At 46.9% G+C, this 72,089-nt stretch overlaps 1 non-coding gene and 1 pseudogene across 1 annotated transcript; both read left to right on the top strand.

Moving 5' to 3' along the window:
* The first annotated feature begins 18,762 nt into the window (after window positions 1-18,762).
* LOC135394781 (cytochrome P450 3A8-like) lies at window positions 18,763-57,886 on the top strand (annotated as a pseudogene).
* Window positions 57,887-58,133: 247 nt separating this feature from the next.
* Window positions 58,134-58,205, top strand: Trnag-ucc (transfer RNA glycine (anticodon UCC)). The gene has a single exon. It is a non-coding gene; the product is annotated as a tRNA-Gly (tRNA).
* The last annotated feature ends 13,884 nt before the right edge of the window (window positions 58,206-72,089 follow it).

The following is a 72,089-nucleotide window of genomic DNA, read 5'->3' as shown; positions in this document are numbered from 1 at the left end:
AGTTACAAAGAGGATAAAAATAAAGTAAAATTAGCAAAAATGTCCACACTATTGTTCTCAATGTCATTAAAGCAACACTGCATGCGCGCCAAAGGAGAAGACGGGTGACAAAAACGTGGATAAAAAGTACGATGAACTCTACAATGTCTAGATGGCGCATGAAAATCGACACTGGCTAACAATAAAGGAGCATCTATTTTACCATGCACAAGATTGAACAAGAAAGTCATATCCCGAATATAACGACGTTGCTTCAGTGACGTCATCTTAAGCTTCGCAAGGAGGTGATTGTATTCATAAAACCATTTTCTTTGTGAATACCTATCGTAAATAATTCGCGCAAACTTCTTTTGCACATTTTCGATGCGATCTGAGAGTGTGTTAGAGAGACAGTTCCAAACGACGGATGCGAACTCCAACTTGCTTCGTACTAGACAATAGAACAAGCAGACAACAGTATGAAAGTCTCTAAAATTCTTGGATATGCGACAAATGAAGCCCATCATTCTCATTGCGGAGCAATACAGGAATGATACATGGTTGTTGAAATTCAGTGCCGAATCGAAAATGACCCCAAGGTCACGAATGGTTTCCACTCTCTCTATTTGGACGCCTTTAATGTCATAATCAAACAGTAATGTCGATTTTTTCCTTGTATAAAATACAACTTTGTTTTTTTTTCACATTTAGAGACATGCCGTTTAAGTAACTCCAGTCGCTGATTGCATTTATGTCTTCCTGAATGGACAGGTGATCGCCGTAGCAAGATACGGAACGAAAAATCTTAACGTCATCAGCAAACATTAACAACTGGCAATGTTTCACGACACCGGCAAGATCATTTACAAAGACCAAAAATACGAGAGGACCTAGGTTACTTCCTTGCGGTACTCCAGATACAGACTCGAACGGAACGGAAAAAGTTTCGGCAACTCGTACCACGTTCCTCCTTCCGAACAAGTAATTTTTCAACCATTGACAATATCTATTACACAATCCAAACTGACAAACCTTTGATGACAAACCTTTGTATTTACCGCGTCCTACCCAATGCCAATTGTGCCGAACGTCTGGGAGCAGGCGCCTCGGTTTACGACGTCGCCGTACAGAAATTCCTGGCTTCCGAAGCACTCCTATCTACAGTGAACGCCGCTGCCTATAATGAGAGGAGTATCATCCCCCATCGCTGCCTCGGGCTGGCCGTTCCCTGCTGGCAGTTTGTCTTTAACCTCTCCAGCGTCAACATATCATGTCGTGGAAAAGCTGGCACTAGCAAGTGAATGAGGAAGAGCCGGTCCATCGGACGAGTGTTCGAGGTTGCCCTCGGTCGTATTTATCACGTCCTACCCAATGCCAATTGCGCCGAACGTCTGGGAGCCGGCGCCTCGGTTTACGACGTAGCCCTACTGAAATTCCTAGCTTCCGAAGCGCTCCTATCTACAGTGAACGCTGCTGCCTATAATGAGAGGAGGATCATCCCCCATCGCTGCCTCGGGCTGGCCCTTCCCTGCTGGCAGTTTGTCTTTAACCTCTCCAGCGTCAACATATCATGTCATGGAAAAGCTGGCACTAGCAAGTGAATGAGGAAGACCCGGTCCATCGGGCGAGTGTTCGAGGTTGCCCTCGGTCGTATTTATCACGTCCTACCCAATGCCAATTTTGCCGAACGTCTGGGAGCAGGCGCCTCGGTTTACGACGTCGCCGTACTGAAATTCCTGGCTTCCGAAGCGCTCCTGTCGACGGTTAACGCCGCTGCCTATAATGAGACGAGGATCATCCCCCATCGCTGCCTCGGGCTGGCCGTTCCCTGCTGGCAGTTTGTCTTTAACCTCTCCAGCGTCAACATATCATGTCATGGAAAAGCTGGCACTAGCAAGTGAATGAGGAAGACCCGGTCCATCGGACGAGTGTTCGAGGTTGCCCTCGGTCGTATTTATCACGTCCTACCCAATGCCAATTTTGCCGAACGTCTGGGAGCAGGCGCCTCGGTTTACGATGTCGCCGTACTGAAATTCCTGGCTTCCGAGGCTCTCCTATCTACAGTGAACGCCGCTGCCTATAATGAGACGAGGATCATCCCCCATCGCTGCCTCGGGCTGGCCGTTCCCTGCTGGCAGTTTGTCTTTAACCTCTCCAGCGCCAACATATCATGTCGTGGAAAAGCTGGCACTAGCAAGTGAATAAGGAAGACCCGGTCCATCGGACGAGTGTTCGAGGTTGCCCTCGATCGTATTTATCACGTCCTACCCAATGCCAATTTTGCCGAACGTCTGGGAGTAGGCGTTACGTCGTAGCCATACTGAAATTCCTGGTTTCTGAAGCGCTCCTGTCGACGGTTAACGCCGCTGCCTATAATGAGACGAGGATCATCCCCCATCGCTGCCTCGGGCTGGCCGTTCCTTGTGGCAGTTTGTCTTTAACCTCTCCAGCGTCAACATATCATGTCGTGGAAAAGCTGGCACTAGCAAGTGAATGAGGAAGACCCGGTCCATCGGACGAGTGTTCGAGGTTGCCCTCGATCGTATTTATCACGTCCTACCCAATGCCAATTTTGCCGAACGTCTGGGAGCAGGCGCCTCGGATTGCGATGTCGCCGTACTGAAATTCCTGGCTTCCGAAGCGCTCCTGTCGACGGTTAACGCCGCTGCCTATAATGAGACGAGGATCATCCCCCATCGCTCCCTCGGCCTGGCCGTTCCCTGCTGGCAGTTTGTCTTTAACCTCTCCAGCGTCAACATATCATGTCGTGGAAAAGCTGGCACTAGCAAGTGAATAAGGAAGACCCGGTCCATCGGACGAGTGTTCGAGGTTGCCCTCGATCGTATTTATCACGTCCTACCCAATGCCAATTTTGCCGAACGTCTGGGAGTAGGCGTTACGTCGTAGCCATACTGAAATTACTGGTTTCTGAAGCGCTCCTGTCGACGGTTAACGCCGCTGCCTATAATGAGACGAGGATCATCCCCCATCGCTGCCTCGGGCTGGCCGTTCCCTGCTGGCAGTTTGTCTTTAACCTCTCCAGCGTCAACATATCATGTCGTGGAAAAGCTGGCACTAGCAAGTGAATGAGGAAGACCCGGTCCATCGGACGAGTGTTCGAGGTTGCCCTCGATCGTATTTATCACGTCCTACCCAATGCCAATTTTGCCGAACGTCTGGGACCAGGCGCCTCGGATTACGACGTCGCCGTACTGAAATTCCTGGCTTCCGAAGCGCTCCTGTCGACGGTTAACGGCGCTGCCTATAATGAGACGAGGATCATCCCCCATCGCTGCCCCGGGCTGGCCCTTCCCTGCTGGCAGTTTGTCTTTAACCTCTCCAGCGTCAACATATCATGTCGTGGAAAAGCTGGCACTAGCAAGTGAATGAGGAAGACCCGGTCTATCGGACGAGTGTTCGAGGTTGCCCTCGGTCGTATTTATCGCGTCTTACCCAATGCCAACTGTGCCGAACGTCTGGGAGCAGGCGCCTCGGATTACGATGTCGCCGTACTGAAATTCCTGGCTTCCGAAGCGCTCCTATCTACAGTGAACGCTGCTGACTATAATGAGAGGAGGATCATCCCCAATCGCTGCCTCGGGCTGGCCGTTCCCTGCTGGCAGTTTGTCTTTAACCTCTCCAGCGTCAACATATCATGTCGTGGAAAAGCTGGCACTAGCAAGTGAATAAGGAAGACCCGGCCCATCGGACGAGTGTTCGAGGTTGCCCTCGATCGTATTTATCACGTCCTACCCAATGCCAATTTTGCCGAACGTGTGGGAGCAGGCGTTACGTCGTAGCCATACTGAAATTCCTGGTTTCTCAAGCGCTCCTGTCGACGGTTAACGCCGCTGCCTATAATGAGACGAGGATCATCCCCCATCGCTGCCTCGGGCTGGCCGTTTCCTGCTGGCAGTTTGTCTTTAACCTCTCCAGCGTCAACATATCATGTCGTGGAAAAGCTGGCACTAGCAAGTTAATGAGGAAGACCCGGTCCATCGGACGAGTGTTCGAGGTTGCCCTCGATCGTATTTATCACGTCCTACCCAATGCCAATTTTGCCGAACGTCTGGGACCAGGCGCCTCGGATTACGACGTCGCCGTACTGAAATTCCTGGCTTCCGAAGCGCTCCTGTCGACGGTTAACGCCGCTGCCTATAATGAGACGAGGATCATCCCCCATCGCTGCCTCGGGCTGGCCGTTCCCTGCTGGCAGTTTGTCTTTAACCTCTCCAGCGTCAACATATCATGTCGTGGAAAAGCTGGCACTAGCAAGTGAATGAGGAAGACCCGGTCCATCGGACGAGTGTTCGAGGTTGCCCTCGGTCGTATTTATCGCGTCTTACCCAATGCCAACTGTGCCGAACGTCTGGGAGCAGGCGCCTCGGTTTACGACGTCGCCGTACTGAAATTCCTGGCTTCCGAAGCGCTCCTATCTACAGTCACCGCCGCTGCCTATAATGAGAGGAGGATCATCCCCCATCGCTGCCTCGGGCTGGCCATTCTCTGCTGGCAGTTTGTCTTTAAACTCTCCAGCGTCAACATACCATGTCGTGGAAAAGCTGGCACTAGCAAGTGAATAAGGAAGACCCGGTCCATCGGACGAGTGTTCGAGGTTGCCCTCGGTCGTATTTATCGCGTCTTACCCAATGCCAACTGTGCCGAACGTCTAGGAGTAGGCGTTACGTCGTAGCCATACTGAAATTCCTGGTTTCTGAAGCGCTCCTGTCGACGGTTAACGCCGCTGCCTATAATGAGACGAGGATCATCCCCCATCGCTGCCTCGGGCTGGCCGTTCCTTGTGGCAGTTTGTCTTTAACCTCTCCAGCGTCAACATATCATGTCGTGGAAAAGCTGGCACTAGCAAGTGAATGAGGAAGACCCGGTCCATCGGACGAGTGTTCGAGGTTGCCCTCGATCGTATTTATCACGTCCTACCCAATGCCAATTTTGCCGAACGTCTGGGACCAGGCGCCTCGGATTACGACGTCGCCGTACTGAAATTCCTCGCTTCCGAAGCGCTCCTGTCGACGGTTAACGGCGCTGCCTTTAATGAGACGAGGATCATCCCCCATCGCTGCCCCGGGCTGGTCCTTCCCTGCTGGCAGTTTGTCTTTAACCTCTCCAGCGTCAACATATCATGTCGTGGAAAAGCTGGCACTAGCAAGTGAATGAGGAAGACCCGGTCTATCGGACGAGTGTTCGAGGTTGCCCTCGGTCGTATTTATCGCGTCTTACCCAATGCCAACTGTGCCGAACGTCTGGGAGCAGGCGCCTCGGATTACGACGTCGCCGTACTGAAATTCCTGGCTTCCGAAGCGCTCCTGTCGACGGTTAACGGCGCTGCCTATAATGAGACGAGGATCATCCCCCATCGCTGCCTCGGGCTGGCCGTTCCCTGCTGGCAGTTTGTCTTTAACCTCTCCAGCGTCAACATATCATGTCGTGGAAAAGCTGGCACTAGCAAGTGAATGAGGAAGACCCGGTCCATCGGACGAGTGTTCGAGGTTGCCCTCGATCGTATTTATCACGTCCTACCCAATGTCAATTTTGCCGAACGTCTGGGAGCAGGCGCCTCGGATTACGACGTCGCCGTACTGAAATTCCTGGCTTCCGAAGCGCTCCAGTCGACGGTTAACGGCGCTGCCTATAATGAGACGAGGATCATCCCCCATCGCTGCCCCGGGCTGGCCCTTCCCTGCTGGCAGTTTGTCTTTAACCTCTCCAACGTCAACATATCATGTCGTGAAAAAGCTGGCACTAGCAAGTGAATGAGGAAGACCCGGTCCATCGGACGAGTGTTCGAGGTTGCCCTCGATCGTATTTATCACGTCCTACCCAATGCCAATTTTGCCGAACGTGTGGGAGCAGGCGTTACGTTGTAGCCATACTGAAATTCCTGGTTTCTGAAGCGCTCCTGTCGACGGTTAACGCCGCTGCCTATAATGAGACGAGGATCATCCCCCATCGCTGCCTCGGGCTGGCCGTTTCCTGCTGGCAGTTTGTCTTTAACCTCTCCAGCGTCAACATATCATGTCGTGGAAAAGCTGGCACTAGCAAGTTAATGAGGAAGACCCGGTCCATCGGACGAGTGTTCGAGGTTGCCCTCGATCGTATTTATCACGTCCTACCCAATGCCAATTTTGCCGAACGTCTGGGACCAGGCGCCTCGGATTACGACGTCGCCGTACTGAAATTCCTGGCTTCCGAAGCGCTCCTGTCGACGGTTAACGCCGCTGCCTATAATGAGACGAGGATCATCCCCCATCGCTGCCTCGGGCTGGCCGTTTCCTGCTGGCAGTTTGTCTTTAACCTCTCCAGCGTCAACATATCATGTCGTGGAAAAGCTGGCACTAGCAAGTGAATGAGGAAGACCCGGTCCATCGGACGAGTGTTCGAGGTTGCCCTCGGTCGTATTTATCGCGTCTTACCCAATGCCAACTGTGCCGAACGTCTGGGAGCAGGCGCCTCGGTTTACGACGTCGCCGTACTGAAATTCCTGGCTTCCGAAGCGCTCCTATCTACAGTGACCGCCGCTGCCTATAATGAGACGAGGATCATCCCCCATCGCTGCCTCGGGCTGGCCGTTCCCTGCTGGCAGTTTGTCTTTAACCTCTCCAGCGTCAACATATCATGTCATGGAAAAGCTGGCACTAGCAAGTGAATGAGGAATACCCGGTCCATCGGACGAGTGTTCGAGCTTGCCCTCGATCGCATTTATCACGTCCTACCCAATGCCAATTTTGCCGAACGTCTGCGAGCAGGCGCCTCGGATTACGACGTCGCCGTACTGAAACTGGCTTCCGAAGCGCTCCTGTCGACGGTTAACGCCGCTGCCTATAATGAGACGAGGATCATCCCCCATCGCTGCCTCGGGCTGGCCGTTCCCTGCTGGCAGTTTGTCTTTAACCTCTCCAGCGTCAACATATCATGTCATGGAAAAGCTGGCACTAGCAAGTGAATGAGGAAGAGCCGGTCCATCGGACGAGTGTTCGAGGTTGCCCTCGGTCGTATTTATCACGTCCTACCCAATGCCAATTTTGCCTAACGTCTGGGAGCAGGCGCCTCGGATTACGACGTCGCCGTACTGAAATTCCTGGCTTCCGAAGCGCTCCTGTCGACGGTTAACGCCGCTGCCTATAATGAGACGAGGATCATCCCCTATCGCTGCCTCGGGCTGGCCGTTCCCTGCTGGCAGTTTGTCTTTAACCTCTCCAGCGTCAACGTATCATGTCATGGAAAAGCTGGCACTAGCAAGTGAATGAGGAAGACCCGGTCCATCGGACGAGTGTTCGAGGTTGCCCTCGATCGTATTTATCACGTCCTACCCAATGCCAATTTTGCCGAACGTCTGGGAGCAGGCGGCTCGGATTACGACGTCGCCGTACTGAAACTGGCTTCCGAAGCGCTCCTGTCGACGGTTAACGCCGCTGCCTATAATGAGACGAGGATCGTCCCCCATCGCTGCCTCGGGCTGGCCGTTCCCTGCTGGCAGTTTGTCTTTAACCTCTCCAGCGTCAACATATCATGTCATGGAAAAGCTGGCACTAGCAATTGAATGAGGAAGAGCCGGTCCATCGGACGAGTGTTCGAGGTTGCCCTCGGTCGTATTTATCACGTCCTACCCAATGCCAATTTTGCCGAACGTCTGGGAGCAGGCGCCTCGGATTACGACGTCGCCGTACTGAAATTCCTGGCTTCCGAAGCGCTCCTGTCGACGGTTAACGCCGCTGCCTATAATGAGACGAGGATCATCCCCCATCGCTGCCTCGGGCTGGCCGTTCCCTGCTGGCAGTTTGTCTTTAACCTCTCCAGCGTCAACATATCATGTCATGGAAAAGCTGGCACTAGCAAGTGAATGAGGAATACCCGGTCCATCGGACGAGTGTTCGAGCTTGCCCTCGATCGCATTTATCACGTCCTACCCAATGCCAATTTTGCCGAACGTCTGCGAGCAGGCGCCTCGGATTACGACGTCGCCGTACTGAAACTGGCTTCCGAAGCGCTCCTGTCGACGGTTAACGCCGCTGCCTATAATGAGACGAGGATCATCCCCCATCGCTGCCTCGGGCTGGCCGTTCCCTGCTGGCAGTTTGTCTTTAACCTCTCCAGCGTCAACATATCATGTCGTGGAAAAGCTGGCACTAGCAAGTGAATGAGGAAGACCCGGTCCATCGGACGAGTGTTCGAGGTTGCCCTCGATCGTATTTATCACGTCCTACCCAATGCCAATTTTGCCGAACGTCTGGGACCAGGCGCCTCGGATTACGACGTCGCCGTACTGAAATTCCTCGCTTCCGAAGCGCTCCTGTCGACGGTTAACGGCGCTGCCTTTAATGAGACGAGGATCATCCCCCATCGCTGCCCCGGGCTGGTCCTTCCCTGCTGGCAGTTTGTCTTTAACCTCTCCAGCGTCAACATATCATGTCGTGGAAAAGCTGGCACTAGCAAGTGAATGAGGAAGACCCGGTCTATCGGACGAGTGTTCGAGGTTGCCCTCGGTCGTATTTATCGCGTCTTACCCAATGCCAACTGTGCCGAACGTCTGGGAGCAGGCGCCTCGGATTACGACGTCGCCGTACTGAAATTCCTGGCTTCCGAAGCGCTCCTGTCGACGGTTAACGGCGCTGCCTATAATGAGACGAGGATCATCCCCCATCGCTGCCTCGGGCTGGCCGTTCCCTGCTGGCAGTTTGTCTTTAACCTCTCCAGCGTCAACATATCATGTCGTGGAAAAGCTGGCACTAGCAAGTGAATGAGGAAGACCCGGTCCATCGGACGAGTGTTCGAGGTTGCCCTCGATCGTATTTATCACGTCCTACCCAATGTCAATTTTGCCGAACGTCTGGGAGCAGGCGCCTCGGATTACGACGTCGCCGTACTGAAATTCCTGGCTTCCGAAGCGCTCCAGTCGACGGTTAACGGCGCTGCCTATAATGAGACGAGGATCATCCCCCATCGCTGCCCCGGGCTGGCCCTTCCCTGCTGGCAGTTTGTCTTTAACCTCTCCAACGTCAACATATCATGTCGTGAAAAAGCTGGCACTAGCAAGTGAATGAGGAAGACCCGGTCCATCGGACGAGTGTTCGAGGTTGCCCTCGATCGTATTTATCACGTCCTACCCAATGCCAATTTTGCCGAACGTGTGGGAGCAGGCGTTACGTTGTAGCCATACTGAAATTCCTGGTTTCTGAAGCGCTCCTGTCGACGGTTAACGCCGCTGCCTATAATGAGACGAGGATCATCCCCCATCGCTGCCTCGGGCTGGCCGTTTCCTGCTGGCAGTTTGTCTTTAACCTCTCCAGCGTCAACATATCATGTCGTGGAAAAGCTGGCACTAGCAAGTTAATGAGGAAGACCCGGTCCATCGGACGAGTGTTCGAGGTTGCCCTCGATCGTATTTATCACGTCCTACCCAATGCCAATTTTGCCGAACGTCTGGGACCAGGCGCCTCGGATTACGACGTCGCCGTACTGAAATTCCTGGCTTCCGAAGCGCTCCTGTCGACGGTTAACGCCGCTGCCTATAATGAGACGAGGATCATCCCCCATCGCTGCCTCGGGCTGGCCGTTTCCTGCTGGCAGTTTGTCTTTAACCTCTCCAGCGTCAACATATCATGTCGTGGAAAAGCTGGCACTAGCAAGTGAATGAGGAAGACCCGGTCCATCGGACGAGTGTTCGAGGTTGCCCTCGGTCGTATTTATCGCGTCTTACCCAATGCCAACTGTGCCGAACGTCTGGGAGCAGGCGCCTCGGTTTACGACGTCGCCGTACTGAAATTCCTGGCTTCCGAAGCGCTCCTATCTACAGTGACCGCCGCTGCCTATAATGAGACGAGGATCATCCCCCATCGCTGCCCCGGGCTGGTCCTTCCCTGCTGGCAGTTTGTCTTTAACCTCTCCAGCGTCAACATATCATGTCGTGGAAAAGCTGGCACTAGCAAGTGAATGAGGAAGACCCGGTCCATCGGACAAGTGTTCGAGGTTGCCCTCGATCGTATTTATCACGTCCTACCCAATGCCAATTTTGCCGAACGTCTGGGAGCAGGCGCCTCGGATTACGACGTCGCCGTACTGAAATTCCTGGCTTCCGAAGCGCTCCTGTCGACGGTTAACGCCGCTGCCTATAATGAGACGAGGATCATCCCCCATCGCTGCCTCGGGCTGGCCGTTCCCTGCTGGCAGTTTCTCTTTAACTTCTCCAGCGTCAACATATCATGTCGTGAAAAAGCTGGCACTAGCAAGTGAATGAGGAAGACCCGGTCCATCGGACGAGTGTTCGAGGTTGCCCTCGGTCGTATTTATCACGTCCTACCCAATGCCAATTTTGCCTAACGTCTGGGAGCAGGCGCCTCGGATTACGACGTCGCCGTACTGAAATTCCTGGCTTCCGAAGCGCTCCTGTCGACGGTTAACGCCGCTGCCTATAATGAGACGAGGATCATCCCCCATCGCTGCCTCGGGCTGGCCGTTCCCTGCTGGCAGTTTGTCTTTAACCTCTCCAGCGTCAACGTATCATGTCATGGAAAAGCTGGCACTAGCAAGTGAATGAGGAAGACCCGGTCCATCGGACGAGTGTTCGAGGTTGCCCTCGATCGTATTTATCACGTCCTACCCAATGCCAATTTTGCCGAACGTCTGGGAGCAGGCGCCTCGGATTACGACGTCGCCGTACTGAAACTGGCTTCCGAAGCGCTCCTGTCGACGGTTAACGCCGCTGCCTATAATGAGACGAGGATCATCCCCCATCGCTGCCTCGGGCTGGCCGTTCCCTGCTGGCAGTTTGTCTTTAACCTCTCCAGCGTCAACATATCATGTCATGGAAAAGCTGGCACTAGCAAGTGAATGAGGAATACCCGGTCCATCGGACGAGTGTTCGAGCTTGCCCTCGATCGCATTTATCACGTCCTACCCAATGCCAATTTTGCCGAACGTCTGCGAGCAGGCGCCTCGGATTACGACGTCGCCGTACTGAAACTGGCTTCCGAAGCGCTCCTGTCGACGGTTAACGCCGCTGCCTATAATGAGACGAGGATCATCCCCCATCGCTGCCTCGGGCTGGCCGTTCCCTGCTGGCAGTTTGTCTTTAACCTCTCCAGCGTCAACATATCATGTCATGGAAAAGCTGGCACTAGCAAGTGAATGAGGAAGAGCCGGTCCATCGGACGAGTGTTCGAGGTTGCCCTCGGTCGTATTTATCACGTCCTACCCAATGCAATTTTGCCGAACGTCTGGGAGCAGGCGCCTCGGATTACGACGTCGCCGTACTGAAATTCCTGGCTTCCGAAGCGCTCCTGTCGACGGTTAACGCCGCTGCCTATAATGAGACGAGGATCATCCCCTATCGCTGCCTCGGGCTGGCCGTTCCCTGCTGGCAGTTTGTCTTTAACCTCTCCAGCGTCAACGTATCATGTCATGGAAAAGCTGGCACTAGCAAGTGAATGAGGAAGACCCGGTCCATCGGACGAGTGTTCGAGGTTGCCCTCGATCGTATTTATCACGTCCTACCCAATGCCAATTTTGCCGAACGTCTGGGAGCAGGCGGCTCGGATTACGACGTCGCCGTACTGAAACTGGCTTCCGAAGCGCTCCTGTCGACGGTTAACGCCGCTGCCTATAATGAGACGAGGATCGTCCCCCATCGCTGCCTCGGGCTGGCCGTTCCCTGCTGGCAGTTTGTCTTTAACCTCTCCAGCGTCAACATATCATGTCATGGAAAAGCTGGCACTAGCAATTGAATGAGGAAGAGCCGGTCCATCGGACGAGTGTTCGAGGTTGCCCTCGGTCGTATTTATCACGTCCTACCCAATGCCAATTTTGCCGAACGTCTGGGAGCAGGCGCCTCGGATTACGACGTCGCCGTACTGAAATTCCTGGCTTCCGAAGCGCTCCTGTCGACGGTTAACGCCGCTGCCTATAATGAGACGAGGATCATCCCCCATCGCTGCCTCGGGCTGGCCGTTCCCTGCTGGCAGTTTGTCTTTAACCTCTCCAGCGTCAACGTATCATGTCATGGAAAAGCTGGCACTAGCAAGTGAATGAGGAATACACGGTCCATCGGACGAGTGTTCGAGGTTGCCCTCGATCGTATTTATCACGTCCTACCCAATGCCAATTTTGCCGAACGTCTGGGAGCAGGCGCCTCGGATTACGACGTCGCCGTACTGAAACTGGCTTCCGAAGCGCTCCTGTCGACGGTTAACGCCGCTGCCTATAATGAGACGAGGATCATCCCCCATCGCTGCCTCGGGCTGGCCGTTCCCTGCTGGCAGTTTGTCTTTAACCTCTCCAGCGTCAACATATCATGTCATGGAAAAGCTGGCACTAGCAAGTGAATGAGGAATACCCGGTCCATCGGACGAGTGTTCGAGGTTGCCCTCGATCGTATTTATCACGTCCTACCCAATGCCAATTTTGCCGAACGTCTGGGAGCAGGCGCCTCGGATTACGACGTCGCCGTACTGAAACTGGCTTCCGAAGCGCTCCTGTCGACGGTTAACGCCGCTGCCTATAATGAGACGAGGATCATCCCCCATCGCTGCCTCGGGCTGGCCGTTCCCTGCTGGCAGTTTGTCTTTAACCTCTCCAGCGTCAACATATCATGTCATGGAAAAGCTGGCACTAGCAAGTGAATGAGGAAGACCCGGTCCATCGGACGAGTGTTCGAGGTTGCCCTCGATCGTATTTATCACGTCCTACCCAATGCCAATTTTGCCGAACGTCTGGGAGCAGGCCCCTCGGATTACGACGTCGCCGTACTGAAACTGGCTTCCGAAGCGCTCCTGTCGACGGTTAACGCCGCTGCCTATAATGAGACGAGGATCATCCCCCATCGCTGCCTCGGGCTGGCCGTTCCCTGCTGGCAGTTTGTCTTTAACCTCTCCAGCGTCAACATATCATGTCATGGAAAAGCTGGCACTAGCAAGTGAATGAGGAAGATCCGGTCCATCGGACGAGTGTTCGAGGTTGCCCTCGATCGTATTTATCACGTCCTACCCAATGCCAATTTCCCCGAACGTCTGGGAGCAGGCGTTACGTCGTAACCATACTGCAATTCCTGGCTTCTGAAGCTGCCCTGTCGGCGGTCAATGCCGCTGGCTATAATGAGACGAGGATCATCCCCCATTGCCGCCTCGGGCTGGCCGTTCTCTGCTGGCTGTTTGTCTTTAACCTCTCCAGCGTCAACATATGTCGTGGAAAAGCTGGCACTAGCAAGTGAATGAGGAAGACCCGGTCCATCAGACGAGTGCTCGAGGTTGTCCTCGCTCATATTTATCGCATCCTACCCAATCCCAATTTTGCCGGACGTCTGGGAGCAGGCGTTACGTCGTAGTCGTACTGGAATTCCTGGCTTCTGAAGTGCTCCTGTCCGCGGTCAACGCCGCTGCCTATAATGAGACGAGGATCATCACCCATCGCCGCCTCGGGCTGGCCGTTCTGTGCCGGCATACATGTTGATATGTGTCCGTTATTTCATACAAGGGTAACATAATCTTCGTCTAGACAAAAAAATTACAAGCTTTAAAAATGTGACTTCCAGGTAAACACAATGCATGACCATGAGATGAATTTAGTTGCATTACTTCATTGATTTAATGACAACATGCGAATATGAAACAGTGATACATTACAATTCATGAAATGATGCATGCATGACTTTCCTTTTCTCGTTTCTTTCTTATAAAAGTTGTGCACGAATTAACATTCGTGCACTACTACATATTTTTACCCTTCACAACAGTACCGTATGATACATTTGTAATCTTAATAGCTCACCTCTTGAGCCAAGACTCCCTGGGCAGCAAAATCCTATTAGCCATGTTGTTCTTGTTTTTCTTTTTTGGAATCCTTCGCGTAGCCACATAACATGACTGGAATGGAAAAAAGCTATAAATAAAAATGTACTTAATTGACTTCCTCTTGAAATATTTAGTCTAGTCAAATATGCTTTTGCGCTTAGTACGGTGCAAAAGGCTGCGCAACATTTGCAGATGTTCGCGGTAAGGAATTCGAGGAGATCAATTCAAGTATGCCGACTTGCGTTTTTATTTTTGAACAAATATGACGACAAATTTCACAAACGAAATATGGCTCACAATGATAGATGCTGCTGTACTGTGCGGCATTATCGGTTTCTTAACTTCGAATGAATTTGTTGTTCCTAAACGCGCAACGAACTACAAACGGTGCATATCTACTAACACATACCGAGCTGCATTCATTACAGGCACTTCGGCTACTTTGATTCAGTCAAATTACTCGTATGAGAATGCAACTATGTGTGGATAGCACACTGCAAACCAGGCAGTCTACGAAAGCATAACTCACCAGAATTCTTGGTTCTCGGTCTTGGTCAACAGTGCGCGATATACGTTGGGACTGTGGTGATTCATTCAACTCAGTTTTCACCGGAACAGCACGCGCTGCTCGAAAGACATTGGCGGAAAATAAAAAGCCGCTGAAGTCCGCTAATTTACAGGTTACAGCAGTATAAATCGATCGATAAACACGTCGTAAACTACAACTGTACAACTGCTCGCTGACACAAGAAACGAGATACCCAAGGTTTTCTAGACACCATCCGAAGTGAGAGCGCGAGAGTAGCAAACTAATAAGGTATCAAAACACGAAATAAATATTATTGATCCCCCTCCTTCTATAGCATGCAAAACGTGATTAGCGCTGGGATGAAGATACATGTCCATGACGCGAGTTATTTTCACTGCTCAAAAAGAGGTCACGGAGGAATTGCGTGACGCCTGCGAAATGTGCAGCAATGTGCAATGAGAATGGCGAAACGAAACTTGTAAATCGTGCATTGCACTTCATGGAAGCTGCCAGAAAATCGAAGCAAACTTATGAGACACTGGATTACAGGTGTGTTGGCATCTTTTTCATTCCTGCACATAATTTCACATTACACTGTACGTGGATACATGGGTGTCGTGTCTCAAGATGCTGGGGAAGTAGTTGCATGGGGAAGTGTGCATGGTTCTAGACTTTTAATTTTTGATCGTGTAATCGGAATATCGGCACCTCTCGCGTTGTGGCTTGCATGTGACCAACCAAGAGCTGTTCCCCTACTAACGCTTGTTAGAAACGACAAAACGAAACATGTGGGAAGGTATATCTTTGATTATTCATATATAACGAGAAAATGTATCGTTTTCAGGTTGCTGCCACTACTCCATGTGCCCGCAATTGTCCTGCGTGTATAATTGCACTAACGACGTCGCCCACCATGGCGGAAGTGTTTTGCGCACACACGTTTCAGCATGAAGCCTGCAGGTAACATCTCTTGCTTCGGACTTACTGATTCTGAATTTGGATATTGTAGCTTAGAGGAATTCCGAATGTCCAAAGTGACACACGCTTATAACATTGTGACATCAGTGCAGTGGCAGAAGCACTAATGTAGTGCCCCCGAAAATGAACAAGGGGCAGTGGTTTGTCCAGAATCCCAAGCACCAAGCCAAGAGGGGTGTTGGAAAAGAATTTTGGGGGTCATCATTGTAGTGACGTCATTACAGCTTAACATTTCATTACAGACGTTAACATATCATTACAGACGTGTCTGAAGCTGAAATCGCAAGGGCACCCCTCTATAGGGGGTACACAGGCAAAAAGTTAGGGGGTGTCACTGAACATTTGGGGAGTGTAGGGGGGTCTAGATAAAGCACTGACGAGGGGGACTCTTCCACCCCATCTAAAGCCTCATAAAACACCTCCTGAAATATTTTTCTGACTATGCAGCTGCATCATTATGACGTAATTGTCATTGTTGTCCATAATTTCTTAAATATGTTTTGAATGTATAAAAAAAAAGCCTGCTTGACAGCATTTGTCTTATGGTCACCATCAAACAAGAGAATATGTCATTTTGACAAGGATGCAACCCGAGGCGGGGAATGAAACAACAGAAAACAATTTCGGAAATTGTTGTCTGTTGTTTAATTCCCTGCCTCGGGTTGCATCCTTGTCATCATGAACCAGCTTGTCTGCGCCCTCTCTCTGTTGTCGATATGTCATTTTGTTCAGCCCCCTACGTACTTTTTTTTTAAATTTCATGTGGACGTAAATTGTAGAAGGCAGCTAGTGGGAAAAAAGATCATGGTCATAGGCCATGTGGCTCCTGGAGCTCCCAGTGGGCTCCCTTGTGGAGTAACTTTTCAGAACACACACACACACACACACAGTTTGCTCACAGAACCAATGTGTAGGATGTTGCTCTAATACTGAGAGAAAATGGCGTAACACATACAAATATCGTGTGACACAGAATAACAATAAAAACATGTTTCACGAGGGATGCAGGAAACACTGTCGCAATATTGTGTGCATGAACCATTGTGTGTGACACAAGCCTTGGGGCACACCGCCTCGGACACACTTTGGGAAGCATAAAACACAGCGATTGCTAATATGGTGGATGCTTCTTTTTTCATTTTGGCCGTGATGAAACGTCTTCGGCCGAAATGAGACTTCATTCGGCCGAAATGAGATTTGGCCGTAACGAGACACTTGGGGATTAAATGATTTTCTCGCCGTAATGAGACTTCCGGTCGTAATGAGACTTCGGCCGTAATGAGATGTTAACGGCACGCCTATAACAAGCCTAACTTTAGTATTTTGTCTGACAACAAAAACAGTTACATGAATGATCATGTAGGAGTCATTGGGACATGGGAACTAAACTCTAAGAAACAGTAGAGTATACCCTACAGTGTAAAATCTTTGTATCACTCTGATGTAGCCTAAGGTCTACTTTTTTGGAATGTTACTTAGGCCCGGTTTCACCAACGCTGGTTAACTTTGAACCGAGATCAAGGATCGCTAAAACTTAAAGATAACATGGAATTCCTTTTTAGCAACGTCAGTTAGTGACATGATGAATGCTTCAGTGACAGTAACTACCCTTGGTGGGGCAGGGTTAAGGGATAAACTCAACTTTGGGGACCGTTGATCTCGGTTCAAGTGTTAATCGGAGTTGGTGAAACCGGGCCTTAGATATGTTCCTGGAATGTTACTGAATGAACGGAATGACTGTTTGGAATGTTACTGAATGAACGGAATGACTGTTTGGAATGTTACTGAATGAACGGAATGACTGTTTGGAATGTTACTGAATGATCTACTTAGGAACGTTACGCTGCTGTCGAACACCGTAGCTAACTCTCTAAACTGTGGCGTAGTCAGAAAAAAATATTTCCGATTTTGTCTTTCAGGCTATTGCCATTGTGGTAGTGAATGCACTCTCCACAAGGATGGGGTAAATCCTAGAAGCGCTTTCTGTTCCTGTAAAAAAAGGAAAAAAAAAAAAACGTCAGGCTGACCTGGCAATTTTCGGAGTTCAATTGGGATGATAATTCAATTTCTCTAGAATTAATCTTCATCTTCAATTCTAGTGTTAGTTCTATTGTATTGCTGAGTTTATCGCTTTGTACAGTTACTTGTATTGTTGTTATCCTGTTATTCCAAGATGTTGTTGTTTTGTTTCCTTATTTCCTTGTGTTTTCCTTCGCAATGTTCCATGCCAATATGATGTTCCCACCCCCCATGTAATGTCCTCCGGACCCTTGTTTTTTTTTTTTAAATAAATACATAAATAAATTAAAGTTGGGAAAATGCTCAGAAGTGGCAAAATCTAACCTGAGATCGAGAGCGTCGACCCGATAATGTTCAGACAAGTATATTTTTATATGTAATGTTATGACACGTTAGGTTGAGCACCTTGTATATGCAATCACAGGTGAACTCTCAAGGCCAAAGTATATTTCTTTTTGACATACATTTTTCCTCTTACCGTTCGTCGATGCAGCTCAAACTTAAGAAATCTCATTCGACGTCTCGGCGTTACGGTATGGTGTAGAGCTGACATAATTTTATTTTCGAATTAAATTATTCGCTCTCAATTCGGTAGTTAATTCGTTAATCCCAATGGCGTGAAATAAGTTATATGGCCAGAACATTGGGTACCTGTCGAATGCATAGACCCCCTAAATTTTCTGACGTAGACGTCATGTCTTCCCCATCGTCTAGCGCTGATAAAAAAAATCCACATAAGCTTTCGGGATGGCGGTTTGGCGTAGGGTCAAATAACTTAAATTATTGTAACTAACGAATTTTTGTTGTCATTAGCAATTTATCAGAAACCAAATCAACGACCTAACACCAATTAAAATCCATAAAAGTAGATTCTACTCCCAAAACCTACACTGAAACTTCTCTAGCGGAGAAAACCTCGGCCCAGTTATTTGTTATTGTCCATGCACAATTATAAAGGGCCCAGGTGCATAATCTGCATATCATCCCCTCCTGTAGTTTTGGCAAATAAACCGCATAAGTACATTGCATCAAGTGCATGCTTTCTGTGCGGTGAATTCTTGGAGGAGGTCTATTACGAAAGCACGCCACTGGAGAGCATGGATAAAGTCCCTCCAGGCTTTACGCAGTACGCAGCGCTTAGATGCCGCGAACGACAATTTCTCGTATCAGGCCTATCAGACCAAGGTTAATAGTTGGAACCGTGCCCGACTGACCCGCTGCGTTCATTCATAGGCAGTTATCGGCGTCGACCTTATCCTTCGTGTTGCGTCTCTCAAAAGGTTTTCGCTCTGTCTTGCAGCGTCCCTACAAGCAGTTTACTTGTGTGTGTTAGTGGAAACCGAGAGGACAGTTAAAAAAAGGGCCATTTCGATACCCGTGTTCCTGCGTGCGGTCTCCGTGGTTTCTCGATTCCCACACCATTGACGGGCAGACAGCACACGACTGCAGACGAATAAGATGCAACTGCCAGGATTGTTTGCGGTGCCGGACTGGATAATCTTGGCCGTTACGGTGGCGATATTATTTTACATGTAAGTGTCATCGCCTATTACACCGTTTTGTGTTTGTTTGTTGTTTCGATCCGAATTATTCATGTCCACTAAATGATTGCAGGATCATGTAGGGGTTTGTAGGATGTGACAAGCGCAATGCTTGTCCACATGAGCGGTTGAATTGCAGTGTGTATTCAGAAGTAAAAAAAAACAAAAACAGGAAGTGAAACAAAATATTGTGTGCTGACACTTTTTCGAAATATCGCTCTTTTGAGCTTTATCACCGTAATGTTATTCTTGGGGTTAAATGAGGGAGTAGGTGAAATTACAAAGGACTCAGACTATTCTTCAACTTCGTGTGTAGGATTTTCCAACGCACCCGCTCTAAACTTTTTGGCTTCCTCCAATGCTGATACGAGTTTGCTTACACCGATTTAAATGAACACTCTTCCGTTCAGCAGGTATTATTTTACTTTCTATACTGAATGAATACGGCGCTCAGCTTTAGCATCATTTTGCTGTTGCAAGCTATATGATAGTGCTGGCTACGTCACTAATTCTCCCAATCTCCATAACTTTCAAATAAGTTGAGAGGCTGCACACAAACATAAAATACAGTATTTTGGCTGTCGACAACAATTAATCGCCTAATTAGCGCACCCCTAAGGCTGTCAGTAAGTGAAACCGTGAACATACAAAGACGCGGGAGATGCGAAAAGTAATGAGATTTTAATGTTCTTCATACCATGTCACTTCTTCTATCACTGTTTTTTCACATCATTAATATCAGTCATGTCCACAGCACCTTGTAAATAAATCTTTAGATAATTTGTTATTGAGCCCTACATTGGGTCTTGCATAATAACCTCGATCATTTCGACAAATATGATGTCAATGATGACAATGTCACGTTATGACAACGCTCCTTTCACGACGATGCACTTTTGTTGTGCTGCGTGCATTTTTGTATGTTTAGACCCTTTTCGGCTGTATATATTACCTAGTTCGGTCACGTGCCGGCAAATAAATAAATAAATAGAGTACCGCTAGCTTGAGCAGTGAAACAAACCGTGACATCACATATTGGTTGTTGTTGTTCAATGTCTTATTGATCGACACAAAAAAAAACGAAATGTGGTTTTCAACGTCACCTTTTTGACGATCTGTAACTAAACAGGTCATTAAACGTTCAGTGCACGAGCTGTAAGGTCGGTTCCCATATTCAGGAGAGGTTTCTATCCACGTTGTGGAAGCCTGTCCATGTAACCTCGTCCACCGTGACGTTTCATTCCACAATAATGATTCGGAATAAACCGGTGGATGGTAAGCACATTGCTTGGAACCGTCTAGGAGGTGAAATTGGGCGGGGCTGATATCTTACTCCAGTGCGTGTCTTCCAGCGGTGGATGGGCCGACTCAGGGGATGCAGTAGTGTAATGTACGTGGCATATTGTGGGATAACCTAGTCAATTTTTGGAACCGTTGGCTTTCCGCAGAAACGTTCAGTGTTTGGATTGATCTGGGCGCCGTGACATGCACAGACACTTAACGGAAACCCATTTTAACTGAAAGTAATTAGCGCTAGGCGATTCACGGCAACATGCGAATTACGAGCTACGAGACGACGATGAAACATTTCCATGCAACAACGTTTCTAATGCTGCTGGACGCCGTTACCGCATTGTTCCCGTCTCACGGATCCACTTTAAGCTTTCAGTGTTACGCTATATTTATAGGAGATGGGAGAAATTGTTGATGATATCAATACGCTTACTCCTATACTTTACACTCAAACTTGGCATATTGAAGGATGTTTCATTAAAAATTTGTTGTACATCAACTGACTAAGTGGTTTACTGCATCTCATACTAAACTGATAATTTTTCAACAGTAAGATTAGGATACACGCTTGAATCGCTTTCTATAGCCACTCTATTCGACTTCGATGGCAAATTATACTCACTAGAAACCCCTTTTTTTTTCATTTTCGCGGCTTCAATATAATGATGTAAAGGACGCACTTCGAACAACGTAGCATACTCGAGTTAAATGACACGAGAGTGACGTGTACTTACACTTTGTAGTTATATCTATATTACAAGTAAAGCACGTTCCGAATCACAAGAAATTGCTTATCTCCGGGTATACCTAACTTCAAGAAAAAACAGTCCCTTCCTTTGAAGATGCGTCTAGTGAAACGGAAGGTACGTACTTGCAACAAAACTAGGCTACTTTTCATGTGTCACATTTACAGTGGTCTGCTTAGCCGTTCACGAGGTAGTTCCGGAATTATACTTGATATTTATTTATTTTCTCACAAACAAGTCAAAGGGAGGCGGTGGAAAAAAGTCTCAAGGAGACTTGAAAAAGGCCTCAATCACCCGCTGTCAGCGGGAACAAACACATGAGACAACTAACACTTTTGTACCAGGTCTGGCAATAACTTATACTTCAACAATAAAGAACACATTTAAAACGTGGACATAAAAACAAAAGCATTTAAATCAAACCAATAAACAATAACGAATAATTCAATACTGTACAAGAACATATTTAACTGACAGCGCGGAAGACATAAGAGATGCAGAACATGAGTAACCACATTGTTGTAAACAACCATTCCATTCATTGAAGTAAGGAACAAGAAGTGACCCGGCACACGCATAGCATTAATCTAATGGTTTTCTTTTAAATAATCAATCAATCATTAATCTAATGCATAAAAATAATTTAACGGATCACGCTTGCCTATTGTGGACAGGTAAGTATCGACTCTGTTTAACAGTGTAGTTAAATTATACTGCAATGTCTGAAAACCATAGGAAGTCCTCCATTGTGAATACGAGCGTCCAGAAGGGCTACAGTAATTATAGACATGCCGCACGCGTTTCAAATTTGCCATATCAGACATATGCCAACGTAGTGAATGCTTGATGCATGCGTCCAGGTTTGAAAATGGTCAAGCATGTGTCCGTTTGAAAATGGGTGTCAGCGAGGCATGTGCTAAGCCTTCTCTTTGGCGTGCTTCAGAAACGTAAAGAGGCAAACCCTCCTCCATTATATATTCGTCACATTGTCCAACGCTTCCGTCTTATACCGAATATATGAAGGGACTATGGAGAGGCAGGAAAAAATATGTCGCGATCAGTAGAAATTAGAATTGCAAGGGCGCGTCTTCTTCCCGTCCGTGCTTCCGAAGTAGAACAGAAAGAGAGCGCACTGGCGCCTGGAGCAGAAGTAAGGAGAGCGAACTCTGCTCGAAAATGGTGCTCCTAACTCCACGAATATTTTGCGGGCGCGCCGTGATCCTACTCCGCTCGGATCCTACCGTTCCGAAGATCCCGCTGTGCTATTTTACGATTAAATACGATTAAATACCAACATGCCCTTGACGCGTGCAGAAATAAATGCCTGTTTTTTGTTTGTTTGTTTTTTGTGTGTTTTTTGCAATTGGCTGAGTTGCTTTTGTACTTATTCAGCGTCTTTTCTCTGTCATGAATAATAACATTCAGAAGCTAAATGCATTGCTAAGTGCATTTGGTGTGCTGCGCATGGTTTCTCAACACCTTGGAAGAAAGACACGACCACAAACCGTATTGCCGTGAATCCGCTGGATTATCGTAATCACCATCGGCCCTGCTGTCTCGTCGTTTTGTCATAAAACTCGCTTATTCAATATCTGGGCATTATCTGGACAGAGAATTCCTCCCCGCATAGACCGTCGAGCTGTTTGAAATACTGCGGTACTCTTTTCGTATACATACATTTCTAGAGCCCAATGCCCACTTAAAAATCGTTGGCCTTCCCTCATTCCCGCTCACGCAGCTCTCTCTCATTTCTGTGACGCATGCAGGTATGCTGCGCGACACCGAAACTACTGGGAAAATCAGAACGTGCCTGCAGAGCCGCTCGCCCTTATCTTTCGGCCATGTTTCCAACTATTCACCAAGGTAAGTGTGACAGGACTGAAATAGAAATATTTGCAACTCTCATAGCGGAATGTAGTTTACAGATATGAGGAGGTTACTCGACAAACGAAAACCGCTACCAGTTAAGCTACTCACGAAGCATAATGTTAGGAATTTTTTGTTGACTTAATTTCATTCACACGAAAATGGTGGACCTAGAGTCACTAAATAGGAGTACAGAGTATCGCATTCCTTTTCCACGCCTGAGCCGCCGTCCGGTATTCTCGATGCCCCCCCCCCCCCCGATCGTGTCACGTGGTTTCTCCTTCCAAGAACGCGCCGTCCACGTTGAGTCCCCTCCATCCAAAACCGGTTTCCTCAGTTGTAAGCTGGCTCGGCTGCGCGCAGTTCTTCGGCGGAGAAGGGGGAGATTGGCGTCTTATTGCTAGGCGACGCAGCCGCGCCGGACACAAGATGGCGGTCTCGATCGCCGGCGGTGCTCAGTGTCGCTTCTCTGTACCCTATTTAGTGACTCTAGTGGACCCAGCCGCAAAGGACAAAACCGTAAGGAAGACGCCTGAAGCACAACAAAGCGCCAGTCCTCATGCTGCGGTATCGAGCAGTCATTTTTCTCACCTGTACAGAAGGTGTGTTTTTTTTTTTTAATCGACACAACATTTTTATCAAAGAAAACTATTACAGCTGCATAAATTTAGCTTTCTGAATGGGGGTTACACGGCCAGGCGTACACACTGTAGGGCAGCGTATGCAATTACCGGATGGCCAGTTAGCTAAATTCATCAATTAACTGATTACTTAGATGTTTTATGGGATATGCGAGAGAGCAGAATTGGACGCTGCCATCATTCAAATCATTTGTCCTAATTAAAGAACCCGAGAAGCGAGCGTACCTTGATATATGAGTTCCCGGATTTTGCAATACAAATGAGCTGAAACCAGAAGTACGCGCTACTCGAGCCCATAGATAGCGACAGGTAATCCACGTGAGAGGTCCACATGCTTTCGAGCGATGGAACTGATTGAAGTTGGCGCTAATTCGTTTGCCAGATAGTCCGCTCTCCGATCCAGATAAGCCGAAGGTCGCGTTGTTTCTGTATATGTCGTGGATGTAAAATGAACGAGACGTTCTCCAGCTATTTTGTAAAAGTAACGTGTACGGTGTTGAATTTTGAGAGCATTTCTGTTGGAGTGCTGTTAGCTAAGTCACTTGCTGTCTAAGATGTCATCTCTAGTCCTTTTCAACTTTGCATAATTAGCTAAGACGCAAAGGTGGGTGACGCAAACACGTCCAAAATTAGATTTGATGCATCAAAATTATACAAATCTTTCATATGATGAAAGAAGCAGTACGTCCTAAGCTGCAATCACCCTGCAATAAACTTCCTTAGGGAAGCGGAGAACAAGCGGACATCGGAAATTTTAGTTCAACGAGATACCGTATTTCGCCCATATTTATTTGAACAAGGGCCAATTTTGCTACACAGTGCCGTCAGTTATTAGAAGTACGCTACTGACCATACGCAGAACGACCACTTGAGTCCACGAATACAGGGCCAAAACTGAATTTGTAGCTCCGTAGCGTTCACCGTGCAACAATAAGGCAGCGGGTTGAAACGAGGATGTTCCATGCACGTGCATTTGATGATTATATGGCTCATGGATGGCATGAGAGAGGGAGGAGGCAGCTCAAGTTATTTCTGCACCAGGAATTAACAAAAGGAACTCGGAACTTGCGGAGTTGGCTAAACGGAATTTAGGAATTTATTCAGCGCTAAGGACACAATAATTGAGCCTCAGCTATGGGCAAGGCAAATAAAAACCGTTGACTGCGTATTCCTGAATTTGGGGCGAAGACACAAAGACCAACGAACAAACGTACACAACTCATGACAAGACCCAAAATACACGACAAAAAAGGAGACTGCATGGACCGCTGGAACGGTTCCTGCCGCGTCCTCTTCTGTGTTTCGCCGATAGCTCAGGATTCGTCCGTATGGAGTTCATCCACCGGCCTGTCTGCGTCTATGCAGTTTCGTCGTTACACTAAAGAGTTAAGGCCCTAAAGAGTTAAGGACGGCCCGCATGGTGCGTGTTTCTGTGAATGTCGCGCTGCGCAAAGCTCTGCATGGCCACGCACCGTTACAACATACGCACGTCAAACCGCATGGGGGCAAATCCCGCTGCTGCGTACACAGAGGGTTTGCCGTACAGTAATCCCTCGTTAGAACAAAGTCGCCGAAAGAAAATTCGTTATAAGCTGTATTTCGATAAATGCGGGAACGGCTAAAGATGCTGCCAGTGGTGCCCGAACTGCGCGCAAACAACGGTATACCAAAAGACACATACCTTGGGAAGTTATCAGCATGGTAGCACTTTTATTTCATTAAAAAAAGAGGTGAGCTGCATCTGACGGCGGCCTTGTTGGGCGCCAGGAGGGCCTGCTCCAGTCTGTGCACGCACTGCAGCAGGCCGTCATCACAACCGCCGCACTCAATTTTATTGTGGATCAAACGGAGCATGTCCCGTGTGTCAGCCGTCATTGGAACTTCCCTGGGCTCATATCCGAACTATCGTTACTTTCGCATCGGCGTTCTATCAGTGTCCACAATATCCTCGTCCGTGGTAGGGCAGACGACGGGGACAACCGCATTTTCAAGTGCAAACGAAGAGAAGTCGTCGTCAGCCTCCTGTCAGTCGGACGAGCTCATGCACTCTCCTGTAGAGATCGTCGCAGTCCTCTGTCTGAGACGTGCGCTTGTTCATCGTGCACACTACCCCTGGAAAAGCTGCCGCTAGCTAGAAGCTAGCTGCCGCTAGCTTCTACCACGAAAGGAATAGTAGCTTTTTCAACTTCTCTAATTAGCGCGACTTTTTGCTTGAGCGTAATCACTTCCGTAGGATCTTCGGTGGAGTCATTGGTAAATGTGGGAACAGCGCGGAGATCAAGACGCCGATCGAGCGAAGTGGAACGCGCGTCCTACCCTTTCTGTGCAGAAAAGAGGAGAGGGTGTGAAACTTTCGCCTTTCGCCTCTTTTCTACTAGGGAAAGAACGCTTGCAGAGAACGCTGCCCCACGCGTCTCCACCGCTCCGCGAGTCCGCGACTAAGTTCGTGCGAGAGCTGCGGGCATACGGGCCGGCTTGCGCTTCGTAAAATGCGGCGTCGGGCGACAGTATGCTTCGAATAATCCAGTTAAAACTGCATGCGTTTTATACGGGACACAGGGGAACCTCGAATAAAGCGATAATCCGAACAAAGCGACTTCGTTGTAACGAGGGATTACTGTATGTGCTTTACGAACTGTTCGCAACATTCTCCTCTCCTTGCTCTCCCGCCATGATATCGTTGTGTTTGTGTGCGTTCCTTTGTAATTGGTTTGCATTTGGTAATATGAACCCTCACGAACGAAAGTTACTGTACTTGGCGATATCCTTCTGCAGATTTTTTGTAAGAGTGGCCATTTCTAAACCGGAAGTAGGATGCTAGACCGGAACCAGGAGTGACTTGTTCCGCCGTTACCTGTTGCTATGGACGCCCGTGAACTGACTGCTGCGTGAAATATCAAACCTGTTCTGGTGCAGTAAATCACGTGCTACAAACAGCCGCGACGTACAAAATTTCGCGCTGGGCGTGAAAACTTAGCTTTTACGCAAGAAAAACGCACCATGCGGGCCGGCCTTCAGTTGTGACGAGCAACTCTAACTAGTATCCCCGAAGAGTGATCTATTTGATATCCTTTTTAATATCGTGTTGGCAGGACGAAGCAACAATGAACATAAACAATAAACGTAAATGCACAATAAACATACCGCTCCCCTGTGCGTGAGAGCGTTGCACAGGCGTTGACAGCTAGGTTGAGAGTGGATAGCAGGAAGGGGTGGGACAGGAAGAGGGGGACTATGCGTCTTTGGTATACTGGAAAAGTATTTTTATTCGCGATGTATTAACTTTCGCGAATGGCGGATTCGGTCATTCCGGAAGTTATTCGCGAGTATTTAATTTCGCAATTCCAGGGCTGTTTCCTTTCACGCGATAAACGTCAAGCTGTGTTCGCGAGTACAATTTTTCGCGAGGTTCTAGCGGTGACGAAATTCTCTAAAATTAATACATTGCGAATAAAAATACATTTACAGTACCTCTGGGACACTGCGCCGACAGTCGTTTGGGAAATCTCCCCGCAAAACCAGAAAACGCCTCACAATGGACAGCCCCTGGTGGGTTCGAACGCACCATCTCCCAGTCGTCGAGATGTACAGGTCGCATCAGAGTTAACTTGAACGCCATTCCGACCTTCGACCCTGCTGGTGCTTTGTAAAAATGACGACGGAGGGTGTTTTGGTCATCTATTTACAGTTATAGGGGCGACCTTCGTTACATAGGCGTTGTTTTCTGCTAGGCGCGTCCAGGGTGGCTCTCTTCCCGCTTCGAAAGCTAGAGCGGTGTTCAAGTTAACCTTGACGCGAGCCGTACGACCAACGTGTACACGCCTCACCCACTCAGTCATGCCGCTAGCTGCATGAAATGTAACACACGTTGCGTCCGGAATACGAATCGGAACGTGAGGTCATGAAATGCTTATGAGAGTTCGGACCCTGTTTTCTAGGATATCCTTATGATATTTGGGTGCGCGTTTCCGTCAGATCTAGTTTGGCATGAATTTCCGCGAAATGCTTGTAAGATATCAGCCGATACAGTTTTCCATGATGTGATTAAGAAATTTTGAACTCTTTCTTCGTGAAATTCTGAAATGATGATAACTTTTTTTTTTTTTTTCATTGCAGCCGACCCACATGCTCGACCAGGAACGATACCAGAAATATGGAAAAGTGTTTGGGTACGTAGCATGACATACTTTTAGAAGATCGTAAGCGCCCTCTGATTCCGACTCCGTATCACTGTAAGCCAATCAGAGGGTGGATACGTTTACGAGCCGACGTCCCCTTAAGTCAGTAAAATCAATATAGGGGCCCGACGAGGTTGAGATTGGGGAACTTCAGGAATCACATGCACGACATTAACTTCATTCCACATTTGTGAAGTGCTCATTTGTGAAGTGCTCGTGACACATCAGTTAAACAAAACATCTACGTGGGCGGAACGTCACAGTGACCCATAGATTTCTTCCCACCGTCTCCAGGTGCCGCCACGTCGGCGTAGACGAAATCGAAATCGTACCATGCGAAGGCGTCTGTAGCGCTAAAGCACTTCCAAGCAGTGTTACCAACCCTAGGGAAATTTTTCTAGATTTGAAGGGGATTTGAAGTCTGTCTGGGGGCAAAACGAATTCCCTCGAAATCAAGGGAACTATACTGCCGTGCCACTTATACCAAAAGTTTCATGATACAGCAATGTCTCGTTTATCCGTAGTTCAGATATCCGGAAAACTCGTTAACCAAACTACATTAACGGGAACGAACCTGCTACCATTGCATTTTGTCGCGGTTATCCGTAATTCGTTATCTGTCTCCGGACAGCAAGTACGGGAACCAATCTTCCAGGACCTAGGTCATTCAGATTCGCTTATCCGGAAATGTGTCAGTGTCCTCTGTCCCTGGCATGGGCTGTGTTCGTATTGTTGGAGAAAAGGGTCACGTCTCACCGGGGAATTCTGTACTGTTTGGCTCCCATTGCTTCAGAGGTCACTCCCTTTTGGTGTGTGCGGGCACATGGCAGAGATGGTAGATGATAAGTGGAAGAGGTGCTCAGCACCGGGCGCCGCAAATCCACATGTGAACGTCAATGCCCAGGCCGTCCGAAAGCATCGCCTGCTTTTGGCTGTTGCCAAGGACAGTTGCAATAAGACAGAAATACGTGACCAAAAACGCGCGACCAACTTTCTGAGACATTACCCTTCTTTGAACACCAGTATGACGCACCGAGTGCCGTGGCTGTGATCAAAATTATATCACACGCGTGCCTACTAATTTCAAGCAGCTCAATTGGCATGAATTTTTGAAGTAACGATCTTCTCCTTTTCTGGAGCTATAAAGAGGCCTCCCAACTTTGTCGTTGCACGCTTGCCACCCTCCCCCCCCCCCACCCCCCAGAAGCACTTTGCCCCCCTTGGAAAAAACCCTGGGAACGCCCATGATAAAGACCCCGGGCTCCGAATCGCACAATTCCAATCCAACTACCGTGAAGCGCCTTTTGCTACTCAACGTGTATTCGCGTCTACTGGCTAGTAATCAATAATTTCAATGAGTTAAATCACTTAGGGCAAGGCAGCAGGCTTCGTTAACTGTTACGTTCCTGCCGAGATTCTGCGAACAACCTGTGGGCTAGTTAATCTGCTCGACATGAGCTATCTGCTGGGGCAGTCAACCCAAACCAGTAATTTCTGGTTATGCTCCTGTCATAACCACTATTAATCTTGCCTTTCATATCGCGCAAAATCTTTCAAAATCTTGCACGATCGTTGACGCCTTGCTGTTCACATTAAAACACTGTACCACACAAACGGAAGCGTGTGTTAGCGTGCCTATTGTGCTTCATTCCCACCCGTGCCCCTGAACCGAAAAAAAAAAAAAAAAAAAAAAACGGTTCGAACTATTATAGTTGCCTTCCCGAGCTCAACCAGGACTGAACCCTTATCGTCGAACCTAAATCTCAACCAAACCGTTTCGGTTCGACTCTCTGCTCCGTGCATCCACTCTCGGACAGGGAACCACGGTTTTGTTTTCCTTTCCGCTTGCAACCTCTCTCCAAGTCGTCCTTGGCATCTCGTATTTGCTTGTTATGGGAGGGAAACTGTTATGAAGTGTTGACTGTACCATGAAAGCAGGACGCCGATACAACTTTCTGACACATTTATTCGTGTTCTCCGACTGGCTTGTCACCACAGGACAATGTTGCGCTTCGGTGATATCGTTTACCGGCATTTTTTCTGGGCGCCGTCGCCGATAGAGCAACGAGTATATATCAGCCGCAGGAGAACAAACTCGCAGTCTGGAAAAATATGGGGAATTTTTTTCGTCCAATCCGGCAAAAAATTGCAAATGTAGGTTGGCATCACTGCTTCAAAGGTAGCTGCGTATCCCACTTGCAAGACGCATAGGACGTCGGAGGCTCGATGCGCTTACAGTTCTCTAAAACTCTCAATTACAGATTCCTGTAGCACCTTACGACTACAACAGCTTTCAGTTAACTACAATATTATTCTGCGTATCTTTTACAGTATCTATGAGGGAGGAAATCCAACGCTGGTCGTAGCTGATCCCGATATGATAAAGAAGGTTTTGGTGAAGGACTTCGTCAAGCTTTCAGAGAGGAGGGTGAGAATCAACCCCTACTAAAGAAACGTCCTTGAAAGGCGCAGCTGTCGACCTATTACCGGATTACTGTCGTATTCCACTGTCAGCTACGTCTACGCGTAAGGTGCAAACTATCGCAGCAGAGCGTAAGCAGTCGTGCAGAAAGTTACTTAAAAATTGTTATGCTAGTTATTGTTACCGCACGAAAAATTATCGGATCACCCTGTGCGAATAATCGACTTTTCTTATCAAATCCCAAGGAAATAATCCTGCATTTGATTAAATTTCCGTGTTGAATACGGAACCCTACATATTTTTTAATATACTAGGGGTGTTCAAGTCAAACCGGGACTTTCTGTCTTCTGAGTGTACAAATGGGTCGCGCTACTTTTTTTTCGTTAATTTCACACGCGACAGGCCTCCGCGTTCACCACGTGGTGGTCCAAAGTTTGTGCAAAACAGAAGACACGTGCTGGACAAGATGGCCGACAACGAGGTGAGCGCGCACATCGAACAGCGAATTGTCAAGTTTCTCGTGAATGAAGGCGTAAAGTCATCTGAAATTCACAGAAGACTTCAGGCTCAGTATGGCCACGATACACTTAGCCGCAGCAAAGCGTTTGAGTGGTGCAAACGGTTCTGAGACGACCGTTCATCAGTGCAGGACGATCCCGGCCGGGGCGGCTCAGAGCCCAGTGTCAGAGTTCCTGAGAACATCCAACTTGTGAAGTGCCTGATCCTCAAGGACCGACGGATAAACGGATACCCTGTCTCTAACTGGCTCGAAAGACGGACCTTTCTGTGGGAACGTAGAATACTATCATTCATGAACACCTCCAGTTTCGGAAAGTAAGTGCCCGTTGGGTCCCGGGGCAGCTCTCCGTGTTTGACCGGCAGAGAAGACTGGAAATCTCCAAAGAGCTAAGGTACCGTTTTGACACTGAAGGACAGCCGTTCCTTGATCGGATCATCACTTGCGATGAAACGTGGGTGCACCATTTCACTCCTGAGTCTAAACGCGCATCAAAACAGTGGAAGCACCCGGGCTCGCCCGCTCCTAAGAAGTTTCGAAGCACCCCGTCTGCGGGTAAGGTCATGGCCCCGGTTTTCTGGGACAAGGCTGGCGTTGTTCATGTTGATTTTGTGTCCAGTGGTACCACCATTAATAGTGCATATTACTGCCAGGTTCTCAGGGATGTGCATAAGACGCTGAAGCAGAAACGGCCGGGCCGCATCACCAAAGAAGTCGTCCTCCTACAGCACAATGCACGCCCGCATACCGCGCATCTCAAGACACGCACCTTACAGGAACTTGGCTGGGAGTTGCTGCCACACCCCCCTTACAGTTCAGACCTCGCCCCCAGCGATTTCCATCGCTTCGAGCCACTGAAGGCGTTCCTGGAGGGCCGCCACTTTAGCTGCGACGACGAGGTCAAGAATGCGGTCCGATCATGGCTGCTACGCGCCGGTAAGGATTTATACGCTGCTGGCATCCAAGCCCTCGTGAAACACTAGGACAAGTGCATTAGTGCACCTGGAGATTACGTCGAAAAAGAAAACTAATTTCTCGCCTGTAAGTTCATTTTACTTTTGCGAAAAATGAAAAGTCCCGGTTTGACTTGAACGCCCCTCGTATATCCTGTGCCGTCTTCTATTTTTCTTTTGTGTCTCGGGTTTCACTGTTGTAACTATGTACCAGCTGGCCTGCGCCCTTGCCCTTCTGCCATCTATATCTTTCCAATCGAATTGCTGTTGCTCCTAAGTCAAACATATTGGAGTAGTTACTTCAGCTGAACACGGCTATAGCTATAAACGAAGTAGCACTGTACGGCAAAGGCCAAGTGGGGTAGAGGACAGGCGTGGGGCTTGTTAAGGGAAGCGATGAGAGCCACCGATATTTTGAACAGAGATTGCTCTTCTTCTGAGCACTGTTTTCATCATTGATATGATATTTAAATGGGAAGGGATGGCGTGTTTAACGGTTCTAGGGTATTGTAGGTCAATACATCGGTGGATAGGAAAACTCCATCCATGAAATGAATCGATTTTTGATCGAAACATCGGCGGCTCCAGTCCTGAGGCTTCTCTCTTACCATTTCCTCACTGGTTCGCTTGATTTTCTACCTTTATATGTCCACATAGTTTGCCCTACTGGGCTCAGTAATCTATTTTCTTCATAGCTATCTTACACGACCTCAATTTACTGCCTTTGTCGTTATTAATGTGGAGTTTATTTTTTCGCACAGTCTTTATTTACTTATATAACTCGCGCCTTTCAGATTCAAATAGCTCGAAACCTTGTTTTGCTATCTGACAACTTTGTATGACTGTCATGGCTTTTGATTCATACTTCCTGGATGTTAGCTGCTCTGTTTGCTATAGGTGTAGCACCGCTGTGGGGGAGCCCCCATAGAGGAGGGAAGAAAAAGTCCGCTCCTGTGGGTGTCACAGTGCTGTGCAAACCAGATCAACAGGCTCGAGGATAGTTGAGATATGCAAGTTATTTATAGGGAGACTTCGCAAAGATTCGTAAAAAGAAAATTCAGTGGGCATCATACCAAGCACGAACCACTCCCTCGATACCGAATACAACATTCGCATTGATTTTGCGCCAGTAATAAATTCGTACGTGATTGTAATAGCAAACCTATACCGAAATGCGAACAGTAGAAAACAGAGGTCCCTGCTACGGCGGTTCGTGCGGAGGAGGATACCGTGACGTCACCCAGCATTCTCGTCTGCTTCGAAACCTGCGTTCTCCTCCCTTTGCGGATGACGTCAGCACTGTACTGCTTTTAGTGCCCTCTCGCTTCAGGGAGACCAAGCCCTCACTTCGTAATAAATTCATTCGTATCAAATGTGCGCAGTTTTGGAACGAGATATTTCGTACACGTGTTCCTGACATCCCGAAGGTTATGGATACACCACAACCTTTATCGTCATTTTCTTGTGAGGTTCCACTTTAAAGTGCCACTACGGACTAAATATATGTGTGTAAATATGGGACTATATATATAGGACTATATGGGACTAAACATGGGTAGATTTCTTGACGGCACAATATTTCGTTTCAGAAAACCACGTTTTGTATCTGGACCGAAAACCAAGAGCAGCGTGTTGTTGCAGTTTTCTGTCCACCAAGTAGTAGTTCACCTTTTTATTTCATTCCGATGTACGCTTCGACGAAGTGCTCCGAACATGCATCATAGTGCACCAACGTTTTATACCGCTGGCTTTTTGTTTGGCAGCTTGATTACCAAGATGTTCGAAGCTTTTCGTGTTTCGGCTAGTTTTGAAAGTTAATTCCAAGCGTAGCTCCTGCATACTTGCAGTTTAAAACAGCGCAATACCGCATAATCGCAACAAAACAGGGCCACTACCGTATACAGGGTGTCTCAGTTAAATCCCCGGGCTAAATAATTCGCGAATGGGTGCACCAATCGAATAACTTTCTTTTTTACAAGTGTTTGTGCAATACCTCCTACAGGCTGCGCACCGTGTGAATGTGTGGGAAGTGCTCATTATTTAAATAAAAATCGAAATGAGTTTCGTGAAAAACATAACTTCTAAAGCAGGGTGCCGTCGGCATTAAAATGGGTACTACCCCTTTTGGGACCTTCAGTGGACAGCTTTTAGAGCAAAATCTGCCACCGAAGCGGGTCATTTGTTGTAGTAATGAATTCGTTTCGGTTTACATATTTTTGTCGCGGCTGGTGGCGGTGAAGCGCAAAAGGACGCTCTTCCACTCCCTTATCCACCAATGAATTAAGTGTTCTTGAGCTTACTTCGCAACGGGGATTGCTGAAAAAAAAGTAACAGCGTCAGACAGGCTACGCCAGTCCCCACCCTGCTTATCTGACTGATATGCGCCCTTTCTCAGTTATGATCGCATGATCGCAGTTAATCACATAGTGCCTTGATATCACATGTTTTCCATTTTTTGTTCAGCACTCCCCATAGCGAAGTAAGCTCAAGAACACGCAATTCATTGGTGGATAAGGGAGTGGAAGAGCGTCCTTTTGCGCTTCACCGCGACCAGCCGCTACAAAAATTTGTAAACCGAAACCAATTAGTTACTGAAACAAGTTACCTGTTTCGATGGCAGATTTTTCTTTAATAGGTGTCCACCGAAGGTCTGAAAAGGGGTAGTACCCATTTTAATGCCGACGGCGCCCTGCTTTAGAAGTCATGTTTTTCACAAAAATCATTTGAATTTTTATTTAAATAATGACCCCCTCGTACTCGTTCACACGGTGCGCGGCTTGTAGGTGGTATCAGACAGATACTTGTAAAAAATAAAGTTATTCGATTGGTGCACCCATTCGCGAATTATTTAGCCCGGGGATTTAACTGAGACACCCGGTATAGGCATAACGCTGTTTCCACACTACCGGCAGATCATGTGACTTTTAGAGCGCACCCTATAGGTCGCGCGCCTTAACGTGTGCAATTCTCGGCTGAAGCGGTTGAATCAAATTCTTCACACACTTGGTAGAAAGGAAAAAGGAACGCTACTGGTGTCACCAAACAGACTGTATTCGTCTCTTCGCTTGGAATTTCAATCTGTGCGAGTCCAATGCTTTATAATGCCGATAATTAGTGCTTAAGTGATAAGTTAATTTTTAAAAAATGTATGGGGAAATTGAAATTGAGAAATTTGTTCTTCAGTGAGAAAAACGCACTTCCCGCGAATGAATGCTCGGAGAGTGAACTATTCATACAGAGAAGGTGACATATTCTACACTCTGGAAAATGAACTTCACCGCATAGCACCATCGCACCACCGCATAGCCAACCGTCATCTCGAATGACGTCGTTATCTGCCCGGGGCTTAATCACTTGCACGCGTTAGGAGCTAACGAGAGGCGGGGCACTCGTCGAGAAGGGCACGTGATAAAACACGTGCACGGCGCTCTACGCGCGATACATGAAGAGCGTGGGATACATCACGCGCAATGTGTCACGTGCCCATCTTTTTGAATTTCCCGCTGCTCGTTAGCTCATAACGACCGTAACGACGATGAAGCGATTAAGCCCCCTTTTGTTGAGAACGGGAGGCGTACGCCTTTTTTGTGACACTGATGCTGTTTATAACTGCCAGAAAACAGGCGTACACCTCCTGTTGTCAACAAATCGGAGCACATAACGATATCATTCGAGATTATGGTTGGCTAAGAGCGTGCTATGCGGTGAAGTTAATTTCTAAGAGTGCAGGAGTAAACTGTTGTACACAGAAGCAGGAGGTAAGCAAGATGTTGTTACGGGGTTATAGGCAACGTATTCCTTGAGTATCAGGATAAATAGAAAAGACACACAAGACAGGACACGTCTTGCACCATCGTGTGTGTGCACCGTCATACCGAAGGAATATGTTGCCTACAAGAGCCAAATGGTTTGTATATCGCGGCCTTATGTCTGGTTCGTATGTATGTATGTATGTATGTGTATTGCGTTGTGTGCTGTGTTGATAACATTGGTCTGTCCTCGCGCAGCGCATATTATTCCACGACCCGTTACTGGATGATATGATGGCGAATGTTCCACTGGAACGATGGCGAAAGATTCGTCCCACCGTGAGTCCCGCCTTCACAACAGGGAAGTTGAAGAAGGTATGTACAACAACAACTTTATTGTGAGATGACGAATGGAGAGTGTCATCGCAAGGGGCGATACTCTACTCCATTGCTGGTGGTGATGCAGTGAATGATATAATGAGCCCCTTCACAATAAGGGTCGAAGTCTTAAGGTATCCAGAAAGATGAAGAGGGCTTAGAGGGCAGAGCAGTGGGGGCTGGATGTGGCCGGGGACCAAGCAATTTTGTGTGAGAGAGGGGGCGAGAGTCGTTAAGGAACCCAGAGAGTGTGGTTCGGGAAGGTGTAGCCAATAAAGTAGAATGTGCTTTAGATCTTCTACAGCACCGCAGCGACAGCATTGGGGAGAGTCAACTTGTCCCAAGCGGTAACGCCACTGCGCTGTAAATGCAAGATCGAGGAGCATTCGAGGAACTAATGCGGCATCTGGAGGAGTGGTATGTCGCGGCATGCGGAAAGCGAGCCCTGGTCTCTCTGCCCAGCTCTGCCCAGCATGTCTGGGGGGACATTCTGTCGTCTGTACGATTTTAAAACAAATCTACATGAATAGTTGGAATATAAAAGGCAAGAATGATTGAAGCCATTAAATCCAATCTATAAGATTGTACAGCAAAATACAGTGCCGTTTTTTGTTATGATTATTTTGTGATAGCCGTGTTCACTAGACCAGACACCGGCGACAAAACGTATTATTTTCGGTTAGATATGGAGGTGAGCATCAATTGAAACTGATTTCCAAGAAAGGAATATGAGGATGTACATTTGCAGCGTAAAATCAGAGTAGTCTGTGAACATTTTTTGGCACCACATCCCCGCTTCACTGTGTCCGTTTTCGTCGCCATTTTGGGTGGCAGTGAGGTGTCATGGCGACGCCCTTGATAAAAAGCAAACCCATCAGTGGAGCAAAACTGTGATTTACAGGTCGAGCCTCATTTTGTGGCTCCTCCCAATGGACAGACTCCCTTTAAATATACGGCTCTCTTCGAAACGAGATACTCACAGCGAAAGCGAGGCAGGAAGGTTGCGCTGCTACGGACTCCGAATGGCCTGAGTAGTTAGTGCGGGTGCAGGTATTTGACCAGTACCGTCCCAAAAGAGTCCCCTGAATGGTCCCAAAGGTCTTACCACTGCCGCATCCAAACATACCTGATAGCAATGTAATAAAGAAATCCGGAAAAACCAGCACACGGTGGCGTCGCGTTCTCCATCCTACGGTATACAAATCCCCCCCCCCCTTACCTTGGAACCTTGGTACCTTGGAAATCGAATATATGGGTAACATACTCCACGGCATCGCATTAATGATATGCTGTTTTGCAGATGACTACCATCATTGAGGACTGTGCAGGAATCACGCGCAAGCATTTGCAGAAGGCAGCTGAGAAAAACGAAAATGTTGAGATAAAACAGTCAGTATAAACCCTTTTAATAATTGTCTTAATTAAATGTTGCGTTAGAGACATAGTATAACGTTTTTTTTTTTTTTTTAACGCAGGTTTTTCGGCCATTTTTCTCTGGACATCATCGCCAGATGTGCATTCGGAACGTTCCTTGATTCCCATACGGATCAGACAAACGAGTTTGTGACCAAGTCGAGACGGGCTGTTGGACACGGCTCAGTCAAGCTCATCTTGTACGGTAAGTTACATTCGAGTAACTTCAGTAACAATAACAGCAACAAAAACAACTTTATTACTGGTCACGATTGGGAAGCTTCATCGCCAGGGGCGACTCTCTACCCTGTTGCTGGTCGTAATGTGATGATTTTTTTATTTTTTTATTTACTCTTTCATTTGAGGCAGCTATAACAATAAAAGTCTGGAGGGAACAGCGAAAAAAGCCACCATAGTGGTTTGACGAGCTCGCCATTCCCACATATGTGTTAGGCAGTAAATAGCAACAATGAGGAGACATAAACATTAATACATTAACAACATAACATTAAATAATAGTACATTAACAGCACATTAAGTAACTATGCTACTCACAAACGCACAAATACGCTACGGCACTCATGAAACTAAGGCGCTTAAGAAACAAAGGTACTAATAGGCTAAGGCATCTCATAAATTAAGCATAGTCTGCGTACAGATTTGCGAGACATCGACAGCCGATCATACATTTCTTTCAGAAAGCATGGTAAGAGATAACTTACACTCTGTGCACCATAAGACGTTCTACGTAGAGGTATGTACCATGATTCTTGAGTCCGACAATCATTGCTATACATACGACTAGACAGGTTAAACATAGATAAAACATTTGTTATTGATTTCCTTGGTGCATTTTGATAAATATAGCCGTTTATTTTTAAACAAGTTATGCAAATGGCATAATGAGTCACAGTGAGGACCGAAGTTCTACGGTGTCAAAAAGGATTAGAAGTGCCTTCAAGGGAGAAGGGAGAACGTTGGCGGGCTGGATTTGGCCACGGACGGACCAATCAATTTTGACATCGCGAGAGGGCGAGAGAGTGGCTTGCGCAGAGACATTTAAAGTGTGGTATTCTTAAAGGGGCACTAAAATGCGAAAACAACTTGCTCTCAAATGAAAGTCCGTGTTTCAATTACTATAATACAAGCAAAATTAGTTCACACAACACTACCGTTTAGAACAAAAACGCAGGGAAAACAGAGTCGTCTATGGCGACAACGAATGGTGGTGGTGGTGGTGGGGGTGGTTTTGATAGGGCTTGCCGTTGTCGGCCTCACGTATGTGGGCAACGTCACGACTCACGCCCTGGGGGAATGTGCGTCCTGGGCCGACTTCTAAGGGAACTGTGCCGACATATGTCTGCTCAGTGGCTCAGTGTCTGCTCAGTGGCTCAGTGTCTGCTCAGTGGTTAGCGTGCTGGCCATGTCACGTCGAGACTGGGAGGTACCCGGGTTGGAATCCCGGTGCCGGCTGTGCTGTCTGGGGTTTTTCCTGGGTTTTCCTCAGAGAACGAATGGAATCCACAGGAAGCGACGATTGGCGGCATCCAATGAGGCAGCAGGACAAGCGCGAGCTTACCTATCGTGGCAGTGTGGATTTGAAACGCGTCCGATCGTAGTGTTCCCTATATCGCGGCATGATGCGCACTACTTCATTTTTCAATACCGACTCACTGAATTGTAGCCTACAACAGTTCTCCGCAAATGTTCCACTGACAATATTTCATTTCATTTATTCACGTCCCATTTCCACCAATATTTATTTTCACGTCCTTCGGACAGCGACGCCAGTCGGCTTCGCAACGCTCACTATGTTTTCCGCCGGAACTGCTCCGTGGCATGGCACGCGCGTGCACGCGCAGCCAGAGCCGTATATTAAAAGGGAGTCTGGCCATTAATGGGTCATGACTATACCTGAAGCTCCACCCACTTTTTCAGCTTTCCGACCAATGAAATCTTGAAATATGGGGCGCTATCAATCAGCCTATCCTCACTATTTGCCCTCCTATCCAACATGGGCAGCGCCATTTTGGGTGGCAAGTGGATTGGATGGGATTCAAATGGATACCTCTCGCAATCTGCAAAAGTAGTGGATTGTTGGTGCAAATTTGATAAACGCCACCTAGGGAGCGTAAGGCACGTCGGGAATTGTTGTCTGCTTCCGTCGTTGTACCGCTGCCGGCAGAACCACCTGCTGGGACACATTCTGTTGTCGGTATGATTTTTAAACAAATCTACATGAATAGTTGGAATATAAGAGGCAAGAATGTTTATATCAATGAAATCCAGCTGTTAAATATAAGATTGTACAGCAGATCGCCGTTTTTGTTATGATTTCGTTGTGATCGCCGTGTTCACTAGGCCTAACACCGGCGGCAAAACGTATTATTTTCAGTTAGATGTCGATGAATGAGCATAAGTTGAAACTGATTTGCGAGAAATTTATATTAGGATGTACATTTGCAGCGTAAAATCAGGTTAGTCTGTGAAAATTTTTGGTAAAAAGCAAGCCTTGGTAAAAAGCAAACCAATCAGAGGAGTGAAACTGTGATTGACAGGTCAAGCCACTTTTTGTGACTCCTCCCAATGGCCAGACTCCCTTTTAATATACGGCTCTGCGCGCAGCATGGGCTAAAAACACCGATGCACGAGCTGAAACGACGTTCACTGCTTAGCGCCGAAGCAAGAAAGAGTCCCGTATATTTTTATATAGCTTCGTAACGAAATCGAAGTTTTGAATTATGATAACAATTACGAAATTAACATAGCGCGGAACGTGATTTGAAGTAAACTTGTTTTTGCATTTTAGTGCCCCTTTAAAGGTCGGTAGTGCGGGCAATGGGGAAGGACGTGCTTTAGATGTAGGCACTATCTCTAGCAATTTCGATATGGAAATCGTCATTACACGCTTCAAATGAATGACCTTGCTCGAGTGAAGGTATTCATGAGTTCTTATTACAGGTCTGGTTCCCGGGCTGTTCAACCTTCTGAAAATTATCCCCTTTGATATGGACGCATTCCACTACTTTAAATCGCTTCTGGTCAATATTATGAAACAGAGGAAAGAAACGTCCAGGGTAAGCCCATGCATTTTTATTAAATTTTCTCCACGTATTTTTTAACTTCCTAATTGTTTTAGAATGGTGTCGAACCTATAGAATTCTTTCAGAACCTTCGAGTTTCAAAGAAATAAGGCGGTGTCAATTCCATGTTGAGCACACAAAACCGTGTTTTCCGCAATTTACTCCTCCTTCCTGCGATGAGACAATCGGGGCCCCAAAAGAAGTCGGCGCTCTATTCAAAGTCTGTTCAAAAATGTTCATCCACCTTGACCCTGACGAAATACATAAGTAATGTGTGTTTTGTGATAACAAAGTGTGTTGGTGGCACTTCACGCCGAGTAATGATGGATAAATCTAGCAACCCATTATTTACATCGATGCAGTTTTAGACCAAAGAAGGTAGTACAGGTGTCGAGAGTCGCACCACGTGTACGAAAAATATATTGCTAAGATTTATTCTCATGCTGCAGAGAGTCGACCAGCTCTCGCGGGCAACGGCCCTGCAAGATATAAAGTGATTTTGGGAACCAACCAGAACGACCGAGGATCTCATTCCTCTTACGTCATTGCTCGAACAAGAATTGTGTTCAAGCGTCTGTATATTGCTAACTACTATACAGATGTTTCTATCGAAGCTCCTGTGCGTACAACTATGCGAGCATGTTCTATTGAAAACCTGACAGGTCGTTTGAAGGGATGGGCTCGAGTCGCTACTAATCTCGAGGCTGCACATTTATTTAAACGTAAAGTAAAAAAAAAAAGAGAGAGAATCGCTAAAGCAGCATGCAGTCGTAGTCATAAAATGTCAGTAGATGTAAAGAGTCATAACAGGTCCCAAATCATGCAGGTTGTTCGGTTCTATCCCATAGTGGTGCATAGAATAGCTGCGGTCATAAAAAGTCATCTTATAGCTGTATACAAAGAAATAATGATAACAAGTCATATATCATGCAAGTAGCCCCATTCTCACTTGAGTAGTCCCGTACTCTCCCATAGTAGTGCACAGAATAGATGATGTCATAAAAAGTCAATTTATAGCTGTAAACAAAGAACTAGTCATTTCAGGCCATAAATCATGCAGGTAATCCCATAATAACCCATTGTAGTTGAAATAGTAAATGAAGATATGACCCGATTTAGGTTTAAATTGCACGGCATCAGGATTAAAATTGGCAGCACGAGGATTAAATGTTATAGTATAAGGATTAAACTCCACGGCATAAGGGTTAAAAGTGGCAGCAGAAGAATTAAATCCCACGCCATGCGGATTAAACGTGGTGGCATGAGGATTAAATTCCACGGTATGAAGATTAAATAAGACGGGAAAACCTGTAGTCGCCACAAAATGGCGGCCATGAGCGATCCGGGGATTTAATTCCAGGGCAGGCAAAGCGTACAACCAATAAACATTGGACGGTAGAGTGACGACAATCGAAACCTTTCATATGCAGAAGATCTGGCGAATAAGCCCCAATTCTCACTTGGCGACGCGCAACGCGATGTCGTTAGCGCACGATTTTCATGGTCCCACCACAGTGGCATTCCGTCGTCCAAAGCAGACAGAAAATAAGGAGGCGTGGCCTTTCTGTGTTACCTTGCTGGTCGCCAGTATATCGTTCTCGGCAGCTATCGGCGGCGGCGTGAAAGAAGTTAGGCATGTCATTTTTTTTTTGGCTCGACATCTCTCCTCTCCCAACGCCGGAACTGCTCGTCTAGCTCCGCCACTCGCTGACGACGTCGCATCGGGCATCGCCAAGTGAGAATAGGCCCTAAGTATTCTGGATATTATGAGGACGTCTGATCACGACGACATAATAGAAAATCAAGGGCAATTACCATAGCCGGCAATCTTAGAGGTCCTGATGGAGGCCACGACGCTCATCTTTCCGCCTCTCTCGCAACGCCCATGATGGCGGCCCTCATCAAGGTGCACAGTTGGAGTACGGGTGATCGAGGAATACTTCGAGATGTGAGGAAATATTATCAGCGTAGTTTGTTTCAAGACGGTGGCTCAGATGTTTGACTGAACAAAAAGCGGAGGGTGACGATAGCGACGGCACAACGACGAAGCTGCTGGCTGCAAAATTTGATAATAAATAATTGGTCGACGATTCAATAGACAATTACGCGGTCACTCTGGGCTTAGAGTGCAAAACATGTCACAGGGCTTCTTGAGCTTCAGTTTGTGTCCGGCCTTCATTCATATACTTAAAGGAGGTAAGATCCCCTATCTGCAGCTGTTTAGTTATGGGTGTAATATGTGTCATGTTGCTCTTCAACGCTTCGTAATTCCATTTACTTGTTCTTGTACTACTTTAGTTCTTTTTCTATACTTCTCCTTCATAACCGGTGCAGCGTTAATAGAAAAACACACTTTTTTCGGGTACGGGCAACTAGACCTACCACCATCTAGATACCTCTATCCATTGTTACGTTATTTGAAGAATTGTAGCACTCAATCCGATGCCAATGCGGGGGTACACATAACATCGTCTGCTCTTATTCGGAGAGCAGTCTAGAAGCAGCAAGAAAAACTTACGAACTTACGCGAGTTCCTTATATTGCCTAAAATACTGCACAGAAAATCTGGGACCGTGCTATATACTTCTGCCCGTCATTCGTTTGACGCGGTTTGTTTTCTACGATGTGGTGCAACTGGCTTTCTTTCTGCCTCTGACGACCACGACGACAGCACACTTTCTTCTTGATGCACATGCTTTCGGCGATACAGCCTAAAATACGAAGATGAGAAGAAATGCGTGCTCACGTTGAAGAACAGTGGCGGAGCGACCGACCGCGAAACAGAGCTGAGCTAAGCGTGATCGCATTGGTTAGATACGGACCTATCAAATTCATCTATACAAAAGGTGTGACCGCGAAAGAGTTAAAATCGCCGTTTGGTGCCGACACAGTCGGCGGGCTAGCTTAATAGAGATCATAGCCCCTTTAAAGAAACGGTTTGTTATAGTTTAATTCGACTGTTTTTCGACGGCATGTTCATATTTGCTTTCGCTTTCATGGTGATGTGTGCAGTAGATAGGGCGCCCGTGCTGACGTTATTCGGGCATGCGACCCATATGAACGTGATTGAAGAGGTATCGAGAGAGAATGGCATAAACGCAGGCAAGCTGGTGCACTAACCCCATTATGAAAAACCGTCGCTCAGGCTTATCGACATGGACTGTGCACTGTCTAAAGATGTGTTAAAGCGTAATATGTGTCTCGAATTGGGGGCTTTACGCTCGGCTGGACTGAGACAAGCATGTACTGACAGTCACGTTACGGCAAAGCAAGTGCTGGTTAACATAACAATCAGATTGTACCTGTTTGGCGGATAACTTAACTCAAATATTTCTCGCGGTGACCGTGTCCGTACCGAGAAAGCACTGGACAGCGCTCTTCCATAGTTTGGTTTCAGTAATTGCTACAGACTATGACTTTAATTAGTTTGCGTTAAAGTGCCAACACGGACAAAGTTACGCATCTTCAGAATCCTAGCAAGGGTATCACAGTGCAATCTGCGTCCCCGATATTTCATTCTGAAGAAAATATATCCTATATGCGACGCGGTGGTATCATATAATTATTTTCAAGTTCGGTAGGTGTGCCGTCATAGCGTGCGTTTACTGTCATCCGTGTGACAACGTTGCCCCCTTAAGGTCGATTCCTGGGTCCTCCAGTCAGGTACCTTTCAACGTGGAGCGGAGATCTCAGCCTGGGAGGGAACATGTGCGGCTGCTGCTGCCAGGCATACACCAGAGCTGGTGTAGACCTTGAAACCAGACTTCGTGTAGACTTCCAAACCCGAGAATTCATGACAAGGCCCTGTATTGAAACGGAGTCTGCCCGTTATTGTGACTTGCCTTCACCTGAAGCTCCACGCACATTTTGAGGTGTCTGACCAACGACACCTTGAAATTGCGGGGAATTGTCAATAAGCCGATCGTCATTATCTGTCCATCTATTCGATATCAGTAGCGCCATTTTGGGTGGCAAGTGCACGTTGTAACATGAAATTGATGATTGCTTGCTATTCGTTGTGAGTTGCAAAAGTAGTCAGTTTTGTTTCGTGCCTATTTGATGAATGCCACCAAGGCAAGTCGGGAATTCACGTTTGCGACGCGTCGTTGTTACGCAGTCGGCTGAACCACTTGCTGGTACACATCACCATGTTTATATTCATAAAATGCAGTAAAAATTGTACAGGACAGTGTTGTTTTCCTACTTCGTGGTGACCGCTCTGTTCACGGGGCCTAACAACAACGAATGAACACATTAATAAACACTGCATCTCTGAACAGAGCATGACAACGCAACCAAGCTGGTGTAACGATGTTGATAGTATAACTTCCTTGAGCTTCAGGTGGTAGTAGGGACAGGAATACGAAACTAGTCTAGATCACAAAACATCAGTCTGTATTTATATAGTCCTCTCCTCTTGTGTTTTGTGTTCCTGTTCCTGCCACCGCGCCTCAAGGTCAAGGGAATGATACCATCAACATATTAGGTGTCATTAGGTATTGACAGTGGAGCATAAGTGGAAACTTATTCCGAGAATCTTATCATAAATGGTACAGGGTTCGGCCAAGGTAATCGTTGGGGTTTGTAACGGAGATAAAACGAATAAAAACAGTGTCTGGATGCTAACGTAGATGTTAGAGGGCATATTATGCACCAACATTTTATATCGATACTGCCAGTAGTCCCGTTTCTCTGCGGATAAATCGTGGAAATAAAAGAAAAAAAGGGGCTATACCCGTGTTTCTGGACCATCAGTAAGATGGCGACACGGTCGAACGGGGCGTTGCAGACGATATCAAGTGAACAAGTCGAACTGCAGTTCTCATATCGCGTTTACAGCGGCATGGCTGAGTGGGCTTAGGCGCCCGCTCGTTGGTGGTAACCAACGAGCCGACTTCACGCCCCTGAAGTCGGCCCAGGACGAAAACTAACTCTCCTGTCCCCCGCCCCTTCCTGATGTCCTCTCTCCGTCTGTCCACATCTGTAGGCTGCTCATAGCCACAGTTGCTTCGCGGCGCTAACAAGCAATAAAAAACATATTGCGTAAAAATGGTTTCGATATTGTCTGCAATGCCGCGTTCGACTGTGTCACCACCTGACACAGGAAGCTGAAACACGGATATAGCCGTTTCCTTTTTTTTTAGGGGGGGGGGGGTATAGATTTATTGCAAAACAAAAAAAAAACACGAAAGAGGGGAAAGGTTAGCCTGGCTCCAGAAGCCGACTTGCTATTCCCGCTTACAAAAAAGGAAAAATAAAAAGAAGAAAAAGAAAGACAAAACGAAAAGAGCGAAAGAAGAGGCGCAGTCGCAGGCTCAGCGCGAGCCCTGTGTCAGTAAGGAAGCGTACGAGTTCCCGTCCGACGCGCCACTGAATGGGGCGTTCCAGAGGGCCCAGTAGCGTTGCCAGCGTGACGTCCCTCAGCCCTAGGGCAGCTAGCCGCTCCATCAGAGTGGCACGGGGAGCGGCGAACAGGCGACTGTGGAGGAGTAGGTGGGAAGTGTTGCCCTCGGTAGAGCAGGCTGCACATGTAGGGGTGTCAAGCGTGCTGAGTTGGAAGAGCCGCGCTGGCGTTCGAGCCACGCTTAACCGCAGACGGTGGATAACGGACGCCTCCCTCATCGTGATGTTTGGGGGAGGGACGTATTGCATTTTTGGGTCGATGCAGTGCAGAAATGTATTGGGCGAGATGGCACGTTCTATGAAATCTTGGACAAAGCAAGACCGCAAGCGACGTATTTGGAGCAGGCAGGCAGACATTGAAAGCGGGATTCTGAGACTCAAGGCAGCCGTAGTATGGGCATGTTTCGCAGCAATGTCGGCACGGGTATTTCCGGGCAACCCGACGTGACTGGGTACCCACTGGAGCGGTACGCTGTGGCCGGAAGCCAGGAGCTCGTTGTATCTGGCGATTACAAGCGTGCGGAGATCGCAAATAGCACTGCACCGGTACGACGTCAAGGTCTCCAATGCTGACTTGCTGTCCGTGAAGATGGACCACGAGTCGGCCTGTGAACCGGATATGGCGTTGAGCGCTTCATAGATGGCTGTCAGTTCCGCTACGGTGGAAGAAGTTTCATGCGGCAGCTTGAAAGTCTGCGTAGTGTCGCTGTGAGGTATGTAGAAAGCTGCAGACGACGCGCCGTACACAACCGTGCCATCTGTGAAAATTGCTTTACGCTGACCGTGGACCGAGTTCAAATGGTCAAGAGCAAACTGGCGCCCAGCGAGGACAGGAGTGTTGTTTTTGCGGGACATGTCGGGTATATGCAGGTCCGTCGGAGGCAGCTCGAGGGTCCACAAAGGTGGAGCGTATAGCAGGCGCGACGGAGGGGGGCGGAAGAGACTGTGCCAGTCTGCAAACAGCAGCCCCGAAAGCTGAGGTTTCATACAGTAGGGGAATGTCCCGTAGGCAGTGGGCAGCATGTCGTGTGCGGTACCGCGCACAAGAGCGCAGGGTCTCCATGTCGCGTAGGACGTGGGCTGGCGTCTCCTTCGCCTCAGCCAAGACCAGGAAGGTGTCGGTCGTTTTGGGGACACCAAGGCACACTCGAAGGCTTCGCGCCTGGATGTTCAAAAGTTCGCGCTCTGTTGTTGAACTTAGAACAACAACAGACAGAACATTTTTTTAGTTTCAGACACTTTTCAGAACATTTAGTTTCAGAACATTTTTGTTAGGAACACAACTTTTTTTAGTGTCCACGATTTACCCGCAGAGAAACCGGCCAAGTCGCAGTATCGCTATAAAGTTTTGGTGCATAATACGTCTTCTAATACTTACTTCAAGACGCTGTTTTTACTTGCTTTATATCCATCACAAACCCCAAAAATTTATCTTGGCGAACCCTCTACACCTGCAAAGTAAAACTGCAGGCGTTTTATTTTTTTTGAAAATTTTTGTCACGAAATTCGTGCTTCACCACGTTTGCCTTAGTCGGCATATTGGGTAGCAGTCAGGTGTCATGGCGGCCCCCGTGGCAAAAAGCAATTCCAGCAATGAGACGCGCGCAAATGTGATTGAGAAGCGGAGCTCACTTCTCCAAACAGCCACACCCGCTACGGCTCTGACGTGTGGTAGCGCGTAATGCTCTGTTACGGCGTTTAGATAATGCGCATTGACGCTTTGAGCAAGTCGACTTGGAATATGAAACGAAAGCCAATATATTATTTGTTTTTCTTTCTTTTGTCCGCAGTGGCATATTCATTCGGTAGCTCGCTCAGATCATGGGGTTTCATGACTGCTCACCATCTTCTGCTTCTTGCAGCGCAATGATGACTTCTTGCAACTAATCATGGACGCGCAAGAAGGAAAGCTCTCGGCCGCAACAGAGAGCATAAAAGGCAGTGAAGAAGAAATCTACAACTTGGAGGGTGACGGAAAGTCCGTGCTGTTTTCTTCGGACAAAAGTACGCTGTCAGCGTTTCGAAGCAAACCTGTGACTTAGTCCCCACTGTAAAAAGAAACTAATCATTTTTTGCCTTCTCTGTCAACTCAGCGCTTACAGAAAGTGAAGCAATTGCGCAGTGCGTATTGTTCTTCGTTGCCAGCATGGAGACGACGGCGTCCGTTGTCTCTTACACGCTTTACCTTCTGGCTCTGCATCCAGAGATACAAGATAAACTAAGAGAAGAGGTGAATAAGTGTTTCGCCAAACACGTGAGTCACCCACTTGAACACAAAGGTTGGACTTACAAGAAAATTTGGCATCCCCTCGCTTACGATACCCGCACTGCAGCTTACTGACTCTCTAAGCAGCTTCGACAAAGCCTGCAAGCCTTATCGTGCAAACTGTCTCATCAAGACATGTAGTAAAGAGGCCACGAATAGGTCCTCAAAATTTTTCAGTTCGAAATTTTTCAGTTTCGTTCAAATTTTATATGACGTGTGTGCACATACAGGATGTTTTTTTTTATTTGTTACACAATTTTTATAAAGAAAAACGCTAGAGGAAAATAGATGTGAGCGACAGGCAGTTCACATGAGAGGGTCACGTGATTTGGAGCGATGGAGCTGATTCGTGTAGGAGCTAATCTGTTGGCCAGATAGACCGCTCTCCGACCCAAGGGTCGCATCATTTCTGCGGTCGAGAAGTCTGTAGTTCTTGTTTCTGCTCATTTGCATACCGAAATTTGGCGACGGGTATTGCAACACACGTGCGCGTTTAAGTGTGTTTAAACATGGAATTGCTTTCAACGAAGGTATCTCCCGTTCTGCTATATGCCTTTTGCACGAAGCCCCCTATACAGTATAAAGAGTTAGGAAATTAGTGACCTTGAAGTTGTACACTTTCTTCGAGAGAGTGTTCTCCTGGCTCTATAACTCAACTGCAAAAATGACATCTATTTTGCTCTGCTAGTTTTTTTAATAAAAATAAAAACAAAATAAAAATGAAATAAACAAACACCCTCTATGTAAAACGAAAGACGAACCGAGTGTTGGAGGAAACGAGACAAAGGCCGGATAGGATGAGGGTGATAGCGTCGACGGCCGGACGATGTGCTGCAGAGAGTGCTGCAAGGCTGCAGCGCGTGGTGCCAACGCGAGGGCAGACAAACGACGTCGTCACAAAATGACGCTGACGTATTCTACGTAACGCATGTGTCGCCGACACCGCCCTGCCCGCATTTTTGTTTTTTGTATTAGGTACCTGTCATCACTGGCATCTCCATTCTTATTATGATGGTTTCGTTTCATTTAGGACAACCGACCGCCCTTCGATGTGGTGCATAAACAGAGGTACCTCAATGCCGTCATTTCAGAATCGTTGAGATTCTTCCCACCTGCCATCAGGTGAGTCACATTCTTTTTGATTAACACAACTGACGAACCCTGTTGGTGACACTTGCTAACATTTAGGTTACCAGGCAGAGGAAGCATGACCTTCTGGCATTGTGGAAAGGTTTGCTATCGAAATGTGCGGGTGGTAATGGACACGGGTTAAGTGTTCAGTATACACAGGAAAATACGTCGGCTGGGCGTATTACGAATTGTAGAGAAATGAAAAGTCTGTAACACATTCAGTCGAGGCTTGCATTCAAATGAACAGTAAGGCAGCACAACGTAGGCCACGTGTGCACAGTTCAATCACATACACTCAAGGAGAACCAAGGTGGCGGCGATCACGATCCATTGGAATGAGACATGTAGCCATTTCTAAGAAGTTCTAGTCTTTTCTAAATTTTCGAGAGAAAAAAAAAGAACAACTCATTGAAGAATGGTACTTCTCACATGGAATGCTGCGTGCGACAAACGCTCTGGTTGAGGTGCACCAAAGTGCTTTTTATTCGATATCAACTGCCTCGATGCCCTTGTCTTTTTGTTTTCGTTTCGCTTGATCGAAGATGTGTTCCAGGAGACCACTTTATTTAAAATTCTTGGTCGTAGTGTTTCTTCTGAGTCAATAAAATTACAAATTGTATTTGTGTAACTTACGGAACACCTCCATAGGCAATACTATCCTGATGATATTTATCCGTGTTGCTTATTTGCTTAAGAATGCTCCTATTCCCCTTACCGTTTTTTTTTTTCTTGATGAGGTTTTCTTTACTAACTTTCCATTCGTAATGTAGTCTCAAGAGCTCCCCTGTAAGTGTGAATGTACTGTTGGGGACACGGTTAGCTAAAATCGCCTGTCAGTACTTTTCCGTCCCATATTACATCGCTCGCGCGTGAAAGTGGTGTTCCAATATTCTATTTGCAGGTGGACCATGTGCAGCGCGTGTTTATTACTCAAAAGAAATAGTTTTGAAACACCTGGAGATTTGAGATGCGATAAACCACGGAGTGATGATTTTAGACAACTCTGTCACCTAGAGTATATTGTTCTCTGTTGTCTTCTTCCTGAGCCCGGTGTTGAAGCACTGTGGTGTCTTGCCGATGTCCTGTTTCTCACCGCGTAACACTGTGTTTTGTATGGTGTGAATACTGTATTTTATTGTCCCTTTTACCGACCACTGTTTTTTTTTTTCAACCATCCCACGTTGCGACATTGTTCAACATTGGTTAACACCATATTTTTATTTTGCGGTTACGTTCACTACACATGTCGGGTTGCCAGCTCCGGTGGCATGGTGGTTAGGATGACCGCTTTCCACGTCGAGACTGGGAGGTGAGGCGGGTTCGAGTCCTCACACCGACTGCGTTTTCCCTGGATTTTCCGGCAGACCTTACAGCCGAATGTCTGCACAGTTCCCCTTGAAGTGGGCCCAGGACGCGTACTAACCCCCTTTTCTTCCACTCCTTCCTGCTGTCCACTCTTCATTTGTCCACGACTATTTGCCACTCAAAGCCACAGTTGTGTCGCGTCGCTAACACGACATATTAAAAAAAGTTACGTTACCACATCGCACGCCGTTGTGAATGTGTTCCAGACTCAAGAAATGCTGCCAATAGAAATGTCATTTGCGCCACAGGGGAAGGCTAATTATTGCGTTACTTTTAGGGTGGAGCGTACGGCAACCGAGCCCTACATCACTGATGAAATCACCGTCCCTGAAGGCTGCGTCGTCGTAATTCCAATCTACGCGATGCACCACGACCCTCAATACTTCCCCAATCCAGAAAAATTTGATCCTGAAAGGTAATCTCTTAAACACATTTATGCTTTCGTGTGTACATTGAAGTGTGTTGCATTCTATTAAGTGAACCCATTGCTGTTCAGGTTCAGCGAGGGTAATGCATCATCCGTCCGCCCATACACGTACCTGCCTTTCGGTGCCGGGCCGAGGAACTAACTGTGTGGGCATGCAACTTGCCTTGCACGTTGTCAAACTGTGTCTCATGCACGCCATCCACTGCACTAAGTTTGTTCGAACTTCGCAAACTCAGGTAATTCCGTCGCAACCCATATCATGGGCATATAACACTCGTACAGCTCGCATGAGAGTCAACTTGAACGCTATCCTGGCCTGTTGACCCTGGTGGTGCTTAGTAGAACGGCTCGAAACAGCCACTTTGGGTTCCAAACAGCTACTTTGAAACCAATAGGCGGGCAGGGTGCGTGTAAAAGGGAGCGTTACATATGTGCATGTGGTGTAGTGGCATACAGTATGCTACACTCTACGTCTTTCGTGCAAAAGACCGTTACGTTATCTATTATATTTGTTCCTTAATGAGCGTTGAAGTGCTACGTAGTGTTTAAGTCACTGTACTCTATAGTAGCAGATTTCTATACTTACGTTGCCCATGTCCACGCCTACATTATGTAATGTCATCTTATGGGCTTTTAACGATGTACCAAATGAATGACGTCGCGATGCCGTTCACTGTGGAAAAACGCAGCCAGTAATTTCAAACACAGGAATCGTATTTCTGCTAGTGGATGCCAACGCGGCGAATACCAGTTGTCTCTGGGACAACCGCAGCAGGGATGTGATTCGCAGACTGATTTGCGGGAGTCGCACCAGAGTCACATCAATTAGCTATCAGGCCTTATGTGGCCGAGGTGGCTCCATTGCCACTGCTTGCTCAAGTATAGCATTATGTCCGTTCTCTTGAACAGGTTCCGCTGACCTTCACCAAAGGGTTCACCGTTCTGAACGCGAAAGAAATCACGGTAGGAGTTCGTCCGATTCGTGAAGAAGCAAGTTAGAGCGGAGGACCGTCATACATCAGGTTGTCTCGCGCTGCAGTCTGTCTCATCGTATAGGCTCAAATCTAAGAGATGCTTACGGAGCAACGTCGATTGCCAATAGAGCGCGAGTTGGTTGCCGTAACTCGAAATAAAGTTGTGTGTTGTAATTAAAATGTAATAAAATAAGAAATGTGTGGATGTTGACCATATTTTCTTGCAGCTGCGATTGTTTGCCACAAACAAAACCTGTACTCTACCTCTCGGTGAGGGATGCCTAGCCGATAGAAGCATCTCTGCTGATGAAGAAACATTGTGGCCACCTCATCGACAGTGCTGTGTCATCCATTATGTTGTTTAGTGTACGGTGTTGCGTCATACCTTTCTGGGAAGAAGCATTCATCATGGCATTTCCAGTCCACGTCCAGCACCAGAACATTACCATTGCGCATCTCATAATGTGTTGGGAGGAAGCAACTGTCGTGCCACCTCATCAACGACGCTGGTGCGCACACGGTGTCACCTTATCCACGGAGCTGATACGTCCAGCGTGCACGTCAGCCACACCGTCGGTCCCACCATGACGATTCCGAGCACAGCGGGATGCTCCCCGCGACTTGTGCACTGCAATGGCTCCTCCCTGCTATGCAAAATACCATGTGTAATGTAAGTGTGGCCATGACTTATACCCCAGTCAGACGGCATGCTCGAAGGACTTCGGGGAATTTTCATTTGCAAAAAAAATGACCTCTGACAGCCGTGTCAGACGGCAGGTCATAGGACCTTTCAGAGAAATGACCATCAACGCGAAAGGAGGCCCCCAACGACATTTGAGAAGCAGAAAGGAGCAATCTCGACAACAGTGTTATGCCATTGTACCCTCGCTACCTTCGCAGCTGAATGTAGGAAAACCTATAAAATGCGGATAATGGAGTGAAACTGTGTAAGCGTATTTATATCCTATTTAGAGAAGTGCATATGGCTTCTGCATCTTGATTTGCGGCGCACAGAACAACTTCAAATTTCCACAGCAGACAGAGAAAACGAAACCGAAAAAGGGAGCCGGTGAGGGCAGTCATTTGAGGAGCACTTCTTTCCCGCCTGTCTGGCAGGCGCCCCCGAACAAAGGTCATTTGAGAGGCCGAAGGCCATTTCTCGCAATTGACATTTGAAATGCTGTCTGACTAGGGTATTAGTCGAGGTAAAGGCCTCGAGAATCCAGTTCTCAAAGGGAGACTCTGGGATAATCCGAAACTATTATAACCAATGTGTAAATCGGTTCGATACATTCTTCCGAAATGAGAAATAAAGTTGGTTTGTCAGTCGTTAGTGGCCAAAAGAGCTGGGACGCTCAATACGGAACCCAAACTTCACAAGGTTCCCTCTCCTATATCCTCTACCATGTTTGACGTCACCGGTAGTCTCGTGTGGGCCACCGGCTGTTTTTCGGGCACGCGCTTTGTAATTTCTTCCTGTATCATGGACCACCAGTCATCATCTTCCTCTCTTTCGTTCTAAAATATTCGCCAGCGGTAAAAGCAAAGCCTACAGAAAGCCGTACACCAGGTATACCGGTGAGGTGAAGCCCAGTGTTGCTGGACTGCTGGAGTTGAGGAGCGCCTAACCACTAAAGGCAACTATTCCTTTTCTAATTATACACGCTACTTGGGATGAGAAATTGTGTGTGAGAGATAATGTGCGCCTTTACAGGGGAACCATAGCCGACAATCATGTAAGACGAAAAGCAACCCCGAGACAGAGGAACCACACAGACAACCCAAAAAATTTCGCGAACTATATAGCTATGTCATTCTTATGCGGACTCTTAGGTTTGTGATTTGTGTTAGTTTGTGGTAGTTAGAATGATATTCTGCATTAGTGGTAGCTCGGACTGCTTTTGTTTTTCAGTACAACAAATAGGGACCGCTAAGATAATACCCCTAGTAAGCTTCCGTGCATTTCATTATGTTGGTATTTTCGATGTATTGTCCTCCTCATGAGCTGTCTTTTCCCTGTATAATCAATCACCAGTAGCACTTCTAAACAGCGAGGCATCCGATCGTTGCTGGCAGCAAATATTGTCTTGGAAGGTGGTGGGTTCGAATCCTACCTCCGGATGTGCTGTCTGATATTTGACATGGGTTTTGCGACACATCTTGTCGACGAGTGTCGGCGCAGTTCCCCCGTAGTGAGCACAGGACGCATACTAACCCCACTGTCCCCAACTCCTTCCTTCTGTCCTCTCTCCATCTGTCAGCGACCGTACGCCGCTCATGTTGTGTTGCCACCTTTCGGAGTGAAAAATACCGGCTGAGGGAGAGGGGGTGGAATAGAGGGAAAGGAGGAAAGGCTCGTGGGAAAGGGAAAGTGGGTGAGGAACGTTCTAGCTGGCTCGACACAACCACCAACAGCTTTGCCCAACCACTGCTCTTGTACCCTCCGAACACAAGACGTAATGAATAACAATCATAATAATAATAACAATGAATAACTAAGAAAACGACTGGTGACTGCGGAGTCGGGTCTGTGCTCCAGATTTATTCAAGGTGTAGTGGAATGTTGAAGGAAAAACCCCGTAAAAGCCCTTATGAGAGGTCTTGAGCCACAAATACCGGCGAAAGGCTGCCGGTATCACCTTCCTACCGGCAACCGGCAGAGGAAGCAAATAACCGGCCGTGCCGGTATAATTCCGGCCTGGTGGCAACCCTACACTCATGGCGGGAAAATTTGCTTCGCGGCACTAATACGGAATTTAAAAACAATCAGCGCGAGTACATTATCTCAGTTCACGTCACCGCATCGCACGAGCGTCGCACGGCAGGAAGTGTGGCGGTCATCGCCATAACAACCACGAAGATTTCAACATGAAGAAGAACAAATATGAAGAAGAGAACCAGTCATTTCAACATGAAGAAAACAGATTGCTCCAAAACTCATTTCGAAGGTAGAGTGAAGGTTCCAAGTCGCTATCCTCAATTGCTGACAAGGAGGCTAAAGCATGGTTCATACTAGTGCGTTCTGCTGCGTGCTGATGCGTGCGGGCGCTGGTTACCGTGGCAACAGATACGTGCGCGACCTACCGCTGCAGAACGCAAGGAGTTCGCCCGAGCTGAACTTATTCCGATGCACGCAGTAGCCCGCAAGCGGAGAACGGATCGCGAGGCCCCCTTCCGAGAGTGCGCAGTAGGTTTCTCTCTGTGAGACTGTTTTCAACATAGCGGACACCGGAGTGGAAATCCCGCTCGGCACTCATTGGCTTACGGTTTGGTGACGCGATGCGAACAGCGGAACCGATTGCTTACAACGCACGCATACGCACGCAGGCGCCCGCACACAGCAGAACGCACTTGTGTGAACCATGCTTAACATGCATGGATGCCAAACGACACGGTTTGAAGGTCCACCGCTTTCCAGCGTCGCAGACTCATTGATAACGAGAGCTTGGCCAGTCTAGTTGAGTTGAGTTTGAGTTTGATTATAGAAAAAAAACGTATGATATTGAATTCGCCACCTGACGAATTCTGCTACTCCCACAAAGGAAATGAAATGAATGAAAGGAAAAAGAAAGCTGATGCGAAGAAAAGGTAAAAATACAAAAACATCCCCACTCCCAGTCACAGAACTGTACCATGCTGTACTGTGTGCCATTCATGTATTTCGAGTGTGTTTCGACTTGCTGCCTTCCAAGCAGTCAAACGGGGTTCGATTCCCGGCTGACGCAAGTTCAAGCTTTTGTCGGTGCTATATTAAAGCTTCGACGGCGGATGGAAGTGCACGGAGAGGGAACGTAACATGTTACTACATCAACGGTCGCGTCGGTGGTATAGTGGCTACCATAGCTGCCTTCCAAGCAGTTGACCCGGGTTCGATTCCCGACAGACGCAAGTTCAAGCTTTTGTCTGTGTTATATTAAAGCTTCTACGGCGGACTCAGTGGAGATGGAAGTGCCCGGAGGGGGAACGGAACATGTTACTACATCAACCGTCGCGTCGGTGGTATAGTGGCTAGCATAGCTGCCTTCCAAGCTGTTGACCCGGTTTCGATTCCCGGCCGACGCAAGTTCAAGCTTTTGTCTGTGTTATATTAAAGCTTCGATGGCGGATCCAGTGGAGATGGAAGTGCACGGAGGGGGAACGGAACATGTTACTACATCAACCGTCGCGTCGGTGGTATAGTGGCTAGCATAGCTGCCTTCCAAGCAGTTGACCCGGTTTCGATTCCCGGCCGACGCAAGTTCAAGCTTTTGTCTGTGTTGTATTAAAGCTTCGATGGCGGATCCAGTGGAGATGGAAGTGCCCGGAGGGGGAACGGAACATGTTACTACATCAACCGTCGCATCAGTGGTATAGTGGCTAGCTGTGGAAATTCAATTGTAAGCTTCTGGAAGACGAGGCATTTGTCAATTTTGTCAACGACCAAATTGTGGAAGTTGTAACTTCCGCGTCGTCGTGATCCTTGGCCTGGGAAGACTTTAAGCTGAAACTTAGGGCCTACGCGATACAAAGAAGTAATGTGCTGGTGTATGCCCGTAAGGGACATGAGGAGGGACTCAAAAGAAGACTGTCTAAAATAATACAGCTAGAATCCTTAAACCCAGGAGAGTTTCATCAAGAAATGGACGAAATAAAATTGGAGCTGCAACTCATTAATAAATGCAAATGGGAAGGCGCTCGTGTAAGGCCAGAATGCGCTATTTTCTACCGGACGAAACTCCTAGCAAGAAGTATCTCTATAAGGAACGACATCGCGGAAGCGGAAAAAAGATGGATAATATTGAATACCAAGGCAAAGTAATCAGCCAGGATTAGGACATACAGGCGGCCTTTGTTGGTCACTATACGAAACTACTGGGCATGACCCATGGACTGCAGTTGGACATAGATGAAAAGCTGGGAGATTTGAAACTACTCACTTTGGATGGAGAACAACGTCAGTTACTAGAAGAGCCCATCGTGAACTACAAAGTGTATGCAAAAGTGATTGCAGCAATAATTCAAAAAGCGATACAATCAGTAGTGGGGGATCACCAGGTGTGCGCTTTCAAAGGACGTAGCATTCAAACGAACATTCACGTACTTCGAACCATTCTGGACATTGCAAGAACGGAAGGTGATCACGTTGGTGTTGTTCAAGTAGACTTGTCCCAGGCATTTGATAGAGTTAATGATGCATACCTATTATCTGAGCTAAAGAAAGTTGGTTTTGGTGACATAATTACAGGCAGACTCAGGTTGTGTTATGATGACGTGTCAACGAAGCTGATTTTAAACGGTAATTGTAGTGACCCGATACCTATGAAATCATCGGTGAGGCAGGGATGCCCCCTCTCCCCCTTGCTTTTTGCCATATATCTAGAACCGTTATGCCAGGCAATTATCAGGTGTGTAAACATAAAATTGTTTAAATTAGGTACTTTCCATAGCTTCATAGCTGCCTTCCAAGCAGTTGACCCGGGTTCGATTCCCAGCCGACGCAAGTTCAAGCTTTTGTCTGTGTTATATTAAAGCTTCGGCGGCGGAATCAGTGGAGATGGAAGTGCGCGGAGGGGGAACAGAACATGTTACTACATCAACCGTCGCGTCGGTGGTATAGTCGCTAACATAGCTGCCTTCCAAGCAGTTGACCGGGGTTCGATTCTGCAATAGTACCGACGCCTCTGTACAGACATTGTAATCCTCCGAAAGGGGCAGAAGGCGTATTAAGAAAGGTCCGGAAAATGTTAATTCCCACTGGTTCGAAGGACTTCTTTTTTCTGTTCCACTGGGAAGTTTTGCCAGTAAAAGCATGGCTAGAAAGAAAGGGCTTCTTAATACCTTGTGCACCAAATTGCATAGCATGTCCGCAAGAAGAGGAAACACTATTGCACGTCTTCCTGCACAGCAAGAGGGCAATCCAGTTTTGGGACATCTTCAAGGGCTTCATAGACCAAGACTTGAAGCTTCGGTGGCATTACCTTAAGTATCTCCGAGTTGCAAGCACGCAGGAGGAACATATAGTCTCGTGCCTGGTAGTTCTCGACCGTCATTCTCTTTGGTCTTTCAGAACGGACGAAGTAGAGTGCCGGGAAAAACCAATGCCACCCTTAGTCAAGTTCAAACAGAAGTTGCAATGGATGCTAAGTGTGGTGCCAAAAGAGGAACTGGACGGACAGTGGCAGGCGATAAGAAATAAGCTTGAGAGGGGGGACCTGGACTTGAGGACAGCACTGTATGGAAAAGGGGGGCTCTGCTGAAAGGCATCTTCGGCTGACCGAAGACAAGTCAGCTTTTTTACTGAGTGTTTCTTTAAACTATATGAATAAAATCGAAAAAAAAGTATAGTGGCTAGCATAGCTGCCTTCCAACTAGTTGACCCGGGTTCGATTCCAGGCCGACGCTAGTTCAAGCTTTTGTCTGTGTTATATTAAAGCTTCGACGGCGGAATCAGTGGAGATGGAAGTGCACGGTGGGGGAACGGAACATGTTACTACATCAACGGTCGCGTCGGTGGTATAGTGGCTAGCATAGCTGCCTTCCAAGCAGTTGACCCGGGATCGATTCCCGGCCGACGCAAGTTCAAACTCTTGTCTGTGTTATATTAAAGCTTCGACGCCGGAATCAGTGGAGATGGAAGTGCACGGTGGGGGAAAGGAATATGTTACTACATCAACGGTCGCGTAGGTGGTATAGTGGCTAGCGTAGCTGCCTTCCAAGCAGTTGACCCGGGTTCGATTCCCGGCCGACGCAAGTTCAATCTTCTGTCTGTGTTATATTAAAGCTTCGACGCCGGAATCAGTGGAGATGGAAGTGCACGGTGGGGGAAAGGAATATGTTACTACATCAACGGTCGCGTAGGTGGTATAGTGGCTAGCGTAGCTGCCTTCCAAGCAGTTGACCCGGGTTCGATTCCCGGCCGACGCAAGTTAGAGCTTTTGTCTGTGTTGTATTAAAGCTTCGACGGCGGAATCAGTGGAGATGGAAGTGCACGGAGGGGGAACCGAACATGTTACTACATCAACCGTCGCGTCTGTGCTATAGTGGCTAGCATAGCTCCCTTCCAAGCAGTTGACCCGGGTTCGATTCCCGGCCGACGCAAGTTCAAGTTTTTGTCTGTGTTGTATTAGAGCTTCGACGGCGGAATCAGTGGAGATGGAAATGCACGGAAGGGGAACGGAACATGTTACTACATCAAACGTCGCGTCGGTGGTGTAGTGGCTAGCATAGCTGCCCTTCCAAGCAGTTGACGCGGGTTCGATTACCGGCCGACGCAAGTTCAAGCGTTTGTCTGTGTTGTATTAAAGCTTCGACGGCGGAATCAGTGGAGATGGAAGTGCACGGAAGGGGGGGCGTAGCCACGGGGAGGCTAGGTGGGGCTTGAGCCCCCCCTACCTGCCTATGACCGACCCACACAAATCGTGCAAATCGGAGGAGAACATAATATATGGGGGAGCAAGTGTGACGATCGCGAAAGTTCTTGCAGTTCATGGCGTCTGTCTTAGAAGCACTCTTGAATGGTTTTCAAAGTATGAGCTTTTCAAAATGCTTCCAATCTCGTGACACCACCTCATTGGTCATGACAGCCTATACATGTAATCGTATTGTGAACGTCCAAATCAACTATTTTCGTTCCTTTTTTTTTTCATCCTCAGTTTGCAGTGTGCACAAGTATATGTGTGTTGTCACACACAGGATCAGCGGGGGGGGGGCGAGTTTTCGGATCGAGCCCCCCCTACCTTGGAGGTCTGGCTACGCCACTGGTCGGAAGAATTCAAGGTTAAGCTACGAGCATTCGCAATAGAACACAGCAACATGCTGGCCTTCGATGCAAAACACCGAGAAAAAGAACTGGAGTACAACCTGCAAAGACTAATAGAAATTGAACAAAGAAATTCAGGGGCTTTTTTTGAACGGATAAAAACGCCAAACCTTGGAACGGAATTTAATAGCAGACCACAAATATGAGGTGGCAAAGGTGAGCTCATGATTACAATAATATCTGCCAGACGAGACGCCCAGCGAGTGTTTTTATGAAATTAACAAGAATGCTTCATGATGAAAATAGCTACTGTGGTAGAAGAAGACGGCCAAATCATATCTAGCCCAGCGAAAATAAAAAAAGAACACTTTCGAGGAATACTATGCTCAACTGATAGGAAGAAAGATAGACAAACGAGATTCGGGTGTGAAAGAATGCCTATGAACACGTGTTCCGCAGTTGTCGAGTGATAATCAAGATATTCTTGAAAGACCTTTATCACTTGATGAAGTTAGACACGCATTAAGTACACTGAAGAGGAATCGGACACCCGTTCCGGATGATATCGAGGCAGATTTCTATATCAGGTATATACATTATATATCAGTGATATTACTGCAAATATATCCTGGAGCAAAGGCAAATGGAGTGCCACCCCCCCTCTTTCAGAAAGTCTCATACTCTACTTATTCCAAAGCAAGTGCCCGAAAGAAAAGTGCCTAAGGTGATAGACTACGGGCCGATAACTTTGTCGAACGTAGACTACAAGGTGTTTGCCAAAGTACTAGCATCGAGACTCCACTCTGTTGCGAGAGGACTTGTGGGAGATCATCAGATATGCGCCATTAGGAAGGAACATTCAGACGAACATTCATGTTTTACGAAATATGTTCGACATTGGCAGAACGCAATGAGATCACGTAGCAGTGCTGCAAGGACACTGGACGAAGGCATTCGAAAGGGTCTGTCACCTCTTCTAGTTCACACTAATGGAAGCAATGAAATTTGAGCCGGCTTTCATGGATCGTGTAAGACTGTGTTATTTGAATGTGACAACGAAACTAATTGTAAATAATCAGTGTACAAATCCAGTGCCAGTACGTTCCTCCGTACGGCAGGGATACCTAATTGTCCCCACTGTTATCCCACCTGTGTTGTGAAGCACTTTGTTAGACAGCACCATAGGATATGTAATTGTGTGTGTCTTCCTTTAATGGAACTGCAAGATATGCAGTAACGTGTGACACAAGGCAGAGTACAGGATCGAGCACTTATTGTACCTATAGAGAAAGGGTGGAAAAATCTGTGAAGTCTCTTGAACCTGAAGTCGGCCCAGGGCGCATACTAACCCCCCTGTTTCCCCACTCCTTCCTGCTCTCCTCTCTCCACCTGTCAAATTATTTGCAGTATTAAAGCGAACTATATCTCAATATCTCATTTTATGCTCTCAACAAACATGCCTGCACATAGAAACATGTCCTAACGAAAGGTAGGTGATTTCGCATTGCTCAGTAATTGTCACACGTTCGCAGAGAGTTTGTGTCAATGTGTTTATCCCCCCACGTTGCCTGCATTTAACCTCATGAAAGCGTCATAGGGCCCACCAAGGCAGACAGCCGTGTAGTTTCGTCATCAACAGCTTTGGAGGGAGTGAATGAATTACTATTATTCAGGCCAGTTCGGACTTGGCGACGCCCAATGCCACATTGCGAGCGAGCGGCAGAGGAGAGGCACATTTCCGGCGCCCCGTCATAGCGGACGATTATGATGCTCCCACCCATATAAGGGCGACGGAAACCTTCTATTTTTGTAACTACTAGGGATAGGACGAATCCAGAATTTTGCGAATCCGAATCCAAGGAAGGTTCTTCGAATCCACGAATCTTACGAATCATCTTTTGAAAACAGTTTAAAAAACTTAAAAAATAAAACTTCTACTGAAAAGTGTTTGGAAGCAGAATTTAACTATCACACCAGCTCAGCGTGTATTAACGCGGAGTCGTCACCACATCGTTGGAAGCGGTCAACAGAGTACGAGCCCTCATGTAAAAAACTGCGTGTTTTACTGCGGTATTATCTAATAAAAATAATTACCGAGATTGAAATACGTCCAAAATGGCGCAGAGATAGAGCAAACGCGTTCTTTACGAAGGTTTGGCCGCCGATCACGCACGCGACGATCTTTAAGGTCATGTGTGCGGTGACCTGTGAGCTGAACACATTGCGTTCACCCACGACGCTTTCGTCTATAGAGCAATGCAGTGAATGCCACCCCTGTGTTCCACCACAGTGGCATTCCGTCGGCCAAAGCGGACGAAAAATGAAGAGGCGTGGCCTTTCTGTGTCGCCTTAGTGGTCGCCAGTATATCGAATTCAGTGGAGATGGAAATGCATGGAGGGGGAGGAAATATGATATTACATCAACCGTCGCGTCGGTGGTATAGTGGCTAGCATTGCTGCCTTCCAACTGGTTAAACGGGGTTCCATTCCCGACAGACGCACTTTCTAGCTTTTGTCTGTAGTATATTAAAGCTGTGAGATCGAATTCAGTGGAATGGAATGTGTGGAACTTTTAATGAAAAGCATGTGTATTACCAGTGCACATGGGAAGAGCCCTGCAATATCATAATCCAGGTTGACAGTTCCACAGTATCCAATTACAGTACAGATCCCGAATTTTTAATGAAAAGCATGGGTAATTCTGGTTGACATGAAAATAAATATATATTTTAATGAAAGGGATGGGTAGTACCCACTGACATGGGAATGGTCCCAAAACAACCCAAAAAAATCACGAAAGCTGCGAATAGTCAAGTGGATTCCATTGTGTGACAAGTGGATTAAATCGAGTGAAATGAGGATAAAAATTATAGAAGGATTAATTCTAATGGCAAAAGAATTAAATGTTGTGCGACAAGGATTAAAATGTACAAGATAATTAATAACGACAGAAAAAGCTGCTCGTTAGATTGTGTTAGGTTAGGTAAGCTAAGGTTAGGTTGGGTTGGGTTGGGTCAGGTAAGGTTATGTTGGGTTAGGCTAGGTTGGGTTGGGTTAGGTTAGGTTACATTAGGTTAGGTTTCGCTGGGTTAGATTGTTAGGTTACGTTGGGTTAGGGTGGTTAAGGTTAGGTTACATTGGATTAGGTAAGGTATGTTTGGGTACATTAGGTTGGGGTTGGTGTGGGTAGGTTAGGTTTGGGCAGAATAAGTTACATTGAGCCCTTTGTTTCTTTTGCTGTTTGGTGAGCAGGTAATCACTAACCAAAATGTGCTTATAGTCCTTAGGCTATGCTAGGTCATGTTAAGCTGGGTTAGGTTAGGTTGGGTTGGGTTAGGTTAGGTTACATTGGGTTAGCTTAGGTTAGGTTATGTTGGCTTACGTTATATTCAGGTTGGTGTAGTTTAGTTTGGTTACGTTAGGTACAGTTGGGTTGGATTAGGTTAGATTGCCTTGGGTTACATCAGCTTAGGTTAGCTTGGGTTAGGTTTGTTGTTCAGTAATCACTAACCCCAATGTCCTTCTATTCCTTAGGTTATGCTAGGTCATGGTTAGGTTAGGGTAGCTTGGGTTTGGTTACCTTTGCTTAGGTTAGGTTGGGTTAGATTATTTTCGGTTAGGTTAGGTTAGCTTAGGTCAGGTTAAGGTAGGTTGGGTTAGGTTAGCTTGTGGCAGGTTAGGCTAGGTTGAGTCCTCTGTTTCTTCTGGTGTTTGTTGATCAGGTAATCTATAACCACACTGTCCTTCTGGTCGTTACATTATTCTAGGTCATGTTAGGGTGGGTCTTAAGTTGGGTCTTACGTTGGGGTACATTACCATGATGCCCTTCTACAGGTTTTCCCGTCGTTAAATCATACCGCAGAACCTAATCCTTATACTGTGGAATTTAATCCTCATCCCGCCACTTTCAATACTTGTTTGGCTGGATTTAATTCCTATGCCACCACTTTTAATCCTCATACTTGAGTCTTAATCCTTCTTCTGTTAAATTTAATCCTGCTGGTACCAATTCTAATCCTTATGTCATGGAATTTAATCCTAAATTTTCAGGTTACCTTCTCATTACCTTTTCAATACGATGCGACAGTGTGGGACTACCTGTATGATTTATGACCTATTATGAGTATTTCGTTGTTTACGGCTATAAATTTACTTTTTGTGACTATCACTGCTCAATGTACTACTACGTGACAGGATGGGGCCACCTGCACGATTTATGACCTCAGAGAACTATTTCCAGGTTTATAGCAAAAAATTATCTTCTTTGTAACTATCACTGCTCAGTGCTCTGTATGTTATAGTATGGGACTACTTCTATGACCTACACCCTAATATGCCCATTTCCTTGTTTATGGGTATAAATTGACTTTTTTTATGACTATGCCTACTCTATGCACACTATAGGGTGGTAAGGGGATACCTCCAAGATTTATGACCTGTTTCGACTATTTCCTCGTTTACAGCCATAAATTGACTTTTTTGTGACCATGCCTACTCTATGCACTGCCATGGAATACTATGGGACTACCTGCATGATTTATGACCTGATATGACTATTTCCTTGTATCCTGTTTTGACTATTTCTTCATTTACAGTCATGTGTTGAATTTCTGTGACTATACCTGCTCTATGCACTACTATGGGATGGTATGGGACTACCTGCATGATTTATGACCTGATATGACTATTTTCTTGTTTATGGCTATAAATTGACTTTTTTGTGACTATCACTGTTCAATGCACTACTATGTGAGAGTATGGGACTACATGCACAACTTAGGACCTGTTTTGACTATTTGCTCATTTACAGTCATGTGTTGAATTTCTGTGGCTATACCTACTCTATCAACTGCTATGGGATGATATGAGACTACCTGCATGATTTATGACCTGAATTTACTATTTCTTTGTTTATGGCTATAAATTGACTTTTTTGTCACTGCATACCCTATGAACTACTATGGGATAGTATGGGACTACATGCATGATTTATGAGCTGATATGACTATTTCCTTCTTTCATTCCTTTCCTTCTTTCCTTCATTCCTTCTTTCTTCAATTCATTTTTTGTGACTCTCAGTGTTCAATGCACCACTGTGTGATAGTATGGGAGTATGTGCATAATTTATGACCTGTTTTGACTATTTCCTCATTTACAGTCATTTACAGTGTTGAATTTCTGTGACTATACCTACTTTATGCACTACTATGGTATGGTATGGGACTACCTGCATGATTTATGACCTGAGAGAGCTATTTCCTTGTTTATAGCAAAAATTGACTTCCTTGTAACTATCACTGCTCAGTGCTCTGTATGTGATAGTATGGGACTACCTCTACGACCTACATCCTCATATGCCTATTTCCTTGTTTATGGGTATAAATTGACTTTTTATGACTATGCCTACTTTATGCACTACTATAAGATCGTAAGGGGCTACCTGCATGATTTATGACCTGAATTTACTATTTCCTTGTTTATGGCTATAAATTGACTTTTTTGTGACTGCATATTCTATGCACTGCCATGGGATGGTATGGGACTACATGCATGATTTATGAGCTGATATGACTATTTCTCTTTTATGGCTATAAACTGACTTTATTGTGACTATCACTGTTCAATGCACCACTGTATGATAGTATGGGACTATGTGCATGATTTATGACCAGTTTTGACTATTTCCTCATTTACAGTCATGTGTTGAATTTCTGTGACTATACCTGCTATATGCACTACTATGGGATGGTATGGGACTACCTGCATGATTTTTGACCTGAATTTACTATTTCCTTGTTTATGGCTATAAATTTACTTTTTGTGACTATGCATCCTCTATGAACCACTATGGGATGGTGTGGGACTACATGCATGATTTATGACGATTTCCTCGTTTACAGTCATGTATTCAATTTATATGACTATGCCTACTCTATGCACAACCATGGGGTCGTATGGGGCTACGTGCACGATGTATGACCTCATATGACTATTTCCTTGTTTATGGCTATAAACTGACTTTTTGTGACTCTCAGTATTCAATGCACCACTGTGTGATAGTATGGGACTATGTGCATGATTTATGAACTGTTTTGACTATTTCCTCATTTACAGTCATGTGTTGAATTTCTGTGACTATACCTACTCTATGCACTACCATAAGATGGTATGGGACTACCTGCATGATTTATGATCGGATATGACTATTTCTTTGTTTATGGCTATAAGTTGACTTTATTGTGACTATCACTGTCCAATGTACTACTATGCGATAGTATGGGACTACGTGCATGATTTACGACCTGTTTTGACTATTTCCTCATTTACAGTCATGTGTAGAATTTCTGTGACTATACCTACTCTATGCACTAGAATGGGATGGTATGGGACTACCTGCATGATTTATGACCTGATATGACTATTTTCTTGTTTATGGCTATAAATTGACTTTTTTGTGACTATCACTGTTCAATGCACTACTATGTGAGAGTATGGGACTACATGCACAACTTAGGACCTGTTTTGACTATTTGCTCATTTACAGTCATGTGTTGAATTTCTGTGGCTATACCTACTCTATCAACTGCTATGGGATGATATGAGACTACCTGCATGATTTATGACCTGAATTTACTATTTCTTTGTTTATGGCTATAAATTGACTTTTTTGTGACTGCATACCCTATGAACTACTATGGGATAGTATGGGACTACATGCATGATTTATGAGCTGATATGACTATTTCCTTCTTTCATTCCTTTCCTTCTTTCCTTCATTCCTTCTTTCTTCAATTCATTTTTTGTGACTCTCAGTGTTCAATGCACCACTGTGTGATAGTATGGGAGTATGTGCATAATTTATGACCTGTTTTGACTATTTCCTCATTTACAGTCATTTACAGTGTTGAATTTCTGTGACTATACCTACTTTATGCACTACTATGGTATGGTATGGGACTACCTGCATGATTTATGACCTGAGAGAGCTATTTCCTTGTTTATAGCAAAAATTGACTTCCTTGTAACTATCACTGCTCAGTGCTCTGTATGTGATAGTATGGGACTACCTCTACGACCTACATCCTCATATGCCCATTTCCTTGTTTATGGGTAAAAATTGACTTTTTATGACTATGCCTACTTTATGTACAACTATAAGATCGTAAGGGGCTACCTGCATGATTTATGACCTGAATTTACTATTTCCTTGTTTATGGCTATAAATTGACTCTTTTGTGACTGCATATTGTATGCACTGCCATGGGATGGTATGGGACTACATGCATGATTTATGAGCTGATATGACTATTTCTTTTTTATGGCTATAAACTGACTTTATTGTGACTATCACTGTTCAATGCACCACTGTATGATAGTATGGGACTATGTGCATGATTTATGACCAGTTTTGACTATTTCCTCATTTACAGTCATGTGTTGAATTTCTGTGACTATACCTGCTATATGCACTACTATGGGATGGTATGGGACTACCTGCATGATTTTTGACCTGAATTTACTATTTCCTTGTTTATGGCTATAAATTTACTTTTTGTGACTATGCATCCTCTATGAACCACTATGGGATGGTGTGGGACTACATGCATGATTTATGACGATTTCCTCGTTTACAGTCATGTATTCAATTTATATGACTATGCCTACTCTATGCACAACCATGGGGTCGTATGGGGCTACGTGCACGATGTATGACCTCATATGACTATTTCCTTGTTTATGGCTATAAACTGACTTTTTGTGACTCTCAGTATTCAATGCACCACTGTGTGATATTATGGGACTATGTGCATGATTTATGAACTGTTTTGACTATTTCCTCATTTACAGTCATGTGTTGAATTTCTGTGACTATACCTACTCTACGCACTACCATAATATGGTATGGGACTACCTGCATGATTTATGATCGGATATGACTATTTCTTTGTTTATGGCTATAAATTGACTTTATTGTGACTATCACTGTCCAATGTACTACTATGCGATAGTATGGGACTACGTGCATGATTTACGACCTGTTTTGACTATTTCCTCATTTACAGTCATGTGTTGAATTTCTGTGACTATACCTACTCTATGCACTAGAATGGGATGGTACGGGACTACCTGCATGATTTATGACCTGATATGACTATTTCCTTGTTTATGGCCATAAATTGACTTTTTGTGACTATCACTGTTCAATGCAACACTGTGATGGTATGGGACTACCTGCATGATTTATGACCTGATATGACTATTTTCTTGTTTATGGCTATAAATTGACATTTTGTGACTATCACTGCTCAATGCACCACTGTGTGATAGTATGGGACTATGTGCACGATTTATGACCTGTTTTGACTATTTCCTCATTTTAAGTCATGTGTTGAATTTCTGTGACTATACCTACTCTATGCATTACTATGGGATGGTATGGGACTACCTGCATGATTTATGACCTGAATTTACTATTGCCTTGTTTATGTCTATAAATTGACTTTTTTGTGACTATGCATACTCTATAAACTACTATGGGATGGTATGAGACTACATGCATGATTTATGAGCTGATATGACTATTTCCTTGTTTACGGTTATAAATTAATTTTTTTGTTACTCTGTGTTCAATGCAACACTGTGTGATAGTATGGGACTATGTGCATGATTTATGACCTGTTTCGGCTATTTCCTCATTTACAGTCATATATTGAATTTCTATGACTATACCTACTCTATGCACTACTATGGGATGGTATGGAACTACCTGGATGATTTATGACCTTATAGACTATTTTCTTATTTACAGCTATTAATTGACGTTTTGTGCACTACTATATGATAGCATGGGACTACCTCCATGATTTATGGCCTGATATGACCATTACCTTATTGGGTATAAATTGACTGTGTATGACTATGCCTACTCTATGCTCTACTATGGGATGATATGGAACTACCTGTATGCTTTATGACCTGTTATGACTATTTCCTTATTTGCAGCTATAAATTGACTACCACTGCTAAATGCACTACTATGTAATATGTGTAGTATGTGAGCACCTGCATGATCTATAACCAGTTATGACTATTTCATTGTTGTTAAGGGAAATTTTATTAACATAATACACAAGCTCTACTCAACCCATGTTTACAAAATTGATTTTTTATGACTATGAGTGCTATTTGAACTACTATGGGATAATTTAAGGTACCTGAATGGTTTATGACCTGCTATGACTATTTCCTCATTTGTAGCTACGAACTGATTTTGATGCAGGCAATTATTCTTTGCACAACAAAGGGACATTATAAGACTGCCAACATAATCTATGACCTGTTATGACATACCCTGGTTTACAGCTACAAATGATCTTTTTGTGGCTACTACTACAGTGTGTGCTACAATGGAATACAACAACAGCAACATTATTTGAAGATGATGAACGGAAAGTTTCATGGCCAGAAGTTATACCTTATCCCATTGGCGGTGGTGATGTGGTGAATGAAAAATTAGCCCCTTCACAATAAGGATCGAAGTCCGATTGTGTCTAGAAAGGTCTGTTGCGGGCCGTGGACAATGACGAAGATGGCCACGCGCCTGGAGTACCGGCCTCAGTTCCACCGGCGCGGCCATGGAGATAGGCCACCGTCATCGCCTCTCCGTGACATACCATCATCGCCGGTCGGGGCTCATGTAGAGGAACTCCAACTCCTCTACATTTGGTGACCCGAACGATGAACATCAAGTTCGGCGCAATTCGGCCCTTCACCATCCCAAATTTCTGACGACACCATCGACCAGCACTACCACGGCACGCTCTCCCTGGAAGCCACCGCCATTACGCGACTCATCACGACCGCATCATAACGCCCTTTGCCGCTTGCACGACACGCCGACCGCTTCCGTCCACGCTACCGACCCGCACCGCTCGACCCCACCGACCATCGCTTCACGGCTTCCAGGGACCGACCTGCGTTGTCCACGGCGCCCGGCACACTCACCACCCTCTTCTTCATTTCTGCATCTCAACTCGCACCCACTGCCGGCCGTGACACCTGAGCAACGTGCTCGCCTGCCGGTTTCGGCAGTCGCGGCAGCCGACGCCACGGCACGCATCAGCCGGCGTCTCGGCAGTCCTCACGCCTACGCAGCCTCACTTCCTGGGACCCTATGAGCTCTCGCTCCCGTGCCGGTTGCGGCACCCCAGGCCACGACTCCAACGCCAGACCACGACTCCGACGTCGTCAACGTTCATCTCTGGCAAACCTCATCTCGGCCGCTCCCGCCCCACTCATCGACCTCTGCCTGCAACGTGTGCTGTGCCGCCCGTGGACATGTCCAGCAGTGCGCGTCATCCACGGTCACTCTTGCTCTCTCCCTCCGGTATAGACGTGATTCTCCGATCTTCCTTATCGCCGCTCCGCGTCTGAGGGGGGGAGCACTGTAGCGGGCCGTGGACAATGACGAAGATGGCCACGCGCCTGGAGCACCGGCCTCAGTTCCACCAGCGCGGCCATGGAGATAGGCAACCGTCATCGCCTCTCCGTGGCATACCATCATCGCCGGTCGGGGCTCATGTAGAGGAACTCCAACTCCTCTACAGGTCAAGTGAGCTTTGAGCGTGGAGCGTTGGTAGGCTGGATTCGGCCAGGAATAGTATGAGACACCCTGCATGCATGACATGTTATGACTATTTCATGTTTGCAGCTTCAAATTAACTCTTATAAATAGTTCTCTATAATAGCTCTAGTTTAAATACGACAGCTGGCACTAGCAAATGAATGAGGAAGACGCGGTCCATCGGACGAGTGTTTGAGTTTGTCCTCTGTCGTATTTACCGCGTCCTACCCAATGCCAATTTTGCCGAACGTCTGGGAGCAGGCGCCCCGGTTTACATCGTAGCCGTACTGAAATTCCTGGCTTCTGAAGCGTTCCTGTCGACGGTCAACGCTGCTGCCTATAATGAGACGAGGATCATCCCCCATCGCCGCCTCGGGCTGGCGGTTCTCTGCTGGCAGTTTGTCTTTAACCTCTCCAGCGTCAACGTACCATGTCGTGGAAAAGCTGGCACTAGCAAATGAATGAGGAAGAAGGAAGACGCGGTCCATCGGACGAGTGTTCGAGTTTTTCCTCGGTCGTATTTACCGCGTCCTACCCAATGCCAATTTTGCCGAACGTCTGGGAGCAGGCGACCCGGTTTACGACGTAGCCGTACTCAAATGCCTGGCTTCTGAAGCGCTCCTGTCGACGGTCAACGGTGCTGCCTATAATGAGACGAGGATTATCCCCTATCGCCGCCTAGGGCTGGCCGTTCTCTGCTGGCAGTTTGTCTTTAACCTCTCCAGCGTCAACACACCATGTCGTGGAAAAGCAGGCACTAGCAAATGAATGAGGGAGACGCGGTCCATCGGACGAGTGTTCGAGTTTTTCCTCGGTCGTATTTACCGCGTCCTACCCAATGCCAATTTTGCCGAACGTCTGGGAGCAGGCGCCCCGGTTTACGACGTAGCCGTACTCAAATACCTGGCTTCTGAAGCGCTCCTCTCGACAGTCAACGGTGCTGCCTATAATGAGACGAGCATCATCCCCCATCGCCGCCTCGGGCTGGCCGTTCTCTGCTGGCAGTTTGTCTTTAACCTCTCCAGCGTCAACACACCATGTCGTGGAAAAGCAGGCACTAGCAAATGAATGAGGGAGACGCGGTCCATCGGACGAGAGTTCGAGTTTGTCCTCGGTCGTATTTACCGCGTCCTACCCAATGCCAATTTTGCCGAACGTCTGGGAGCAGGCGCCCCGGTTTACGTCGTAGCCGTACTCAAATACCTGGCTTCTGAAGCGCTCCGGTCAACGGTCAACGCCGTTGCCTATAATGAGACGAGGATTATCCCCTATCGCCGCCTCGGGCAGGCCGCGTAATTATCGCGTATTACCCAATCCCAATTTTGCCAAACGTCTGAGAGCAAGCGCCCCGGTTTTACGTCGTAGCCGTACTCAAATTCCTGGCTTCTGATGCACTCCCCGTCGACGGTCAACGCCGGTGCCTATAATGAGACGAGGATCATTATCGCGTCCTACCCATTGCCAATTTTACCGAACGTCTGAGAGCGGGCACCCTGGTTTACGTCGTAGATGTACTCAAATTCCTGGCTTCTGAAGCGCTCCCGTCGACGGTCAACGCCGCTGCCTATAATGTGACGAGGATCATCCCCAATCGCCGCCTCGGGCAGGCCGCGTACTTATCGCGTCCTACCCACTGCCAATTTTGCCGAACGTCTGAGGTACCATGTAGGCCATGTAGCACACGTGCACAGGTCGGTACCATGTACGTAACATGGATGGATTTTCCCACCTACTATTACGTGCCGGCGACCACGTAAGCTGATCGTAATCAACATCGTTCCCGTAGCATATACGGGTCGCGTTTCCCTTCATTTGAGATTTCACTTCATTTATTTCCTCTGAAAATGAATAGATCCCCCCCTCCCTGATGGGGTAACGTTGCTTCCTCCGCACCTCCGCAGAGATCAAGCAACACCAGTGATAAGAGATATATGTAAATTATTTTGTGGTTTCAGTGAGACCCCTGCGTTAATGGCGACACATATTCTCATTACATTTTACTGCCATTGCAAATCGATCTCATGATAACGAGGCTCTCGAGAACCGTCCATTTCCCACATCGGTTCTCGCCTCGCGA

Source organism: Ornithodoros turicata, chromosome 1 (assembly GCF_037126465.1).
Source record: "Ornithodoros turicata isolate Travis chromosome 1, ASM3712646v1, whole genome shotgun sequence".
NCBI classification, from domain to species: domain Eukaryota; kingdom Metazoa; phylum Arthropoda; class Arachnida; order Ixodida; family Argasidae; genus Ornithodoros; species Ornithodoros turicata.
Note: the sequence above shows the minus strand (reverse complement) of the source record. Positions and strands in the feature narration are given on the sequence as shown.